The sequence below is a fragment of the Corapipo altera genome, unplaced genomic scaffold (assembly GCF_003945725.1).
Source record: "Corapipo altera isolate COAL_440 unplaced genomic scaffold, ASM394572v1 61286, whole genome shotgun sequence".
Lineage (NCBI taxonomy): Eukaryota > Metazoa > Chordata > Aves > Passeriformes > Pipridae > Corapipo > Corapipo altera.
In genome coordinates, this window is record NW_020884907.1 from 5970044 (window position 1) to 6040158 (window position 70115).

General features: G+C 42.4%; 2 protein-coding genes across 2 annotated transcripts; one reads left to right on the top strand and one right to left on the bottom strand.

Moving 5' to 3' along the window:
* Positions 1 to 732: 732 nt before the first annotated feature.
* On the top strand, positions 733 to 8173 carry SLC46A2 (solute carrier family 46 member 2). The gene is made up of 4 exons (XM_027652539.1): positions 733 to 2461; positions 4032 to 4115; positions 5756 to 5912; positions 7332 to 8173. Exons 1-4 carry the CDS (start codon positions 1390 to 1392, stop codon positions 7387 to 7389), a joined length of 1371 nt encoding a protein of 456 aa, XP_027508340.1. The 5' UTR covers positions 733 to 1389; the 3' UTR covers positions 7390 to 8173.
* Positions 8174 to 8748: 575 nt separating this feature from the next.
* SNX30 (sorting nexin family member 30) lies at positions 8749 to 59348 on the bottom strand. Its single transcript, XM_027652540.1, has 9 exons — positions 59076 to 59348; positions 40661 to 40849; positions 34024 to 34134; positions 30727 to 30885; positions 28157 to 28352; positions 27304 to 27503; positions 21573 to 21659; positions 16169 to 16321; positions 8749 to 13999 (listed from the first exon to the last, which is right to left on the bottom strand). Exons 1-9 carry the CDS (start codon positions 59235 to 59237, stop codon positions 13940 to 13942), a joined length of 1317 nt encoding a protein of 438 aa, XP_027508341.1. The 5' UTR covers positions 59238 to 59348; the 3' UTR covers positions 8749 to 13939.
* Between the last annotated feature and the right edge of the window lie 10767 nt (positions 59349 to 70115).

The window sequence follows — 70115 nt, forward strand, 5'->3', positions numbered from 1 at the left end:
GATTGCATTGAGTAAATGTCACCTGAATCAATAGAGTGCAACAGATGGAGGTTTTCCATTGTTTTTTCAAATTAATCATTAATTTATTTTTTTTAAAGTGATGACTATAAATCTTCCTAGAATAGACTGTTATTCTGCCAGTTATGATTCATTAAACCAGTACAGAATGAGATCATTATCATTTAAGTAAGTGTTTTTGAGACTGCCAAATATCCTCCAAGTATTTCCTGCAGCTGGGACTGCAAGCATCTTCCTTGGAGCTGGCAGGCTGCTTGCACCATATCCTGCTCCAAGAGCTTCTTGTGCCTCTGGCTTGCAACCCTGTCATGGCCACAGGGCCCCGCTTGAGTGGGTCATTTCACTTGCTCCTCAGGCAGCAGCAAAACTGGAAGCTGACTTCGAGATGCAAAGCTGATTGTGGAGTCAGCACCTGCAGAGACGCACAACCATCACCCCAAGGAGCTGGGGCTGGAAAACTTTTCCCAGAGTAGGATTTTTGCCCATCCAAGCCTCCAGCTCAGCTGGCTGATTACTGGGACACAGCAGTCACCGATGCCTTTGGATAAACTGGGATTTGTCTCATCCTCTTAGAAATTCCCACATTGTAAAGCCAAAGAATGCAGCAGGCAGAGTGCAGCCATAGGAGACAAGTTACCAAAAATAGGACTTTACTTTTTCTTTTTCGTGTAATTTCCTGACTACATTATTGAAACAACAATGACATAAGAGGCATGATGCAGCTACAGGGAAAAAAGGCGCAGGCAAAAGCAAAAGAGCCAATGATGTATTTGTGTAGAAGAACGGAAAGGAAGCAGTAAAGGGAATTCACAACTTACCTAATAAATAGGCACACAACCATCCCCTGCCCCCCCAGCCTATTTTAGAGTCCTCTGACACATGAAGGATGCCAAAAAGGGAAAACCAAACAAAACCTCAAAAAAAACCAACCCCAAAAAAACCCCACAAACCACCACCCCAAATTACAGCAATTACTTGATCGGGGCATTTTCACTTCCTAATCTGTGAGAGAGAAATTCCCCCAGGTCATCTGACCTCTGTTGAAACTAAACCAGGAAGAGGAGCAGCAGCAGTCAGCGAGTGCAGGGTGTTCTCCAGCTGTACAAAAGCCTCTCCTGCGTGAGCCAGAGCTCAGAGCAGCGCAGGGATGTGCATGTGTACATATACATAGCAAGGCGAGGTGCAAATATCCTCCCAGCCAGATCAGCTCTTGCACAATTCTCCAATCCTGTGCAGCCTGGCAGACCTTTTCTTTTTCCCTCTGCTGCTCGTCTCCAAACATGCCTCTAGAGCAGAGCTTCTGAAGAGCTGCTTCCCCCTCTGCATCTCCCTGAAAGCAGCTCTCTCCAAGAAGAGGCAGTGACCAGCAGCATGGTGGGAGTGATGGCAATGAAGACATGGATTGAGCCGGTGGTTGCAAGCTCACAAGTGGCCAGTGCCTTCTACGACACAGCTCTGCTGCTGGTGGTGAAAAACTACTACAACCAGACCAATGGCACTGCTCCTTCCCATGCACTAGAAGATGCTCAGCAGAAGGCTGTCTCCAATTTTTACATCATCTACAACCTTGTTCTGGGCCTGAGCCCGCTAGTGTCAGCCTACGGCTTGTCCAAGCTAGGGGACAGGATACATCGGAAGATCCCCATCTGCTTCCCTCTTCTTGGTTACTTGGGCTCCAAAACTCTCCTGCTCCTCCTGATCCTGCTGGGCTGGCCAATCGAGGTGATGTATGGGGCTGCTGCCCTCAACGGGCTGACAGGAGGCTTCACCACGCTTTGGGCAGGCATCATGGCTCTGGGATCCCTGGGCTCCTCCGAGAGCAGGAGGTCTCTGCGGCTCATCATTATTGAACTGGTGTATGGTCTCGCTGGGTTTGTGGGAAGCATGGCATCTGGCTACCTCTTTGTTGGCTTCAGTGACCGCTATCGAGAAGGCACTGTGCTGGTGTGCTGCAGCATTGCTTGCTACGCTTTCTGCCTCCTCTACAGTATTTTTATCCTGACAGTCCCCAAGCCAGGAGCCTCCTGCCCAGCCAAAGCCAAGAATGCAGAAGAGGTGGGTAGCCAGCTACCAGCCCATACAGGAGCAGCAGCAGCAACAGGCAGTTCCCAACCTTCAGGGGGCAGCAGCTCCTCTCTAATATCCCCCTCGAAACTCATCATCATCCTGCTTTTTGTGGCAGCAATCCTCTATGACCTTGCTGTAGTTGGTGCAGTGAACATACTCCCACTGTTCTTGCTCAGGGAGCCTTTAAGTTGGAATGCTGTGGAGATCGGCCATGGCAATGCTGCTGGGTACGTGATCTTCATCACCAGCTTCCTAGGGGTACTTGTATTCTCCAGATGCCTCAGGGACATTACCATGATCATGATTGGAGTAGTATCGTTCAGTGCTGGCATCCTCATCATGGCCTTTGTGCAGTGGACGTTCCTGTTCTACATTGGTGAGTCAAACAGCCACTCTCATGAGCAAATGCACCCCGAGAAAGGGGTGTTACAGCACCACTGGAAGGGCTTTTTGCTCTGCTTTACCACAGGTTTCCAAGCAGGGAGTTAGACAGACCGTCACATGAGCAATATGCAAGATAACTTTATTATTACCCTTTCCCCACATCTCCCACTGCACTCTTACACTCAGCACCCTACAATATCCAGAGGAGGCATATACTCCTGCCAAGGCTTAGTTTAAGGCCAGTTGACTTGTAATTTGTCATTTGATCATAGACCACATCTGAGCAGGGAAACAATGTTCACACTCTGTGGGAATGGGAATTACTGCTGACTCCCTGTACTAGTTGGACCACATCACCATATCAATGGGAAACACTTCTTGTGAGCCAGAAACAAAATGGCAAAGGCTTCCTATTAAGCAAACATCTTAAGATAGGATTTATTTTTGTCATATGAAGGCTCTTATGTCTGATGGGAAACTTAATGAAACACTGGAGCTGCTTTAGCAACTAAAACATCGTAATAATATAGTTTACAAATCTCACATTATATATAAATGACCAAGGGACTGATAATAATAGACAGGTGGCATCCAATGATAAAGGAAAGGCAAGTTTATTTTTGGGAGGTAACCTCTGATGGAACACAAAAAATAAAACCCAAGAATTGGGTTTTTGTAGCAGAAATGTCTGACAGAGTATCATGTATTGTATAGCTTTGAGGTTTTGCTTCTGAAAGTCAGAAAAAAACTGAAGATAAATAGCCTGAAGCAATTTTTATTGTCTGCCCCCACAGGGAATGAGAAATTGAAAATTAAACAAAGTTATCTTAAAGGGAAAGATGATAGAATATTGTATTTGAGTAGTAAGCCAAACACTTATTAAGTGAAATTTTCAAGAGATTTTCCTTATTTAGGCAATTAGGCTGGGGAATAAAAGATTTTAAAAAAAGTAAAAAAAATATGCTTGTTCATGATCATGAACACATGCTGCTATACAGTGTGTATAGTGTTACTGCATTGCAGAAGATACTGCACTGCAGAAGCATCTTGGTACACTAGACATGGACCAAGTCTTCCCTGAGGCTGGTTCTGCTGACAGGAAGGTAATTCCAGCTACCGATACATTTCCACACTAGAGAAAGCCTAAAATACTGCAAGCCAGAAGTGCCAAGATAAAAGACAACTGTAGTGTTATAAAGGTATTGTTCTTGTCAAGGCTGTGTAGTACTAGGGGCTCTGTCTGCTGCTTAGACTCAAATTACCATCCTTACTATCTCTAAGGACAGTGCTATATTCCATCTCTTCTGGGATGTCTGGCTGAGACCAAAGCCTATGTCTAGTTTGGGCAAAGTACCTCTGCTAATGGGAGCAAGAAGTGGCTTATCCACCTTGTCTTGAAGCAAGGACCTACTTCTTTCTGGCACTCAAGGGACAAAAAAGACGAAGCAAAGAAGCAAAGTGCCTGCCCAAGCCAGAGGCATGTAGTCTTCAAAAGCAGTGGCTGCTGTGCTAGGTAGCAAAGAGCAGGTACTGATGATAACTACAAATTCATTGCATTACAGCACGGGCAGTGATGCTCTTTGCCCTCATCCCCTTACCAACCATCAGGTCCATGTTGTCCAAGCATGTCGAAGGATCATCCTATGGTAAGTATTTGTTACCCTACCAAACAAAAAACCCCACAAATCTCTTCATTCAGCCTAGACCACAAAGAGAAAGGTAAGTTATTGCTGCAATCTGTGTTTTGCGTAATAATAACAGGACAGATGATACCACAAATGGGAAGGGAGGAGCAGAGAAACTTGCAGGATGAGATTGTCACATCCAATCTTGTCATCCTTGCTTGCATCATCATTCATCCACAGAATTTTCAGCACGTGCTTTGAAAGATTACTATCAGTGTGTAGGTCAAAGGCAGGGAAAATAATTGAGGTGCTGCTCAAAAACACAGTACTCCAGGGAAAACCAAGAGCACCAGGATGTTGAGTTGAAGCACTGTGATATTCACACCATTTATATTTGGCTTCTTTTACTTACCGTTTTGGGAAGGATGGATTTCTTTCATCTTTTTTTATGTTCTCCAAACATTTTTCCGCATGTTTGGCAATTTGTTCCTGTCAGACCATGATTTAACTACAAAGAATAAACTTCGCATAAAAATGGACCCTTTTTCGAACATAGCAGCAGGAATTCTTTTCCATTAGAAAATTTACTACAAAATAGTAAAATATATTTTACAAGAGTGTATTGAAGGTACGATTTTTACACCAATGAGCTAGATTTAGACACAAGAGACACGTGTTCAAATAGCACCACAGGCCCCCAACTATTCCATGTCCTCCAAACATGTTCCCACAGCCATCCTTCACAACCCTGTCCTTTCTGCCTTAGGAACACAACACTGTTCTGTAACCAGCTCATGCCTACTGCTTGTGCTCCCTCAATGTGCACTGTAGCAAAACCATCTACCTGACACAAAGAACACAGCTCACACTCCAATTAATCATTATTATTAATCATAACATTGTTTTTAACCTCCACCATGGACCATATGTGCTGCACCTGATGACAGCAGCAGACCAGATCTCAAGCAGGACCCTGCAGCAGAGCAGCCCTTGCCTTCTGGTAGCAGTCTCTCATCTCCTTACGTGGTGGAAAAGGCTACCAGGGCAGCAAGCTCAGCATGCAGCCCTGATCTTGCTCCCAGCCAGACTGCATTACTTCCCCTTCATCCATTTATCATGAGAGAAACACTTAGAAAAAGCTGTTTCAACTAGAATTTTTTGAAAACAGCAGCAGGAGTTCTTTTCCATTAGAAAATTTACTACAAAATAGTAAAATATATTTTACAACAGTGTATTGAAGGTACCATCATACGAATCACATATACCTCCCCATTTCAGGCATTATCATCCTTTCAACCCTGTGGCCCACTCTTCTGGCCTAGGGCAGAAGCAGACTAAAGTCTCTCCTATCCTGAAGATGTTTCTACCTTCTAGGGAAAGGAGCACTTATTGCCCAGTTTATTGCTGTTTTTCTAAGCAGCTACCTTTACATCTAGACTCTTCAAGCCGTCTTCCAGATGGATCTTTTGTCCTATACCTAACAGAAGGAAAAATCATTTAACTGTGGCCTAGAACAGAAGCAGATGCAAGCTCATGTCATCTGGTGTTTTGTGAAGCAATGACCACATTGCTCTTCCACACAGCTGTGATCCTGGATTTGTGAAGAGGTACCACAGCTGGTTTTTTAATCCCCAGTAACAAACTATGTTCTTGTTTTACAGGTAAGGTGTTTGTCCTGCTGCAGCTGTCTTTAGTCATCACGGGAGTAGTGACATCTACAGTCTATAACAAGATCTATCAAAACACACTGAACTGGTACAGCAGCTTCTGCTTCATTTTGTCTTTTCTAGTTGGCTGCCTGAGTCTCCTCCCTTTAAGGTAAGGAATAGAAAAGGCTTTGTTCAAAAGGACACACTGTATTTTCTCCATGCTTCCTGATATTAGGTCTAAAGTGAATAATATAGGTGGGGGGAAAAAAGTTGAATTTAAAATGAAAAAAAATCAGAAGAAACGAAGAAACTTGCAGAAAGGCATTGACAAATATCCAGGACATTCAAAGAATGAAAGTTGCAACATCTAGTCAGTGTTTCCTTAATCCTTTTTTTGTTTAATGTAGCATGAATATTTGGCAGATTTTAAGTGATAATCCTAGGAAACAATGCATTCACACAGATGTAAGTGCTTGATACTGTGAAAATAGTAGTAAGAAGAATGAAGGAATAATCCTACACAAAGCAAAATGTTTTTTAAAAATTACATTACAGGTTACTTACTCATTGTGATAGAAAACAATAATCTGAGTTTCCCTCAGGTTTTTCTTTCAAAAAGAAACCATTACCACAGTGAAGGAAATGGTTACTTTTCTGAGCCACTGACTTTGCCCAACTGTACCGCTACAGAGTGACTGAGAGGTATAATTTCAAGAACAAGTTTTAAGCACAAAACCAGCTTAATTTGAAGAGAGAAGGCTGAAATAGCATCTCTATCTACTTTTCCAGAATTTTTTAAGTATCTGTCTCCAAATCTCACCTTGCCTGCCATCCCCTCCCCAGGATGCTCCAGCTTGTTGCACTACTAGAAACAGCAAGATTCTTTCACATGAAATGCATTGTGATAGCATCAATATTTAATCCACACAACAACAATATTTTCATTCAGAAATAACGCAGATACTGTATTGGCTAGTCTCTGATCCCAGGCACAATTCTTGCCCAGCTTGGCTATGATTTAAAAAAATATAGTAGTAGAAAGTTTAAAGGCACTATGTATACCCACTTCAGTAGTATCACTTAAAGAGGAAGAAATGAAAAAGGAACACTAAGGAAAGCTCTTACATCACCACCTGTTTTATCCAGAGCACCAAAGGCTTTCTGGGCTTGTGAACACACCTGACAACTGGTGTCAGCAGGACTACTAGCGTGGGGGAGGGCTACATCATACTCATCATTCCCCTGGCTCTGCTTGTCCTCGTCATGTTTCCCAGACACAAAAGAGTTGTTTCTTATGCACAATCCTCTGCTTAACAGGGAGTCACTGCTTGGTACTCAAATTTTTAATACTAGGTTCCTGTAATTAGGGGTTATTAGGACTTGAAGTCTGAAATGTGACAACTGGTAACAATGTCATTGTTTGTACACAAGAGAGGCTGGCAAGTCACTGAAAGGATTCACATTAGCACTCAGCCAGCTTCAGATACCCCAGTAAAGTTTAAGATATAGATGGGGAGAAAGCAAACTGCAGTTTGAAAAAGTACTTCGCTAATTTTTTTATCATCTTCATTTTTATTGTTCTTTACAGCTTTGTGGCCATCAAACAACGTTCAACCACTGGCTCCCTTCAGATTCTGACTGAGTGACAGAGGCATCTTTTGGTCGTTATCAACTCTCTGAGCTACCAAAGTGGAAGGTTTGCCAAGCATTAGTCCCCACACTTACCAACCTTACCGAAAGCATATCATTTGTATTTCCATTTCACAGCATGCCCTGGCCTCTCAGTCACTAAGCTCACCCAGAAAAAGAAGCTTTCCTTGTTATTTCTGCAGTACCTCATCTTGGAGAGTATGTGCATTGGCTATTGCACACTAGCAGCCCTCAGAGCATTCTGCTTTCTGCTGGGCTAGTCAGCAATAGCATAGAGGGACAACAATAAAGGTTAGAAATGAAAACAGTGTTTCTAGACACACCATTCAGTATGGAAGGGGAAAACAGAGGATCAGTTTTCCATTAGTTCCTTCCTGTCTGTTCATTCAGAAACCTCAGGGCAGTTCTGTGACTTTGGCTGATGAAACAGGGGGCTGTGAGCCATATGCAACGTGCACACAGCCATCAGCAGGACACACCAGCTCTCCCAAGTGCTACAGAAGATGTAATCAGCACAGCCAAATAACGTCATATAAAAGACCATGAAATACAGAAATACCGTCGTAAAAAGATGTAAGATTAAGACACTTTTAGTAATTCCTACAATAAAACACTTCCTGAACAGATATTTGTGCCCTTGACTTCTGGTAAATTGTCCCACTCTCCCTGGACAGTCTTTCAACAGAGCTCACAGGACTAAGACTCAAGAGCCAATGCTGGTGTTTCAGCTCACACCACCAGGATGTGCTACTCTTGTAATGTGTTAAGAACAGGTAAGCACAGCACACTACTCCTACAGGCTTTGTGGAGGTGTAGGGACACCGATACCAGGCAATAGTCACCTTGTTACCTCAGCTTTAATCTGGGTTGGAAAGGAACCTCATACAATACAGCAACTAGAATGTGACGATGTCAGAGAAATCCAAACATGAGTCAAAAGTCTGGCATGCCTCAAAAGAATGTGTTTGCTTACACACTAATTGAACTAACAACGATTAAGTGGCTTCCGAGGTCCTGGACTAAGAAAAGGGAAGTTAAAAGCCCTTCATTAATTGAAATAATCTGGAGGCAAATCAGGCAGCTTCAGTTCAAGCAGGGATGCAGCAAGAAGAAGTTGGTTACTCATTATGCAACCCCATCTTCTGAGGAGGTTGCTGCCACCCAGTTCCTCTCCACACACACTTGCCATCTTTCCTCAGCTCCATGCTTCACTTTCAGTAGCAGAAGTAATGCAGCAACAGATGACTTCTAGTTAAACCAACTGTGGAATAAGATTTCAGGGAAAGGGTATTTCTGCAGTAATATAGTGAGCTGCTCAACAAAATAAGCACACACATAATTTCAGTGGTGAAGGCTGCAAAAAATGAAACTTTATTCTAAGTAAAGGACTCCTCTTTTAATACATTTATTGGTCCATTCCATTAAATTAATTGAGGTAAACAGACGGTGCATTTTAAAAAAATGTACACACTAATAGAGAATTACAAACAGTTTTACCTCAAAATGTTTTTCTCCATCAATACTAGTTCCATAGTAAACAATGCACAAAGTATATTTATACAGAGATATATGAAAGGGTATAGAAACATGCCAGCACCAGAAGGCAAGACAACATTTCCTAGCCTGCGAGTCTGAACAAGAGCACAGTTACCAGATTTGGTCAAGTGCAGGAAACAAAAGCCTCCTTCCCCTTTTTACATCGTTTACTAGCTAATTCACACAGAGACAAGTCTTTTCACAGCTTTCATTTTGTTTTTAAATGGTATGAACAGTGACTCTAGTTCTGGTGAGTGGATTCACAGAGGTTGAAACCAGAAGAGTCTGGATAATGAGCCAGCATCATTTTGGTCCCCACCACTGACCCCTTCCACACAATGTGTGAGGCTCATAGCCAGCTTACCTTCAACTGCATGGCCCAACTCTCCAGACCTTAAGGAGGGACAGACGGATGCAGGCACAGAGGAAACGAGAACAAGAACAGTGCTTCTCTATTTTTGTGTACTACAGACAAAAGCCCTTTGGCTCTTTCTTATTACAGGACTGTCAGCAACCTGCCTCCCTGTGCAGTGGGAATATGGCACTGGCCCCAACCCTGCTGTTTGATCTGAGGGTATGGATACATATCTCAGCAGCAGCAGAGTTAAGGAAACAGTTTAGCTTCAAAGCATAGAGTACCAAGACCTTCAAAGTAGTGTAGGACAGCGACCAGCCTTTATTGTTTCAGCATGCCTCTTATATAAGGCTGATCTACGTCTACCTCTTTGGAAAGTGCATTATTTTCTGCACAAATACTGTGCCCTAGGCATGCAACCTTAAAACTTGTCCAGTTCATTACTAAGTACTTGTACAAGTCAGACACCTCAGCAAGACTTCAAAGTGCTAAGCACAGAATTAAGTACTGCCACTTAAGTCTTTAAAGTTGGTTAAACAGCACTCCCAAAAACTTTTAAATGCAACATTCAGTCTGCCAGAAGGCAAGTTGATTCCTGTGATCCCCAGTTTTACTTCACAAAACAAACAAACAAAAACAATCTCAAAGTAGTAGCAACTCCCCTATCTTAAAAAAAAGTCCCTACTTTCCCTACGTATTGGTTATAGTAGTAAAAGTTAATATACCAGAGGAAAAACTTTTCTACTTTCAAAATTTAAGATGACTGAACATCTAATGAGCTAATTTATTCTATGCAATTTTGCTAAGGGGTTATCAGCACCAGGATTTTAAACAGTATGCAACATTAATCATAACCATATACAGTTAAATTTAACAAAAGCATGGCTCCTGTTAAAACACTGAACAGTCCCTGCTGGTCTGGGAGGGGATTCTTTTGTATGTTGGCATCTGCAGGACACCTGAAGCAACATGCATCATGAACAGGCTATGCAGAGCCACTGCTGCAAGGCTACTGCACAGTACCTCCACTGAACTGTCTCTGCCGCTCATGCTTTGTGGATATTTTTTTCTACCACTCATCACACTACTTTATCCTTAGAACAAGCATTAGTGCAACAAAAATCCAAGCAGACTTCAGTGAAGAATCCATAGTTTATTCCTTAATACAATTCACATCAGAATAGTTTGTGTCTTTAGGGCTACACCTTTTCATTTTTCAATGTGTACCTGAAAAAGCCATGGTGTTTTAACATCTATATTTATTGCAAGATTTAGAGCCTGGTAAAGATATACATTAACAATGCATGGTCCATAACTGAGCACAGAAACAAGTGCTTTATTGTGCTGGTGCCACTTAAGAGAAGAAACAAACATCCCCAAAAATAACCAGGACAGCAGTGAATTATGTATCCTCCAAGAGGGACCCTGGCCTGGCTATGGATTAAGAGGACAGCTGGGCTGATTTAAGGACTGCTGAAGAAACCATGTGTTACAAAGGCTCACAACACGGGTGCCAACTACTTTTTATGTCATTTTGGTGCATATGCAGAGGGTGATCTAAGTGACTTAACACTCAAGAAGTTACTCAAAGATGAAGCTCCCGCACTATTCCTGCTTCCCTTTACCAAGACCTTTAACTTATCTCATGAAAGTTTGGGCCATCCAAAGTAAAGACTCATATCCTGTAATAATTACAGGATAACACGTCAAGAGTTCCTCTAGCAGTTCAGGTCTCAACCTCTCACTAGCAGCAGTTATGTGAGGCTTTACAAGTATTACTCTGTACATCTTAGAGGAATTTCTTGTAACTTTCGTAGTTCTCCCGACTGGCATGTTTGGCTGCCCCAAATATCACAGTCAGGAATCCTCCACACACCTCACAGCCTCTCCCAACAGTTACCTCATGATTTAACAACAGCTCTTCATAAAAAGACACCACTCCATAGCTCATAGGAGCTGAGACTCACCACTACACACCATTCTTACACTGTGGCAATTCTTGCAGAGGACTTCTCTTTTGAACGTGAAGTTTTACTTTCCTTGTATAGGCTTAAGAGAGGTTTTAGTGTTTCAGACCATGTAATATATCCTGTTAGTGGCCACTGCCTGACATGCATGTTCCAGCCTCTTCTCCAAATCAACCTGCAGTTGCCACAGCGCCACATACTCTGAGAAGTGCAAAGTGTGCCCACCTTTCCAGCAGCATAGCCAGAAAGGGATTTGTCTGAAATCAAAACATGCTTTGGATGAGGATGAGTTTAAAAACCATACCACAAAATCGGTGGCATCAGCTGGAATAAAATTCAAGCTGATGTTCAACATCTCCAGCTTCAACAGTTACATGTTGATTTCAACTTCACTTGGTACTCTCCACGTCCATTATGCTTCTCATGCACAGCTGTGATGTTAATTGCTAAACTCCCCAGAACCAACACCCACTTCATTTTGACATAAAACTAAGTGGAAACAGGACCTCAGTCTTGTAAGGCATCAGATGAAACCACTTGTAGGAAAAACCCACCAATCTTTCTACTCATCTTTTGCTGTTTTGTTTTTTTTTTAATAAGATGGAGAGAACACTGACTAAGTATTAGTTCAAATTATATTTTGCTTGACTCTCAGTGATGTTGTAGAGTCAACTACAAAATTCCATTTACCACACAGGAACCAACTCCAAAAGTATGCTGATCTCTGCGGAGAACAGAGAAGACTGTAACCCTGAAGGTCAGACTCTTAGATAGTATGCAAGTGCTTATTCTAGAAGGAAAGACTGCTTCAGGATGATCCCCCTACGTACTTTCCTTGCACAACAAGAGTACTCTGTTATTCTGAACCTAACAATAACTTAATGCAGAGTTCTCATTTACACCACATAACTGTAGAAACAAACCGAGTTTAAAACAAGAAGCATAGTTTGTTTAGTACCACAGAGTTGTCAGTGAAGGCTGAATCAAAAAGGAAGACCTCTTAGAATGTCTTAAACTTGACTTTTTCATTCAGACAGCACCACCTCATTAGCCTGAGAGCTACCACAGTACTGCAATAACTCATCTTGAGAGTTGCTATAAAGCCAACAAGCTGAGTAGGCTGCAGGTTCACTTGGTGTTTATGAAGGGACAAATTCCAAACCTGATAGGTTGTCACAGGAGAACACAGAATTTGGACATTCTCAATTACTGCTCAGGTTCTTTGCAAGAATGTTAACAGAGATCAAGTAATCACTAAAATTTAGCAGTAAGCACTGAGTTATTTATTCCCCAAATCCAAATATTACACTGATACAAGCCCCAAACCCCACCCTTAGGATGGTTAAAAAAGATTTATCTGCATGCTGTTAAACCAAGACTCTAGGACCATGGGAATCACATCAGCATTCCTAAGGCCACCAACACCAAATCGGCATTTACTTGAGGTTGGACTGCAAGAGAAAGGAGAAAAAAAGGGACTTGCAGAAGCCGTTACATTTCTAAAGGCCAATAAAAACTACTAAGAAAACAGATCTGTAACGAAAGTAGTCTCTTAAAAGACTTGCCATGTGGTTCAGCAGAGACAGGTATGAACACTCTTTACCTACCAGGGTACCCATCTACCTCCCACCAAGCCATTTAAGGCAAGTTTCACACATGCTGATGCTTGGTGGAAGCAAACATTTGACACTTTTTGGCTGCTGCAAAAAAATGCATGGGGAGAGGAAGCAGAGTCCTACCTTTATTACAGCAGGCATCTTAAGTGACCAAGCCTGAAGTGCCTCTAGTAAAATCCATATTTAAAGCATGGTCTAAGAGAATTACACCATGCAACTTCTGGAGCTAGCTTTAGAAAAGTTAAAGACTCATACTTCCTCCACTATTCCCATAAAAGGGGCCCTTGAAAGGCTGCTGTTCAGCTCATTCCCACAGCTAGGCTGATCCCAATCCCCAAGTCAGTCACAAGTACAATTCAGCCAACTGACATTACTTCATAATCACCAAGGTAAACAACGATACTCAGTAGGAACCAACAGCATGCCACACTCACAAAAACCACAGTTCATGCTCACACCACAGGCTGTCTGTGGGTGGTGGTGGTATGTTATAAGACCAGATCAACTCCCAGACAGAAAAGTGTCCAGAGACCATTTTATTCAGAGGGAGCATATGGGCTGTAGTGAAACAGAAAATATTCTAAATATTCTTTCCCAGCCTTTCCCTGTCCATTCAAAAAAAAAAAAAAAAGGATAAGGATTGGTTAGGGAGTACAGTATCATAGAAATAATTATTTTTTTTTTTAGCAAACAAAACAGAATGGTAATAAAGATGTCATATGGCACCTTGCAGTAGAGTTTTATTTTCATCTTTTTAGTGCTCCACTCATCAGTTCCTTCCAGACTAGAGAGGTAAGTTTTATCAAGATCCCCATGCACTTTCACTATGAAACCCCAATCACTCCATAGGAAAAAGAAGGAACCATTCAAGATAACCCAAAAAGATGAAACATACCCCAGTTTAAACACAAAAATTGAGGAAAAAAAAATTCAAATAGTTTTCAGAGCGTCTGTTCCAGCCTAAGTGCAGCTGTCATTTCAGTTAACTTGACAAAAAAGAGTCCTTCATACAGTTCCAGTATGTCTAGTGGTACTGAGCATAGAAGTGCTAGACTGTCCATGAAGGTACTTCTTATTTGGTCTCTGGCTTGTCTTGCAATAGTGGTATAATTGACTCCCACGCTGTAAGGCACTGAAGAAAGAAATATAGATTTAACAAATGAGTTTTACATCAGTTCTTGTAACTTCTGACTAACTCTTCCACATCACCAGAATGCAAGTTGAAGAAAATCTATTGGGTCTTCACAGATTAGTACAGAAATAAAAAAAACCCACCAAAATCTCAAACAGCAAAAAAAAGTGTTAGAGTGGCTGCACCTCCCAAACAAATTAAACAAATTCACATTTTCAAAAGTTGTCAACTGGCCATTAGAAATCATCAGAATACCTGGGATTTCCAAACACCAATCTAGATTCTTCTACACTGAAGAACACCACAGCTTTCAGCTAGGCAGACAAACTGTTGCAAATAGAAATGTACATCTTTGTAGTGTTACTGTGAGGTAGGGCTGACTGGGACACAATGGTAGCTATTACAGACTACCGCCACCAAACTTATTTGAAAAAAAACACATGCATTTAGAGAAGGTAGTTCTGAGACCCAGTGTATTCCAGTACAGCTCTGGGACTTGACTCCACTGAATGACAAACTGGTAGTGCCTAGTATAGTAAACTAGAAGTGGAGTCTAGCTTCTGGGTTATTAGGAAGTCGCTCCAGGCTTTGGAGTCATTTGCCCAGATGTGTACTTAACTTCAGTCCTTGTACTGTGTGTCATTACTATCTTTCAACCTCAAAGCTCAGAAGTCAAACTGAACAAATACAGATCATGGAATCCCTATTATTAAATGCTGGGAATGGGTAAACTCATCACCAGTTCTTACATCCACAAATTACTGTTGTGAGATATCTTCCTTCTAACCTTTCTGACTGTACTGCAGGTGAGTAATTATTTCTAATTGTGTACCCTGAAGAGACTACATGCTTTCCTACCAAAAAAGCCTCCTTGCTAAGAGCAAAACAGATCTAAATGTCAATTGCAGAGGCACTGCTGCATGTTCAGAGGAGTCTTTAATATCCCCCTCCACAGCACCTTAGAAGAGACCAGGATGAAGGAAGTTCTCTGGGACTAGTTATGAACTATTGACATGACAGACAATCGAATGGGAAAAGGTACTGCATACTAATCCTACACAGAGAAGTAACCTAGCCTGTTACTAGGAAGAAGCTTGTAAAGTAGATGTGGAAAAAATGAATAGGCAAGATAAAGCATATTGCTATGCATGAACCTAGTAGCATTTAATATGTCCTAAATACTTAATATACCTGAAGTGGGCTTACAAAAGAGCTGGAGAGGAACTTTTTACAAGAGCTTGTAGCAATAGGACAAGGGGCAATTGCCTTAAACTGAAAGAGGCCAGGTTTAGATTAGATAATTAGGATGAAATTCTTTACTATTAGGATGAGGAAACACTAGAACAGGTTCCCCACAGAAGCTGTGGATGCTCCATGTCTTCAAGTGGTTTAGTTCAGGTTGGATGGGGCTCTGAGCCACCTGCTCTACGGGTGCCCCTGCCTATGGCAGAGGGTTGAAACTAGATGGTCCCTTCAAAACCATTTTAGGATTCTATGATATCAACCACTGCATTGGGTTGCACTGCTCCAGCACGCAGGAAAACTAGACTGGCAGTATCTGTAGTTAAATGGGGCCTTGAGGCCCTTTCAGTTAAAAATAAAAAAGTAAAAAATCTGACACCAAATCTCAGGTACACATGCACCAACTGAAAAAGAGCAGAGGCACCTGGCTAGGTATTTTCAGGATTAGCATACAAGGGACTAAACTATGCACAAAGGAACAGAGACTAGAATAATTTATATATACCAAGTGTAATCTATATATGAGTCCATGGATGTGTATTAACTCATGTAGTTTTGTTCATAAAAGGCAAAATCAAGAGATTTTTCTACTCTGGTAGTATTACTAGAAGATGTAATTTTGGTCTTTTTCATCACTGCTGCTGCTCAGTAATTTGTTCAGTTCAAGAGTGCAAAACAGACAAGCATGCATGATGAAATGCTCTTTGAGAGCTGACCACTAGTCCTACAGAGATGACTTTACCTTGAATAGCAATTCATTACACTAAGCTTATGACAAAGAGCAGCTTCCATAGCACTAGAGAACTAGTTTAGATGTCTAATATTTCTATCTTCAAGACAGTGTGAAGATATCCTGAAGAATCATCACCACCTCATAGGAAAATAAACTTCTCTTATTTCTGCCAATGCTCCAACAGTGACACATACCTTCTCGTAGTACTGGATGTTTTTATCTGCCATCCCCATGAGTAGCTGCCTAAAGTCTTGTCTTTTGTTGTTCTGCCATCTCTCCATATCTGCTTTCAGGTCAGCATTGAAACATTCTACTCGGTCTTGACATTTCTCAACATCTGTGGGTACCTGCAGCAAAAGAAAAGAAGATTAAAACTGTCACTGAGTCCTAGATTGCTGAATTAGCTCAAACCTTACTGAGCAAAACCACAGAAGAAAAGGTGGGTTCACTGGGAGTTACCCTGAATAAATTCAGTTATGGCTGCGGGGAGACAAGCCACATTTCTGAACTAGAGAGGATATGAGATTGCTTGATTTGTTCTTTGCTGTTTGAGGTGGTGAGCATTTGTGCTTTCCATCTCCATGTGTGATATAGAGGCAACTGGAGGAAGCACTTGCTAAAAGCACATGAAGAAGAAAAGCATTTGGTGTAAGTGCTGGGTACCTAAGTTCAGTTCCAAGTGCTCAAACTTAGCAGCTTGGCTACAGCTCCACAGAAAACCTTACTCCTTCCCATTTACAGCTGCACTAGGCACTTCCCAATTTACATCAGTGTGTATAATACAATCAACATTTAGGCTTATCCAGAAAGCTGCATAAGAAACCTAAGTGTTCTCTCTTAGGAACTGAAGAATAAAATTCTTAAGCCTCTAGTTTCTAGCTTCCACTTCTAACCTTACAGGCTGCCTTTCCTAACTGGAAAGCACTAGTGATCATCACTCTGGACTGGCTCATATACCCTTGGGCTCAACACTGGGCTCGCAATCATACAAAAACAACGAGAGAAATGTTGAAGGAGAGCCTATTGCAAATCAGGTAGAGATTTAAATGGATTATGACAGCAATCGCTGGCCCAAAGTGCATGCACTTTAAGCCAACTAAGATGGTGTTCTTTGCTCATGTTTTAACTAACATCATGTTATGCAATTACAGGAACAATTTACAAGTGCTTCTTCAAGCAAGAAGCCCATGAACACCTTTTTCTCCCTTCTCCTTATGCTGCATGGTCCACACAGAGAGGAATCCTGTAAGGACATGCAGACTAATCCCAGGACCTCAGAAGAGGAAACCCCTGCATAGTGGTACCAACAGAAGAAGTAAACTTTTGCTCTGAAAACTGTGACTTGCACAAAGGTAAAAGGCAAAATGAAGAACATTTGCAGAACTTTTTACCTTCAGTAAACTCCCTTTTTCTCTGAAAGGTGTTAAGAGAAGGAAGAAGATGAACAGACTACGTAGGAAGCTTTTCATAGGTAACTACAGGAAGCTAGAGGTGTGCTACTACCTTGCAGTTTGGCAAGGTGGCCCATCTAGGCAGAAACATAACAACCGTGCTTCTCCAGGATGTAAGGGGTGATCACTGAAGTATTACATTGACTCAGAGAAGATCTTATATCTGTTCTCCAATAAAGCTGTTTGAGACACAGGAGTTCTTCATACTCATGGGATTTGAGTTTCCCTTTATTCAAACAACTGAACAGACCCTACAGGCAGCTTGGGAGTCAGTAGACAACCTTTTCCCTCACCCTGTCTGAGCACTGCTGGCTATAGAATTCACACTGCTACAACTCCAGACAAAGTTCTCTCATAAGCTTCAGACAAGAACTACCAAGCCTATGGCTGGAAAGTTCAGATGATGCTCCCCTCAAGGCAAGTATACCTTGCATCTTAAGTACTCTGCTTAATGAGAAAGGCTGGGCTATCAAGAGAAAGGTTCATGAAGTCTGGAAGTCAAACCAAGTAAGATTTCCCAATTAAGTTAGCTTCTAAGCACTCACCAGCTTGCTGCTGCTTCTTCCAGAATCTGAAACCACAATGAAGCTATACAAAAATCTGTTCTTTCTCACAGCAAGTTCTCCTGCAGGTCAGACTGAGAGGGCTGTACGAATTTAGAGCTACAGGGACAACCCAGTGGTCAGCAAATGGGTCACATATGCTCTCATTAAGGAACAACAGCAATTAACTCCAGCTAAGTCTCCACAGGCATCCTTGTGATCCTCCTCATCCACTCCACATGAAAGCAGTGTCTGCACAACAGCAGTCCTGTTTAGGAGTGCCTTTCCTTACAAAACTGCAGCTTCCCAGAACATTATTAGCAACTCAGTAGTTGAAACAAAATTTTAAGTTAATTAACAGGTTTTAAACACCTTATAAAGTGTTTAAACACTAGTGCAAAGACATCAATGCTGATGGTTTTATCTACTTTTACCAGTAGATACACTAAATACTAGCAAGCAACTAAGAGCTGGGCAGAAAGCAGACTGGGCTTTGGGAACTTGCTGCTTTCTTACCGATGTCTCTTCTCAGCTACTGGAATAGCTCAAAAACTCCACAAACCACAAAACCAAAGTGATAACTGGTTTCAACTCCAAAACACTCTTCAATGGCCCATGACTGTTTTAGTGAATCCATTTCAACTTATGAGAGACGTATATGCAGGCAAAAACTGAGTATAAAAGTGTATATTCAGGAGTCTGGTCACCTTACTATATAAGAAGTTCTACACATGTATCTAATCCTCTTCACATTGATTCTGTTCTCTTAAAAAACTAAGTGTGCCTCACATCTATAATTTTGTGTGGTCATGTCAGATGGTATGTCCACTTTAAAATTCCTCTAGAGGATCAAGTAACAAATCATTCTGAAGCAGAAAAAATCCAGCATATATTAATATAAAATAATAGCATATGGTATTTCTACTTTCCTCATTCTCTGGAAATAGATAATGTTACAAGGTTTTTTTCCCTCTGTAAATACATATGGTCAACTTCAAGTTCTGCACTGCCAAATTTACTGTTCCCATAGACTAACACACTTCAAACCCTTGAGGCAGACAGAAGAAATTAGGTCATCAGAGGTGAACTCCATCTCACCAAAAGGAAACCACACCTCTCCTTCACTCCTGTCAGAGACTGAAACAGTTAATGCCTTACACATTCTAAGATCACCAAAAGACTTTTACAAACTGAAAAGAAGCAGCTGCTCACCCAGCAAAGCCCACTGCTCCCTGAATCCCGCCAAAGGACCTTCAGATCAGACAACTGGGTGCCACTGTCCAACTATCCTGGGTGCAGATGCATACCTGAAACTACAAACTGGATTTCCAGATAAGGGAAGAGGCTAAGAAGAGGCAAATCCTGCAAGGTGGGAGAATCCCTCTTATCATGCCAATGTCCTCCCTTCACATGATAACTCTGTGCATCCAGCCTGGGCTACGCATCTCAAATGTCAGACCATGATGGACCAGGACTGATGCTGACACAACAGGCAGCTGCAACTGTCTTAGGAGATGTCAGAGACTCATGACATGTCCTGTGACGCTATCAATTGTAAAATTCCCCGGCCTAGGGAGGTGCAAGGTGTTCCCACCTGTGGCGGAAGTGTATAATAACTCATAACATCTCTGAGTTTGGTGGGAGGGCTTACACCCCAGCCCCAGTAGACCAAGACTCTCCCCTTCTGCGGCGGGTCACAACAACTGCACTGGTGGATTACTGAAACATCAGCTCCAGCATGGGTCAGAAGTGGGTAAGCAGCATTTCACCACTGCACTTGCTAGAAACTGAAAGGCTGCAGATTCTGCACTAATACTGTGATGCTTCTGTTAAGCACCACATTCATTATGCTTTTGGTGTAAGCTCCAGCATTCTGAGCAGTACTTCCTGACAGACATTTACAGCAGCCCTACAAGCCTTCTGCAAGCTCTAAACAGACGATCTCAATGTGAGAATGACCTAATGACACCAGAAGAGCTTTGTGATGCCGGCCTGGGTATGTGCCCAGCGAGGCCTGGAATGCCCTCTAGTGGAAGAGATTATCAAGTAGCCATAGATCCTCCTTTCATGATCCAAACCTAAGCTTTTTTTCCCCTGTAAGATTTCGTCTGGGGTTATTTTACATAATTTCTACCAAATTGGCAAGTACAAGGAACACAAATGCCATTCCATAATTGCAGCTCATGACCCTCTGCCTGCTTTTAGTTTCCAGCAAGTCACAGCCAGGAGACCACATCAAATGTAAGAACGGTGCTAGGCATAGCTCTGAGCTACACCAGCTCCTACAGACAAGGGCACTTCCTCCAGGTGCAAAGGATCTGAAAACCATGGGATAATATTTTATGAACATGCAAGGAGTTCTATATAATTTGTTCAACTTCATCTTATAAATGACACAAAACTACTGACGTTACAAAAAAGGTAGAAGGAGTTGTCAAAAAATACACTTATACTCTGGAGACGAGATGTAGGTCTTCAAAAATTCTCAAGACAGCTATTTAAGTGCTGCATTTTACATAATAATCCCACTGAGATATGAGATCCAAAGGCCTTTTAATAGGTGAGAGATTACCAAAGTTCAGCAATTCCACTTGATAAAGTCAAACACCTAAAAACCTCAACTGGCTTGCTGGATATGCTAGATTTAGTTCCCTCCATCCTAGATACAACTTGTTAGAATACCTGCTTATACAAAGCTACACTGAGGAAGTAAAGCACATACCACAGTAGACAGCAGTGGGGCAGGCAAAAGACCAAAATACAAGAACATTGTAAAACACCTAATACACCACTATTTGAAGTTCATGAGAGATGCAAGATCAGAAGAATACTAGTTTGCATTTCTATGTTCTCATCCTCTTCAGCTTCTTAGATTTAAAAATATTATGTGAATCTCCTGTAAGATTACTGTACAGTAGTCCTAATACTGGGAAGTCCTCCATTAGTTATTAATACAAATGTAAGGGGAACCAAAAACCTCCAAGCAGAGGAAGGGAACAAACCCTGCTGTCATCACCATTTAAAGCTGCAGCGACTTAAGAAAAGTCTCTTGTACCCTGCTTCGTGCAGAAGCAGGTGTCAGCATAAGCATGTCAGTTCACAGCTTTGCTTCTGCATGGAGCCCAGCCCAAACCTGTCACCTAGTGACACTTGATGTGTCTGTTCAGCATCACAGAGGTAGAGATCCCTAGCAGAAGTGGCAAAATTTCCAGTCTTCCAAAATCAAAACCAGTGTCCTAGAATAATACAGTTCCACAGTGCCAGGGATAGGACCTTAAGTCACCTAGCTGACATACTGCTAAGTCACCAGGGGCTGTTCTACCACTGCTTCAGTCCCTGCTACTAAACACTCCAACCGATTACTGGCTGCTAAGGTGTTACAGAGTCACCCTGCTCCCAATTGTGGAAGATCATACCTAGGTCTTTATTTCACATCAGCTTGACAACAACAAACTTCTGTTCTGCTAGAACAGAAGCTATAAGCTATAAAAGCATATATTGCAAAGAAGCCACCAGACCAAGAAAAAGCAAGTTCTGCTTCTCCATTCTTTTCAGGAAGTAGTGTGAGTGTAAGCTGGTTTTGTAGAGTAAGCTGGAGTGCTAACCTTTGGACGGTCTTCCTTTTTCAAGGCTACTGCTTCCAGTTTTGCTTCATACTCTGCTTGAACTTGGTCTCTCTTCTTCAACACATTCTGTGGGCAAGAGAAAAGACAGCTGTGAAAGACATCCTCTTGATCCTTCCCCCAGCTTGCAAGAAACTCCAAAGTGATACAGGTTAAGTGCAAATTCAGTCCCAAGTCAGACTTTCAGATTTACTTTGTCTTACCTTACAGTATTTAGGGAGTAGTTTTTAATACAAAGAGTATTTGCTCTCCAGAAGCTGACAGGGTCAGATAAAATTCAACATTTGGACAAGCTGTAGGCATGCAAGATAGAAGCTGCCATGAAACCACTAACATAATCCTGACTAAGTATTCATCAGTTCACCTATTATTACCATGAACAGGATATAAACAAAAGCATCAAAGTTGACAAGGACTCAGCTTTGATAGCCTCAAGCAGCAGACAGACAACAGCACTGGCAAGATACAGGAAAACCACCACAGAAGGTATTACCTCTCCCTTTTCATTTACAAAGACTCTTCAGAATTCTTTATAGCAAACTGTTACGTTCTGATGTTAGAACAAAAGTAAGCTTTTATTTTAGATCAGTTTAGGGGGCTTGGTTGCTGGTTTAATTTAAAAAAAAAATAAAAATTACAAAAAGCACAATTTACATGAAAAGCAATAAACTGATCAAGAGAGTTTCACAAGCAGTAAACATCTTCTTGGCAGAGTACTCTCAGAATACAGAGCCAAAGACCTTGTACTACATCCACAAGAGCTCCACTAAGGTAATACCACAGTCTTACAATTTGAAAATAACCACAGAAATTGGTCTTTTTAGGAATATATTACTAAAAATAAGCAAGTTTGTGTCGGCAAGAGCAGGTAACTTACTACTTCAGTCTTCACAAAGAACTGGTATTTTTTAATTATTCAATTGATGCAAAGTTATTATTAAAAATGCTCAGAGGGAAGTCAGCCAACACTCACTGCTGAGGCACCCGTAAATCTGCAATTCTCTTGCAGCTAACCTGGCCGATTCACACTTCGATTCTCCCCTGTTGCCACCCAGAAGGAATTACCCCATTAGGACGAAGTGATAAATGGTCATTTTAACAGTTTCTGACATGGCTAGTAAAGTAGGACTAGCCATGTCCACTGCTGCCTCCAGAAATCTGTTTTCAAAAGAGTAGTCAGATCTCTAAGAGTCAATCTAGTCAAGATCTGTTTCCTAATTAAAGAAATACAAATCCTGTATCTACTAATCATCATCTTCCCCCTCTTCCCTCTTAAGCCAAGAAAACGTCAACATTGCAGTTGCTCTAGATGAGAGCCAGGAGTGTTGCAATCAACACTCTTATAAAAGCTCAATCCATGATAAATGGGAATAGCACCCCATCCACAAAGTTACTATTAGTTTAGGCAACAAAAAGAGGGCAAACCTGAAAAATTCACCTTCAACCCCTTAATCTTCCCTTTTGTCTCCACAGAATGAATCAAGCATGCCACTGAATGTGTTTGCTTGACAAACCACAACATTCCCCTTCTTTCTGAAATCTATGCAACTATGTGGGATGGCCTTTAAGTGATTGAGGTTACCAATGCAACAAAGGTCTGAGAGATTTAACAGGTATTTCTGCTTTGTACTGCCACTTGAACCCGAGTCAGCTGAACTTTCTTCTCTGAAAAAACAACCACCTCCAGCAATTGCATTCTGCCTTCAGAAGCCTGGAGTGCACGCAGAAAGCTGAACCTGTAGCAGGAATAGCCAATGATTACCAATTAGAGGCAAATGATTCAAAGGACAGGTGTCTTGTTTCTTCTTAAGTGTTTATGTCCATCCATTGTGGACCATTAACAATATGCTTCTGAATACAGTTTTAAGTATCCAATACTGGCCGACCTGTAAGCGATAACAAAACTATTGCCCTCCCTTTCACTTGTACAACGTTTTCCTCTGGCACCTCCAGGCAATCTCCTCTCAGTTGCAGATCAATGCACTAAAATGCTTTAGCAGCAGTTATGAAAAACTCTGCATCAAGTATCCCCAAACTTAACTGGTGGAAGTTTTGTATGGACTGTGCTAAGGTCTCAGAGACAAAAAAGTAAAAAAATAAATAAATAAAAACCAAACAACAAACAAACAAAAAGAACAAACTCGAAAGAAACCAACACCAAACAGAAAAAAACTCATCCAGCACACTTCAGTTATTTCAGGACAGAACTAAATCACTGCTCCCTGAACAAGAAGGACTTAGCTCAGTTTCAGCAAGGCAGGTCCTCTTCCATTTTGTATTTAGTTGAAACATTCCACCTTGGCCCATATTCCTAAAGAGCTTCAGGAGTTTGCCATCAGTCTTCTTTCTCAAATTTCAATTCCAATCCTATTTGCACACCACATAGCTTCATACTGTGACCAGACCTCACAAGAGGATCTCTGTTCGCTGCCTGCCTTTACAGACACAGTTACCTATTAATGTAGTGCTTGCTTTAAACATGCATTAAAAGTAATGCCCAAACACACCACTGGGGATATCATCATCTGATAAGCCAGTCTAGCAGTGCTAAGCATACAGAGTTCATATAAGATTTTAATATCAGTCCTGAATTATGTAGAGCAGAGTCCATCCTCTGCACATGCCTCCCTGCAGAACACCAATGGACGGCAAAAAATGTGGCACCACATGTTGGCTGAAAAGGGCCTCACTGCACCAGAATTTGAGATGTCCTCTTGCCATGTCATAAAATCATAGAATACCAGGTTGGAAGGAACCTCAATAATCATCTGGTCCAACCTTTCTTGGCAAAAGCACAGTCTAGACAAGACAGCTCAGCTTGATCTTGTCCAGCTGGATCTTAGAAGTGTCCAATGTTAGGGAATCCACCACTTCCCTGGGGCGATTATTCCAAAGGTTGATTGTTCTCATTGTGAAAATTCTCCTAGTGTGTGCAATCAGAATGTCCCTGGGAGTAAACAGGTACATTCCCCTTGTGAAAAGGGAGCTTCCATCATCTTTGTAGTCACTCCTTAAATACTGGAACACGGTGATAAGATCTTCCCTAAGCCTTCTTTTTTCAAGACTGAACAAACCCAGCTCTCTCAGCCTTTCCTCATATGGCAGGCTTCCCAGGCCCTTGATCATCTTTGTAGCCTTTCTCTGGACCCTCTTCAACTAATTCACTTTTTTTTTTGTACAGCAGGGACAGAAACTGAACACAGTACTGCAGGTGTGGCCTGAGAAGCACTGAGTAGAGTGAATAATTTGGAAAAGGTCTCTCCTAGACACTAGCAGTACACAGTTTATCTCAAGTCTATACCACCAGCCTCTCTACCAGCCTCTCCCCACTTTCACAAATCTTTCAAACAAACCCAGTGATAGGGCTTCCCTCAAATCAGCCAATATTTGATTCAACCAGAACTACTGGGCTTTGCCCCCGTATGTCCAGTTCTCTCAGGCTGTCCCCCTCAGGTACAACAATGCTCCTGAAGACACTGAGGTCTCTTCACCTCTAACCTAGCAGTTCTTACTCTGAGGGACATTCAGCCAGCTAGAGACTGTTCTACAGATCAGGTTCCCATACCTACACCAGGGGTACAGTGTGCAACAGAGAAAGCTATCAAGGTTGCACTGAACTCCTAGTACCTAAAGACTTGCTGTCACCAAGTACCCTGTCCAAAACATGTGGTCTGAAAGACCAAAACAGACTTTCATTTCACAAGCAGCCCTCACAGGAGCTGATGAAGACGACTGCACTACTAGTGAAGAGGACAGCCCTTTCACCAGAATGCCTCCTGCGCTCCAAGTGTAACCTTCTGTTACAGTTACTTACTTAGTGTTAACGGATTCTGCAAAGACAGTTCAGTAGCTGCTCACTCCATTAACAGCAACAGATTGGTACTTTCTAACAGAAGAAAACTGTACTTCGTAGGATCTGAGAGAGTTCAGTTTTGCCATTTGAGAAGGAAGGAAAATAGGAACAGTCTGTCTTGGCTAACAGTAGTTTTTATTCTTGATTTTCAAATTTTCAGACAGAGTAAAGCCAGGATGCCCAAGGAGGATGCCCAAGTTGGACACTAAACAACATAATCTTTTATGGCACTAGAAACTCAACAGTCTAAAATGTTTAAGCTAAAAAGTAAGAGTTTCTTCAGCTGAAGAGGTACTTTAGGCAGTTAAACAGCACTTACTACAGTCAGGCTACCTGCTGGCCTTTTAGAGCCCTTTTAGAATGGCACTGTCTCCAAGCCAACACGTAACTAGACACAAATTTTTAATGCTATTTTGCCTGTGGTAAGTGGTGCTTAACTGCCCAAAGTACCTCTTCAGCTAAAAAAACCCTTGCTTTCTAGCTTAAAAAAATTTCCCCTCCTACATTTGTAAAAAGCACTTCTCACATATCAGCCTGACCCTTTAGATGCCATCTCTGGTAGGCCAAGGCATTTTTAGTATCAAAAGCCAGATGTTCTGAGTTAAAAGCTTTAGTCACTAGACTCACACTGTTTATTTGTAAGCACATCCCACCCACCTCCACTTCCTACAGTCCCAACATCCTGAGACAAGGCGTCCTACAGCTCACACTGTTCCAGCAATACTTTGTTGTCAATAGACTCGTAAAGAAAACACATCTTGGTTATGCTGGGGTCAGTACTATAGTGACAAAAGCAAAGAGTATACTAAGGGAATTTGCGAAAAGCCTTCTGCAAGAACACTTAAGCTACACAAGATACATACAATTAAACACCTGAAGCCGGGAAAACAAAGCTGCAAATTATCTGTTTCAATTCTCAGTTTGAGAAGTATAGGATGAGACTAAGATTAAGAAAGAGAAGGTCTATCATATTCAGACTGTAAGTTTACAAGATCTGTAAAGGAGTGGATATCACAGCCTTGGCACAGTTGTTCCAAGTGGAAAGTCTTCAGAAGGAACTTGTCTGTTAGTACCCTATAGAGGGACAGCTAACACACACTGTACCATGGGCATACAGTGAAAGGCTCTAATGGACAAATTAAAGTCTTTGGTTTCATTTCTCAGTGCAGTTTACTCAGTAGTTCTTTCTCCCATTCAATGTGATTGATTACCAATGCTCCTTAACTTGAAGGGAATAAAACCCACATTGAAATAAGTTTTATTACTTCTGCATAAGCATCAAATTCTTAAGAGAGATTAAGAGTCACAGAATACCATCTTTAAGCAGTTAGTTGGTATGCAGAACTTAACTTTACAACATCCTGTCTGTGTTTGGGGATGACAGAGGAAGCAGTGCCTGTCATTTGAACACATGGTTCTGAAAGGAGGCACCCAACTCTACTACATACAAGTGACAGAAGCTGCTAATGCTGTCTATTCTGTAGGGCCAGGCACTGACCCTGTAGTGAAGAGCTGAGGCTGACTTTCTGTGACTTCAAGGAAAGATTCTAGGCAGCCACAGGATGTCTCCTATAAAGTACTAGCTGCCCCTCTGATGAAGGAACAGCTCTCCAACACTTTGTGCGCACCCTTGCAATACTGACCTTAGCTTGACTGAATAGCAGAGCAGATCAATAATGCTATTTATGCTATTAAACACACCTAGTTTTGTTTTGACTATGGAAATATCCTCCTACTTAATGTATTATTTACTTCCACGCTTTTCCCACAGCATTTCTCACTGTTAAAAGAACAAACCCGCTGATATATCATGCCAGGCAAACACAATGACAACACTCTCTGCCACAGGGCTTTCTCTACCTTCATTGACTCAGCATACAATATATATTCCCTAAGCACAGGCAGGAAGTCTTCTGTCATGTCTTCACTGAGTTCTTCAAGAGCCGTGCAACAATTTCCAATACAGGCAGACACCCCTTCCAGTGGTTCTGACAGCTCAACCTCCAGCCCTCCCCAGGTTGAATAAACAGGTCCATATTCTCGTAGTTCCACCAAGTATTCTGCAAGAAGCAGATGGAAAAACAGATTAACAGAGTAAGAGCAAGGTCCAAAGATGTGCAAACACTGATACCAAACAGGAGAAATTTTACACCAAGTTTGACTAACATTAACCCTCAGAAGGAGTCAAGACTTGTATTGTGTTGGCACCTTAACAGACAGAGCTCTACGGCTGCATGAGTGTCAGGTTCAAGTTGCCTCCTTCTTAGCTGACCATTTCTACAGACCTCCAATACAAAGACTCTTGCACCTTCGGGGTAGTCGAAGTCAGTTTTTTAAATATATGTAAAACTTGGTTCTGCCAAGACAAGCTGTAAAGGTTATCTTTGTCTAGGAATTCCATCTGTACTCCTCCAGATGGAATGTACAGGTTTTTCCACCTTCCAAAAGTCTATCAAAAAATAACTCTAGTAAGATAGTAGGTTGGCATAAAAAGAGCAACTTGAGAAAATACTTGGAGAGTTGGGATAAGATAAGAATACTGTGTTAGGCTTTGGGCTTGTTTTAGATCTGGAAGGGGCATTGGGTTTCACTCTGTGTCTGACATTACAGACCAGAATCATCAACGCAAATTGTCTTGATCAATGCCATCAACTGGACTAAGAGACAGAACATTCAGACTGAAGTATTATGGTAGAGCACCTTGTGTCCTTACCCAACTGTTCTTTGATGATCCGCTGTGCTATTCTGTCAATGGTACCAAGCTTTAGAGAGAATGTGTCTAGATAATCCCCAATGGCTGCAAACTCCAGTGGCCGACTTCTTAATTTGTAGCCTCCTGTAACATATTTGACAGATTCCCCCATCTTTGACAGCAATGCCATTCCTTGTTTTTTGTAGGCATTAAGATCCTAGGAATTAAAAAACAAAACAGAGCATGTTTATAAATATTACACTTCCACACTGGAAGATTAATGCAATGAAGTCAAGATCAAATCTTGTGAAGGCAAGAGATTACATATGACACGTAGCCTTGGACAAAGGCTTGCTTTGTACAAGCTGTACAGCTGAGCACAGCTTCAAAACTACCCCTAGATGGAGATAAACTATCCAGGAAAATGGTATGAAGTACAGTATAAATAACTAAGTAGTTCAGCTTTGCACATGGCCAGACTTGCCCATGTTCTTGTACTGCCACCAGGGAAGTAGCCACATTAACAGCTCTGGTTCCACCAAAACAGCTCATATCATTCATCCACACATACTTCTAAGCTATAGCCCACAGCACCAGTATTATGCAAATGCACCAGCTGGCTCTGATGACCTAGTACAGAGCTACATACCGCATGCCCATTCAGTAACCAGCCCCCTCACACCAGCTGTGTGGTCAGATAGGAGCAGGCAAACACTGTACACAGAAAAAGTACAGCAAGACAGACTGCAGCTCAGACTGGGTCAGATGTAGCTACATTACCTGCACACAAAGTCTGAGCTTCCTTGCTACCGCTTTACACATTTGCACAAACCAACATTCAGATAACCTATGCTAACAAGGCTATTTGCCTACAATCTTCAAGGAATTTCACCTTAACAGTACATCAGAAAAAAATGGTTTTAGTAAGCAAAGACGCTGCCCATTTTGCATGGACTGACTCCTTCCAGCAGGGGTCAGTATTCAACATCTCAAAACAGGAGCTGTAACTAGGTTATCCTATACAGCCTGGGGAAGAGATGTGTTCAAACCAAGTAGACCTACAGAGGTCAAGAATTCAGACATGCTATTACAGACTACACTAAAAGCCTTCTTTAAAAAAAAAAGAGAAAAAACCCACCAAAAACAAACAAACAAAACACAAAACAAAAAAACCCACACCAAAACCCAAACAAAACCAGCAGCCATCTTCAAAAGGTACTTTGGTATTCTTTCCAAATACTTAACATAAGTCAAACATAGGTCTGATTAGGAGAACCTGACATCTTAGCAGCTACTATAATTTTAACTTACGTTTGCATTTAAATGCAGTAGTTCCTTGACTCTTGCTTTACATATGACCTAAGCACTACCTGCAAGCAGGCACCAGAAAAAGATCCTTGAACTCAAAATTACTCACTCACTCACTCAAGCATTCTGGTCTGTTACTGGTTCAAGCAGGGATCTGAAAAAAAGCCTGGTTTCTCTTTTTCAGCCAGGAGGTGATCTTATGACTTTCTGTAGTAACTAAAGTCTGGAGTCCTAGCACACTGAACTGACACCTCACTGTTCCAAGAGAGCAAGTTCAAACACCAGAGACTGTCACAAGAACATGTGCCTTATCCTCCCACCTCCCAGCAAGCTCTGCTGTCTCTAGGCAAGCTCTGCTCAGAGCTGAGAACAAAGCCCTTGACATTCGTTTTACAGGGGTGGGGGAAGACTAAGCAGCTGAGAAAGTTGCATCATGCTTGGACAGCTGAAAAGAAGAACACAGTTATCTGACATTCAACTATCACAATGCTAAACAAATTCTGCATTTCTGGGCTTATTTCAGCAGTTAAGTTCACCATGGAGGTGAAATAAAAGAACACTGGAGATTGATTCTCACACTAACAGCAAGCAGAGCATGAGCCTGAGGTGCTCATAACCATATTTGAGTGAGCTAGACTAATGTGATATTGGAAAGATGTGCTTTTATACTCCTCCTCACCTATCCAGTCAAACCCAAGCATAACCGCAGGTTTCTCAGACTCATTTGAAATGCAGTTCTAAAGAAAGCCAAAGAAAATTGCATCATTGCTGCATGAGTCATGTAGAAGATGAGCATGAAATTGTTGACCAAGAACAAATGAGAATGAGGCCTCCATGCTTAGTTTTGAGGGCAGCAAGTGCAAGCAGTATAAAAAGCACAGACAAAAAAAAAAGCTAAGAAATTTGCAAGCTTTTGTGCAAGAGAGACCTCTCTTCTTCCCCAGAAAAGGATTTTGAAGTCTACAATTTTCTAAATTTTTAACATCTTTGGCATAATAGGAGTATGTTCTAGGCACACAGCTACAAAACAAGCAAGTCTGGAGAATTTGTCCATCTGCAGACCAGATTCCTCTTCCCTCCAAGCAAAGGGAATCCACTCCGTTGTCAGGGATCCGTCACACACAATATTCAGGGTTCCCAGCAACTCTCTGGTATTTTAGGGGAAGTTCTGATCTGCACATCTAGTTTTATTAATGCCTTTTTACCTTCACTTCAGAAGTGACTGCAAAGGTTCCTGTTTTTTTGTCCCTGTCAAGGACTGTGTTTGGAATTTACTGGCTTACCTTGGCTGTGAGAAAGACGTTGAAGTGCTCATTGAAAGAAAGCACCGGGTGATCAGTTATTCTCTTCAAGAACTTGTCTAATGCTTTCCTCCTTGTCTCCACGAACTCTTCAGAAAAGCGATCAACAACACCCTTCACCACAAATTTCTCAGGAAGAGGCTGTCAGAGATAAGCAAAATGCACAAGATTCAAAAGATCAAAAACTTGCTTCTGCTATTTGGAAATAAAGCAATCAAGCACCAGTCTTAACAGGAATTGAAATGCTGTGTTTGCTAACAGGAACCAAAATGTTGCATTTGCTAACAGGAAGCATCCATCAGATGGGATGCAAGCCGTGCTCGGAATTATCTTTTAGTTGGTCTGGTTTAATGTTAGCAATTTTACTTAGTGGCTTCAGCTAAGAGTCACACCAGGGAAGCCCATACAAGTACTCACACAAAGTACTTGTAGCATAGCTTAGATTGTTCCCCCTACTGCTATCTGTGTTCAAGATCCAGCTCTAAAGAGATGTCAGAAGAGCTACACACTATTCACAACAGCAGTGAGCACACCCTCCACCACCCAATGCTAAGGCAAGGTTGCCTAGAGCAGATAAACTCAGAAAATTTGACAATTCTATTTACTCTCCCCTCTCCTTCTCTGAACAATTTAGAGCTTTTGAATAGGGCCCTACTGTAAAAGGCTGGTAATCTTAGTGAGAGCACCACATTGAGCAGACAGACCAGCAGGCTTGACACAGCAAGTGTCTGAGTAGTCCAAGCTGGATCCTTTCTGAAGAACAGGTACACCTGGTCACCTCTCAGAGACAACTTTCCTGAGTATGCTTCTGTAAGTGACAAAAGTCTGACAACATATCCACTCTTGTATCTTACTACTTTAAGTCCATCCATTCTTTTCTGCAGTTCAGCTTAACATATAAGCCTGAGGCTGTCTCCAGACTTGCTAGTTATACAGTCCCTCCTGTTACACTTAAATGATAGACTTCAAAGTACCACTTCAGAGGGAAGGTAACTCTTTAAGCTTAAGAGTGGTTCTACCATTAGATCTGCTTTTGTTCTGTCCAGACAGTATAGAATTTAAGATTAGTATCAGTTTTTAAACTGTGCTTTGCCTTTCACTCTCTGTGAAGCAGTCCATCGAGACAATCTACATACTCTTAGGCTAGCAGTGACAGTCATTTTCACTCAATTCAGGAAATAGGATTCTCCTCTGCAAAGAGTCTGTCATCTAAAATCTGTGACAAAAACATTTCAAGAAAAAAGAAAATCTGCATACACATCCTTTCGCACCATATCCCAGATGATGAAGGATGTATACGAAGATTGTATCTGCTGAAGAGCACAGCCAGCATGACGTAGCTGCAACACAGCTGAATGTATTTTAATTAAGACTTATCTTATTATGCTCAGCATTCAGATCAATCATGCTAATTAAACTATTGTAAGACATACTATCATTAGACTTCAGAAGTATAGTGCTTAGTGCATTAGTTTTCAGGTAGGAAGGAACTCTTTTCCTTTGCTTTGTAAATTTTAGTTGGGACTCTTAAGAAGTCACTACCTCAGCACCACATTCAGGAAGAAAAGGACAAACTGAAGGACTAGTTCAACCAAACACATTCAGTGTGGCACTGAATAATGTTTGAGCATTTGAGACCCACAGAAGAGTGCACCTCTATTACAAAGCCTTCTGCCATTTAACCTGGTTTCAGCTACAGCAGCAGTTACATGATTTTAGGCCTTTGGAGGTCCATCCCAAGTAGTCAGTACACACAGCTAGTAACCAACATCCTGTTTTAACTGTGTGTGTAAATTATCTACCTTACTGTCTTCCACATTAATAGTCTATTTTTCCCTACTGAGATACATGTGAACAGAGTTCACTGCAGTCAGAAATGTCTTCAAGTATCCAATAGGGCAGCACGTGCTTATACCTCCAGATTTTCTAGAAGAAAGGTACTTAAGATACTTCCTTACTCTGCAGCCAGTTCACATCCAGTATTAGAGCTACTCACGCCAAATTTGCTGTTCTGTGTGCAATGAATTCCAGGTCACGGCAAAGCAGCTTGATTCCCTGACTGTGAATCACCTTCTGCTACTAGACTATTATTTATTGCCTTGCAGCCTTCAGGCAGCACTGGCAGTCTGTTAGCATACTCAAGAATCTGTAAAACTTAACTGCAATAGTTCCAGCTGTTCAGAGAACAGGAAGCAAGAAAAGATGGTATGGGCAGCTAACATATTGCATGTCTCCATCTTAGTCTCCCAAGCTCACTGTCTTTCTTTTCCCTACCCCTCAGTAAGTATATTTGCTGCCAGTTAGTGGTGTCACATGATATTGTAAAGTACTCCTTATCTTTGAGAGAATCAGCTATTATTTCACTTAGAGGCGAGTCCCAGAGTAATTAAGGACTTAAATAGTACTCTAAGCCAGAGCAACCTAACTGAATACTTCTCACACAGCCTAGTCCTTGCTGAGGGAGGGAGACCAGAGAAAATGTCACCACACCATTCACCTCAGTCCTAGATGGGCAAGCTAAAGTATGCCACTAGCATTGCTATTTCCTGACAATTCCCCTCCAATGGGCCTTTTTTTCATTTCTTTGTTTGAAAGACCTGAAAGCGGTGATCTCACAGGTTCCTACCTATTCACATCTTCTACAGCACAAAAAACATATCAGATAAGGTAGTATCAACCTCCTCACATCAAATAAGGTGGTCAGATTGCCGGTTTCAGCAAAAAGGGGTGCAGCAGTTTAGCTAATCTCATTAATAAACTTCTGCCTACTGAAAGCATGCAATAGCTACCATGCCAGAGGCTGAGGTTTCTAAATCTGTGCTATCAAATGTCAGCCCTATTAAGTGCTAGCACAAATAGTTTTAAATTGCTCTGTAAAACCAGCTCAAAAGGCCATCTTGAAAACCAACTAAGAACGTGAAGTACCTGTGTGACTTTTCATAATCCTCAGCTGCTCTGAAATACAGAAGTAAAAACTGAGCAAACGGATGAAGTGCATTCCATTTATGTCCCAACAAATTTAGTCACCACACATATTGCCCTACAGGAGGCTGCCAAAGCTCACCTCTCAGGTGTGCCACCCCAGAAAAATCTTAAGCTTCATAATCAGTCAAGAATGGGAAGCTCTTCCCACTCTGCTGTAAGACAATAAAGTACCATATTTAAATCTAAATACTCAGAGAGAATGGTTTTAAAATCTAGAGACAAATCACCCAAATATCACCCTTGGAAGACAAATGTAGAACTGTCCTTAATAGCAGATTCTTGCTTACTACCTACGGGAATGAGATGCGTTGGCTGAGACTCCTCCAGCTTGTTTCTCAACCAGTCAAAGTCTTGGTACCGCCGACGGACAGAATACTCTGGCAAATCAAACTCTGCTCGTGTAGTCTGGAAAAGAACAGAATACACTTAGTGTACACCAAACCTCTCACTTCAGACCTTAGCAGCAAATGCAGTACAGCCACCCCCAGCAAGGGTGAAGCCAGCAGGGGGTCTTCATCCCCAAAATTGTGCAGCCAGCATAAGAGAAAGATCCTCTGGACTTTCAAGCAGTGGAAATGCCAGCAGTATGAAAAATGATTACTTTGAGCTGACATGTTAAGATCTTATTGTACTTCTTTACATGTTCTGCTCAGATAAACTTTATGGGAGAAGTCTGTAGAGCAGACAGAACCACATCATTCTCCTGGCAGTTACAAGATTGCAAGGAAGACTGTGTGAGATATTCATTCCCAGAAGATTACTTTAACTATCAAGACCTAAAAGCAAAGATATTTATTGACTTTGTTTATTCTATGACGTGAATTATCCACAGATGAGAAAGCGTTTCACCACTGCCCTGTGTCAAGCAATGGGTTTATCACACTCCTTCAAGTCTAAAAGATTAGAACATAAGCCACTGTGAGGTTTGATGAAGGACGATTTTTTGTTGGTTTGCAAGAGGAAGAAACCAGTCTGTTTACATTAAGTTTGTGTATGCCTGATTAGTACATTAGTACATATATTAGTACATTAAAATAAATCTTTTGAAGTTTTATTCTTTAGGGCAAGAAGTCAAAGTTGCCATTATAAGTTTGAGGAAAAAAGTAAGCACACAGAGAAACTGCTGGCAAGTGTTTTATCCAGTCCTTGAGCAGTCCACAGTCTGGAAGGCTGACTGCGTGGGGCTGCTTGCCCAGCAAATACTGTAAGCGTAAAAGTAAAAGCACTCTCGTGAAACTGCATACCAACTAGGAGCATCTGCTAAAGAGCCTGGCAGCAGTAGCCCTGATTAGAATGTAGATGGCCCTTATTGTTATGTCCCACACAGAGGTATACTTAAGTTACTTACAGCATCAAGACCATCTTGCAATGAATAGTCTGTACACTATATGTCTACACTGAGACACCAAAACCAGCACATTCTGGGGAACACACCAGCAACTGCAGCTTTGAACGAGCTTTGAGACCAGCACTTGGTTTTGCTACTCCTATCCACTGTGATTGCTTGATAAATTCCAGCGGACACTTGGCATTTACTTCCAGACTGAGAGCAACTGCCACATATTTGCAGAAAGTCAAGTAGCAGATTTTAAATGCAATCCATCTCTTCACTTGTTTTCTGAGTAGCTCAAACTCTCCAGTTACTGTACTTTACTCCCACCAATCACCACTAGAGATCCTGTACGAGTTCTAGACAAGAAATCTCTTTCTAGGGGGAAGTTGGCAGCCTTAACACACTAGTAACAGCATGGTAGCTCTAGTACATTATAAACAGCATGCTAATGGGTTATTACCTATGTTATTACCTTCTAGAAGAGGAAGGCATAAGAGACAGAAAAGAAGAAATCAGGATAAGCTCCTCCCTCCTTTGACCTACTAGCTATGGTTAAGTGATATACAGGTTAGCCCTTGGACTAACATAACAAACGCTCACCAATGGAGCGGTTGTGCTTGTGATGAGGGGCTACCAAGATGAAGATATCCACTGCAGATTTGTGTTTTACTCAGCCACCCCTCAGAGTAACACTAGCTTATTTATTAATGTGTTAGAGTGCCACACTAGAAATTAAACTTCTAAGACTTCATATGAATCACTTTCACTTGTTTTGAGTAACAGAGAGAATGGCATTAGGGTGAAACAAGATAATTCATGCACATACAGACAGCCCTCATCAGCCAGTGGAGTTCACTGCATTATTCTGTTAATTGGGCAGCTGTACCTTTGCCTTGCAACCTGAAATGAAAAAAAAAAAGGGGGGGGAGGAGGGGAGAGTAATTATTTAGAAGAAGGGATAGCTTTTGTGAACTGGCAGCCACTGCCCAAAAGCCTCTTAAAAGAGACCTGACAGTGAATGGACGAGAATGAGAATGACTACACACTGCAGTATCTTACCATGTAGTATGAGGATGAAGGTAAAGTCTCCCATCTGTTAGCACTGAGAACCTTATTAACCAGTATTCTGCTAACAGTTAAGGAAATCTGTAGAGGTACTCTCTAGGAGTAGGAAAGCAGGGTAAGTTCCAGTGCACAAACTTTACATTAGTTACTGTGTACCTCTAGCAAACTGGTCCGTCCTACTGCCTCTACTTCACAAGTAGAATTGCAAAGTTTTCCATATATCCAGTTCTGTTCCTCAGAGGGAGGCAGATGAAAATACAGCAACACCATCATTTCAAGTTTTTACTGTACAGACTGTCAAATCTAGACAGCAAAGAAGCTTTTCAAAGATTATTTGGGCAGAACATAAAGGCCCTTTAAGGTTTTAATGACACCTCACTAACGCTGAAAGCATCTGGATCTCAGATCAAACTGTTACTAGCTTAGCACAAGTAATTTTTTCCAGACTGCACACAAAAGGGAGGAGGGTCTTGCCACCATCCAGGGACAATGCTGAAGAACACATTCAGTGCAAATAGCTCCAGGTGCAGCTACAGCCACAGCTGCAGGTTGAGGTCTGAGTGGTAGGAGCGACAGGCAGTAGGCTGTGAACTGGCACCAAACTTTACACAACAAAGGGCCTGGGGACCTGTGGCCCAGCCAGGGGACCAGACACAGAGACACAGCAGGGGCCATTGACCCCGAGGATTTCACACGTGTAGACAGTGAAGGTATAAAAGACCAGGGTTCCTTAGTTCTGGGTCCCTCTTCAGAGGCATCAGCTCGAGCTGTTATTTTATTATTGCACCATGATTAAACTGTTTTAAGGATCCAGACGTCTGAGACTCAACTATGGGAAACTTGGGGCCAAACTGGTACGGAAAACTTGGTCTGACTGTGTGAGTGTGGAGTGCCTACATGGGAAGGGGCCTCGGTTCCAGCTCAAGTGGATCAAGTGTGACTGCCAGAGTGGCTCCTGAGTAGTCAGACAGAGATGTTTCCTTAACAGGCAGCAAGTGAAATGTGTATGTTTTTGACACAGTTAAACTCCTCCTGCTTCCTTAGTGGGATTGGATTCATAAATCTCATGTCACAAGGACATACACCTCTGCCAAAGGAAGCTGAGAAACTTATATGGCAGACCTCACCCTCCCCAAAAATAATGGGCAAGACATTTGCAGGAATTTATTGAAGATTCCAGCACAGTTCCACTAAGTCAGCACTGCAGCATTCTGGGCTCAGTTTTACTTGCTGGAAAGCAGGCAGTCTTACAGACACTTTTACCTCTGTTGCTGGAACAGTTTTGACTTGAGGCAGTATTAAGGTAATCACCAGGTCTCTGTCTTGTGCAAGATCCTTGTCGTTCCTGGAAGGAGTTAGGAGCCAAACCTAAAGCTACTCTGTGATGATTATATGAAAGTACTTTTGTACCCTGGTTCTAGTCTCTTACTCACTAGACTCGACTGCAGATTCCCCTCCGTGTTACTATTTAAGGTTGGGGCAAAATCTTCAACCAGAAAACAGGACAATGGCAGAGGGTGGAAGGGAACAAGGCTTGTCTTCTTAGCACTTCAGCATTTCTTTTGTCTTGAATAGTTTAGCCTGTTTGAAAAAAAGAACCCATCCCCTTCACCTGCTCCTCTCTAGGAAATCAGGTTGTTTCATGTGCCCAAGTAATCTAACCAACGTGTGCACTGGAAACATGAGAAAAAGGACAGGAAAGCAAAAACAAGACTCCACTATTGATTGGTTTGAAAGACTCTCCCTTCAACCCTGCAGAGCAACTGCATGACTCTGAGCAATGGCACTCAGCTATTCAGACCTCCATGGGAAAAGGCACAGAAGGCCTTGCTATCCTAGAAAGCACAGCAAAAGTGAAGTTAGAAGTACACTTACTTATGTTTCCCTCAGGAGATATGACTACACAAGGGCAAGCTTCCTTTCCCCCCTCCCTCCTCACAAAGATCAGGATGAATCATCAAGAACATCCAAGACACTTCAATCATCACAGTCAAGACCAATTAAGTTCCAGTGCAATTTCCACCCACCTTTATTGGTTTCACTAGTCTCCCTGTATAAGGAAACTGCTGTTAGCAAGAAGAAAACAGGATATGAAAGTGTCAAGACAGTCAGTTCTGAATCACTGTCCTTGTTAGTCTGAGGATTCCAATTACATTCTTTAAATGTGTTTGTCCAGAAGACAGGCTGGGGAATGCTACCTGGCTCTTACTAGGAAGCTGTGAAAATAAGGACACAAGCAAGATGGAGTAAAATCTTCAGTTTTCTTCTCAGCTCCTCTGCAAGCCACTGTTTTGTCCCTTCCTCAGTCACTACCACCTGCTGACAAAGGTATCAACTGACGAAAAGTCTGGGCCATACTGCAAGACTTCTCTTTTTTTTTTTGCTGTTACAGTGAATACAAACAAGACTGTGGTCAGTCTTCACTCTTCCGCATGCTGGTGTCCTGTCACAGTCACAAGCACACATTACAGCATCAGTTTCCCCTCTTGCACCTCAAACTGCTGCTTTTCAGTCTTCAGTATAACTCACTCTATGACCTTTATTTACCCAAACCTTGGAGGTTCCAGAAGCATTCTTCAGTGGAGAAAGAAAAACAGAACAGCCATCCCTGCCTCCTCATTCAGAGACACCAGAGAGAGACTCTTTAGAGGTCCTGAACTCCTTTCCTGTAAGGCTGCAAGGGAGGTGTTGGGGTAGTACGTCATCACCCTCTATAAATTATTCCTGTGCAGCTTTTTTGCCATGTTTAATTAGTATTTTCAACTGCAATGTCTAATTGGGCAATTAGTTTGGCATCGAAGAAGCCTGGTTTGTAGGGCAAGAATGAGTTAGACCATTAATACTGCTAGTCTTCCTAGACAATGGTAGATAGTGCTAGAGGTTCTGACCTCAGAGATTAGCTAGAAGTGTACAATAATAATAAAACCAAAGAGGTGAGAATTTCATGCTGATTGAGAAGAATAAATCATGTGCAGTTTCATAATAGCATTGCAATGCTGTGATATAGCAGATTTATGCGCTACAGTGAGATTCCAAATAAAACAAATATTAACAGACGGGTAGGTAGATATGCAAAACAAGAAGTACAGGATGATTTTTTTTAATGTAAAAAAAAAAAGACACTATTGGGTAATACATCTGACCTAAACACAGTAAATACCTTAGCCATATTCCAGAGTTCTGCTTTAAGAATGAAGGGAACCCTTGAATATAGGTTTCAAAGCACAGGAACATTATTTGGGTGCCACTATATACAGATATTTTATACTGATGAAATAGTCAGTTCTTAATTTAAGAGAGAAACAATGTCAGCCAATTTTAGCCATTTGCCTGTGGACAGTTGCATCTCATTTTGTGAGATGCATCATTCCTTCTGATCAAGTAATAGCTGAAAGCTAAGCTGCTCCAAGTTAAAAAAAAAAAAACAAAACCAAGAAGACTTTCCCACAATACTACTTAGTATTTTTAGTTGTTAAGATACAGTGTTTCTTGCAAGACTCTTAGAGCAAGAATGAATGACAGGACTGTGTTAAGTGTGCAGCAAGAGGCAGTTATTGTTTTAGAGAAACTACATTTTCTCACGGGCTGTCTGGAAATGGAACTTCAGAGTAAACATTTTGAAAAAAAGTTATCTGTGGCCTGTGAAGGCTTCCTCATCTCAAAGGAAAATATTCTCTCCAGTGTATACTGCCATCTAGGTAGGCCAGAAGAATGTTAATCTTTTTGGATAAGTGGATCAAGTATATTAATAGTGAAGTTAGTGAACACTTTTTGCTTTAGGTAACTACAAGTGCCCAAAACAGATGTCAGCGTCACCTACGAGCTGATGATAATGATCTAGTCAACAGAAATCAAGATTTCAGTCGTGAATGCAGTGGACTTTTCAGATCATTTTTCCTATTAATATAACAAGATTTCATTAATGATTGAACTACAACAGATGCTGAAAAAATCTCTAGTTTATTTCTTTTGGTAGGCAGTAGTCTTCTTAAACTTCTTCAGTTTTACTGTCAGCTGTACAGCTTTCTGAACCAGAACTGCATGGAAGCCAGTTTACAGGTGAGGATCAAGATTATGATTTAGTTAAATGGCTGATAGAGGAATTGTGGTAAACACTTAAAGCAACAAGCTTAAAGCATTTCAGAAAAGGAGAGACACGAAAAGCAAGATGATTAACAGTGAATCAACAAGGCACATTCCTCTTAAGGGAACTCTAACCAAATGGGTGTCAGATTACTAAATGAACCAACTCTCAAGTTAATGAAAGAAACTGGCCTTGCAAGTTTACAAACAGCTCTATTTAGGACTCAGAAACAAAAAAATTTAAGCTGACACGTTAAAAGTTTTTTTGCAATTTCATACACTGAAGTAACTGTTCTGCTAAGAGAAGTCACATCTTCAACATATTCACAAGGTACCAAAAGACAGTAAGTTAGGATAAGAAAATACAATACAAGATATAAATATCCAGAACAGGTCCTAAAATGATTCCACAATAAACGAAGTACTAGGAAGGAGAATGTTGCTCTGTACCTTTGTTGTAACCCTGTATGTGATATAAGTCTCCATCGTGCACACGTGTTTTTTGGGATCATCAACAGTAACAAAGAGGTCTCTAGTTTCCACATCCAAGTCATCATCCAGCTGCAGTCTGTTAAGGAGAGATGAGGAGGAGGCTGGGCTAGAAGTGTCCACAGGTGTGCCATTAGGCAGACTAAGATCCTGTAATAGAGAGGGGAAAAAAAGGAAGTTTTTAATAAGTTTAACAGATTCAAGGGAAAGACAGTATTTTCAAAGATGTCACTGTCAAGTTTCACCGATATATTACAAGGGTATTTACCTCAGCAGCTCCAAGGATCACCCTTTTCCAAGATACCTGAGCAATCCCCTAAGGTCTGGACTTTGACCATTAAGTTGTTCTACAAGTCAAAGAGAAAGCAAATTACCACCATTAACTCCCCTTAGTATGGCGCAACCGGCTTTCTATTCATAAGGAAGTAGAAATATTGCTGAACCAACACCTCCTGGTGAGACTGAACCAACTTAGACTCTGAAAACAAGTCAGCTAGGCAAATCAAGAGACCTACTTGTAAGACAGCCTTCAGGCAAAGCGGTAACAGTTCAGTTGTCTGGAATGCAGTCAGCATTTGCCTCTGGAGATTCCTACACTAGAAGAAGGAGCGCAAACTTTCATCAGAGGCTTCCCATCTAGTCCATTAACATCCAAACACACTGACAGCAGTCAGAGCCTGGACTGCCATCACCACACTACAGGACAGTCACTGATCACACCCTTCTGCACCAGTATCTAGGCACACCTCCCTTTCAGAGTTCTAATGAAAACACTACTTTTTCCTGGAAGAGGTCCTCATTCCCATCCTCCGCCTAAGGAAGACAAATGCTAGAAGATCCAGCAAGTGGCTATTTTAGGAAGACACATACAAAGGTTTAGGAAGTCTGCAGTTTCTTGAAACTGACTGGGTAGAAAGGGAAGGGAAAAAAAGAAAGCCCAACAAACAAACACATCAAAAAAACCCCAAACACAAAAAACCCCCCACCAGCCTTATAGCTAACTTGATATATTTCCACACCTTCAAATCTCACACTTTAATACAGACCAACTACTCCATAACAGTGATTACTCCACTTGCATAAATATCACAGCAACTTCACATGTTCTCTGCTCTGGTTTTGTAGCAGAGGGAGCCGACAGCATATGACAAGTTGTACAGCATGTAGGACGGGAACACCTGACAACAGTATTAAAAAGTCCTAAAGATCCATGCCTCTCCTTTTCAGAAAAGAGGGGATTTTTGTTTGCACCTTTTAACTAAGTAGCACAGGAATTATCCACAGAGTGACTTCCCTTATTGCTAAACAGAGAAACATCACTTCATCTAAGCACCACAGTAACTAGAATTGTTTTAGGTATACAATTAGTGCTTAGCCCCAGCCTCACAGTCTTCAGCGGTTAAACAAAACATGCAATCTTGCAAAGCAATCAGGTTTGGGTGAAACCCTCTCTGTTCATCAGTCCTTTCTTCAAAGGTTCAGAACTACAGGTGACAGCCTCAAGGTAAAGCTACTTACAAAGGTCTGCCTTTGACAATGGCTAAGAACACAGCTAAGTTCCTACTAGTCACTGTCAGAAACCCATCATGGGACTACCAAGATTTCATAGACAGCCATCTGTCTGCTGCAGTACTGCAGAACTGTGGCAGCACTGCTCTTCACCTTGAGGGCTGCTTTATGAAGTAAAGAAAATGCTAAATGCTTTAGCCTAGACATTTTGGGAAAGGGTGATCTAAACTACTGTCTACTAACAGAGAGTTTAGATGCATTCTCTCAACTAATCTGTTGGCTGCCAACAGATAAGAGATTTCAGATTTAACTGACAGGGAGCAAGAGTAGGAAGGTAGGCACTCAAATGCTCTCCTAAGAAAGCAAAAGATAGGATGAGCATGGCACAGCTGGCCAGCTCAGACATAAAGTAGACAGCTCAAGGTACATAAGAATCTGGCTCAGACTCAGTGTAGCAGGAGCATGTACAATAGGAAGAAGTAATGGTACGACACCTCTGCAGATAAGGAGTGCTGTTGAAGTTACACAAACAGAATAAGCAGAAGACAGGATAAGATTAACAACAGGAGATGGCTTCAGAAAATCTACAGTTCAGCTAGACAGGAGAATTTGGCTGAGCAGACTGAAAAGCAAAGCAAACCCTGGGATACCACAGTAGCTGCACACAAATCCATTTCTGTTTCCAAAAGGAAAAGACACTTCATCATTGCCCATATGCAATAAGCATTAGCGTATGACAAGCTGTGCCAGAACTGCAGCTAGTCAAATTATAACCTTCCAGTATGGAAATGAATTAAATTGCAGAAACAGCTTAAGCCTGGTTGCACAGGAGATCCCAAAAGCTTATAACAAAATTCTTCCAGAAGAGAGCTTAAAGAATACGATGGAATCCACTTAAAATACAAAAACTCTACTCTACCTGGAGGAAGGACCAAAGATGGGGCTTGCAGGTACTTGCATGAAGTTAGCAACTTTCCTCACCAATTTTGTTAGGAGATAACAATATCACACTTGTACATTTTAAGCAGGGCAGAAGCCTGTGAAGGCTTGAATCCACTTCATTGTACTTGAGTGTGTTCTTGCAGTCATGAGTCCTATGGAATGTCTCAGGTCTTAAAGGCTGTGATAGTTTTACCTTGGATGAAACACTCCATATCTAGATCAAGTAAAGCTTCTATACCAGCTGTGGTTCAGATCAGGAGAGGTGCCAGCTGTGGTGGTGCGGAAAGGACGGATGGTGTGTACACCATCCTATACTGCCTTATCCAGGACAGTAGGATTCTCCCTGACAGTCACTGCTGGCATCATATCCTACTGCTTGGCTAGTTTTCAGCAGATGAAGGCCAAGTTAGGAGCTAACTATTTTTCCTTCTTAATGGGTGGAACTTCCTAGCTAAGTGCACCAGGAACATTACTTAAGGCTGCTGAACCCTCATTTAAAAGGAGGAAGGATCAGTTGACTGAAGTCTGATGCTAATGCTAGAAAGAGGTAGGCTTTGAAGTGTCACAGCAGAAGATCCAGGAATCTTTAGATATCTCAAGCTGTTATCCTATCAGCAGAAAACCTCCTTGTCATATTAATTAGCATTGTCTTTCTTTCACGGGATTCAGAATTTTTTTGCAGTTGGAGAAGCAAGACTGCAACATTTGTGTTAGTCTGCTTTTACCACAGAAAGAAAAGTATGTCCTGCAGCGCCGAGAGGGAAAGGAGATCTGCAGCCACCTGCGTTTCTACCTGTTGGTATAGCTATCTTACTCCTAAGCATCTGAAATACTGGCTAGTATTATCTGTTTTATATAACAGAGTCTGAGTTCAGTGCCAGGACTTAAGCACCAGCTTCACCTTTAGTGCACCAAGCAGCTGCCCATCAACTGTTTTAAGTACCTATCTGCATTATCAGAGATCAGCACAGTCCAAGTCACAGCAGGTACCCAGTGCTTACAAAGCCTTGTTGTCATGGCACCTGTTACTCACAGTACAGTCAGTCTGCCATAAATCTGAGCAGTCATACAGCAGACAGAAAGGGAGGCTGCTTCTGGCAGCCAGGCAGATGGCATGGAGGACACGTTTTGTCAAGACATTCTTCACTTCTTAGAGAGCATCCACAAAGACTTCCTCGAGCTTCAAAGCTTTTTCTAAAGTAAAGAGCAAAGACCCTTAGTCTTGGTCCCTCACTTCCTCAGGGCAGTCTCCTCCTCAGGACAGTCTCACAGCTTTGTCACCTGCTGAAGCAGGTCAGGTGAAGGTCCATCAAGGCCTGGATCATAACCTACAGCAGAAATAGTGTGCCATTCAGACCTTCAGGTTAAGTACTAGGCTCTTGTGTACAACTGTAATACCACCACAAGGCAGGCTTTTAATGCATTCCTTAGAAGTTCCTAGAATCTCTCAAGACATCCAGATTTATGGGGACATGAGATCAGAAAGATTCTAACAGCACGTTTGGTATCATATAGTGCCAGACAAGTAGGAACTAACTGCCTGTGTTGGAAATGTACGAGCCTTGCCAACTATGCAGGCAGCTCTCTGGTAAGGCTGTTCACATTATTTTGTTGTCTTATGATGTCCAAACACCTTGACCAGTTAGCCTGCCCAGAAACAGATACTAAATCCATCAAAAAGCTCACTTCATCCAAATTTAAAATCCAACTGAATTTTATAAACTAGAAGCCTGTATGCAAGACTTAAAATTCCTTGGAAAGTTTCCAGCAGTTCTCATCTTCTCCCAGGAGATTTTCCAAGACTCCATTTACAGAACAGCTTGGATCCACATAAAGTAAAACTTCAGGAGTTTGGTATCCAGTCTTCCGGATGGCAGCCTCCCCCAATAGAGTAATATGCCAGATAAAGCACCCAGTACTCAAGCCTTAAAGACTAAAAAAAGGTCTAAAATTCCATAGGTATTGTTGTATTGTCAAGTGAAGACCACACGATTTCCTGCTGAGAGTTACATGCAGCTAGTGAATACTGCAGCTTCCACAAACTGAATGTTTTCACCTATCCTGCCTTAGCAAGTGTACAGCTTAACCAGACAGTTTTGCTCTCTAAGCAGCAATCCACAAAGGAAGCAGAAGATGTGGCTCAGCTAAGCCCTCCAAGCACACATAAGCTTATCTCTGGAAAGGGCTAGCCTGAAACCATATGATGCTGCATGCCCATTCCTCCCATTCAACAAGTATTATATGACAGTAACAGACATTTAGAAATGCTGCTGTTTAGAGGCAAGTGGTGCACTTAACCCCTAATATCCCTGCCTAACTTAACGACCTTAGGGCCAGGCCTGTACTGCTTCTAGAATCTCACAGCTTCACTTCAGAAGTGTACATTTTCTCATTGTGTTTCGAGGTGTTCCATTGCTTTTGCCATTCATTTTCCAGAGACATGACCACAGACAGAGTCATTTTACGGAGACAACAATTCCACACAACAACTGCAGCTGGTTTCTGGAACACTCTTATCTCCATGCCTTCAGTACATAAGAGTAAGTCACAGCAGAATGGCAGCCAGTGACTGAAAAACTGAAGCGGTTTAGATGTAAACACTCCCAAGGACACTATAAAAGCTTACATTAACTTGGCTTTCACAGATGTGTTCATAAGACGTTCAGTGCTTGTCTTATCCCAGCGAGTTTTGAAAGCAGGTACTTCTTGTGTACAGAGCTCTGTTCCACTGGCCTGTACAGGTCAGCTCTGCGTAGAAAGAAAAAGCACTTTTCTATCCTCCAGTACCATCTAGATCAGCTCATTTGTGACTGTCAGCATAGTATCCTATTAGAAGATCTCACTGAGCATCTGTATAGTGAAATCTCAGTCTACACAAGACTATTATCCAATACCAGCTAGACAGAGACCAAGGGAAGAAAAGGCATTTGCTTCCCTTTATATAGGTTCAGTTTCATGCTCTATCAGGCAGCAGCATCAAACATTGTTTATTAGAGGTCACTTTTGTTTCCTCACACATCTGAGGTAAATTTGAGATATTGCATGTCCCTGCCTCTTGCACTTCATCTTGGGCAGCTATTTTAAGGCACTGAAGTGGGGACACAGACTGCAGAGAAGGGAGTATGCTGCAGAAGGGAAGGGAGGATAAATCCTGCTCTACAGGGTTTAAAAAAAACCCAAACAACACAACGTCCCCACAGTTAAAACTCCAAAAATCGTATTCAGTTCCAGACAGAAGGACCACATTTCTATGCTGATTCACAAACAAGACAATACTGAGTTTTAGTTTAACAAGAACTGAAGACCTGTGAGAATCAACTTCTAAGGCTAGACCCACCCTCCTGGGAAAGGCTAAGTGGTTACATGTACACCAGCTCCTGATACTCTTCTCCACTAATTGGACGGAGTATACTTTGTGTGGATATACTCACAAGGAACAAGATGATACTTCAAGAAGAGATCAGTGTTTTCCATTATATTAAATCATCTGGAATCAGACTGCTAGGTTGAGGCTATTTTAAGCACAATGTAGACTAAGCTCAAATTGGAAGAAATTCCTCTTCTCTTACCTGAAAATGTGTCAGCAGAGTAAGGACAATGCTGGCTGCTGAGGACTCAAGCCCAGATTTTCATCTCTTAGCCCTGGAGGGTATTACACACCAAGCCTGTGAGCCCTGCAGTGCTGGGCAGAAAGCCCCCAAAGCTAACAAGGCCAAGCCTCTCCTCAGAAGTTCCAGCAGTACCACTGGTATTTTACCCATCTAACCAAAAAGCCACTAGATAAAGACTGGATCAATTTGCTCTCGGGATATTTTAAATAGGTGTCCAAGCACAGCATACTGCCAAGTCATGAGTCTGATGACTTTGTTCTGGTGTTCATCATTTCAACTACTGTTTCTGCTCTGTAGGTCAGAGTTGCCTAGAGACGGGTTCCTCAGGATCCCTGAAAAAAAATAAGAATTTAAAATGCAGAAGCTAATCATGATGGCATGCAGTTTTATACCACTCAAAACCTGGGAGCATTCTTGCTCATACAGGTATCATACTTGGAATAGTGCTTCTTTGCACTTTGGCTGGACAGAGAAACACAGGATCAAGCTTCACAGAGGCACCACGTGCTTGACACAAGCACTTTTCGTCTTCTCATGTAGGTCACGGGATTCTCACCTCATTTCTGAGGTCAACAGTCAAGTTTTATAGGATGGATTATTTTACTTTGTGGTTCGTTTTCCTGTAAGTCATTACAGTTAAGCTAAACAGAGCCAGAATGTGGGCACAGAAGCATTCTGGAAAACAGCATTTTCAGCAAGACCTGAATCTCCTAACTCTGTTGCAGAAGCCTTTAGGGACTCAGCTACAATACAGCTTAGTTTCAGCCTTCCTGTGCAGCAGGGTAAAGACAAGTGTCACACGAAGGCGTCAAGTACCACATCAGACTATCTGTTCACAGAGTCTGGCTATAAGTCTGCCTTCTTGCAGTCCTTAAGAGGGTGTCGTCTTTTCTTAGTTTGGAAGGGGAACTGTGCAATACCACACTAAACTAAATGTGGTTCAGCTTAGACTCTAAAAATGAGGAACACGAGTGGTATCTCACAGATGTTTTACAGCAGTTCAGACAAGTCCTTCAATATTAGTAATAAGCCATGCTACTGTGCTACTCTGTGCATAAAAGGCCAAAAGCCTTTGGGGGCCCGGCATCTGGAAGATGAAATGGACTGTTATTTGCAGCAGACATTACTTAGGTAAAATACAAAGGTATAAGACATAATTTTGACTTACTAACTCTCACTAATCTGACACGTACTTCTCCAAAACCTTTGAACAGGAAGGAAAGCGTGAGGAGTAACTGCACACTTGCCACATCTTACAGCTCCCTTACTGGGGTAAATGTCGAAAGGTACTTTAACACATCCAGAGGATGAACAGTTCTCTTGAAATAAACAGCCTCAGATTCTAAGTTAGCTTTCACATCTGTTTTCAAAGCAACCGAGTCCTTGCAGAAAGCTTTATCTTCCTAAACAAAATGCCAGGCTGGCAACTGACCAGCAAGATGAGTTCAGTTATGTCTCAGCTGTAAAAAATAGTGCAAAAGTGCTTGTGACCTAACGGAAAGCAAGAGAGTTTAAGATTTGGGCAGACTTGGATTGGCATCTTTTAGCAGAGCTATAAGTTCTTTCTTCTTTCTACAGTTCTCAGTAGAAGGCAACAGGCACCAACTCCACTCTATCTTCAGAGTTCAAAAGCCTCCACAAATGGCAGAAGCTGCATGTTCTCAGAAATACGTAGGAAAGAACAGACCTTTTGAGTCAAGTCTCCAGCTACTCTCCTCTCTAGCTTTGTTAAAGTCCATGTCCATCTGCAAAGAGTTTGTTTCAATAATACCTTTTGTTATAAGGGTTCTGCAATTGTGTGCACAGAAACATCACAACCTATTTTAATGTGGTAAAGAGCACCCTGTTAACAAACAAGTCTAACACATCCAGTATTTTGTTTAAAGCTTCATTTTCAGAAGCTGAGTCCTGACCTCCTAAATAGCAAAGCAGCAGCCAGGATTACAGACCATGAGCAGGAAAATTTGAATCCAGAGTATGTCTGGGTATCATTCCCAATCCAAGAAACCAGATTTATATCTCAATGCAGATGGAACAGTTTATTAAGCTTGTCTAAACTAAACTGCTTTCTCCTAGAGATACACAGTTTTGCATTAAGGCTCTGCAGATATACCATGCAGAAGTTTCTTCTTCTGTTCACCCTCCAGAAGCAGACTTAGTTTCATCAGTTATCTAGGTACCCAACCTCACCGAACTGCCAGTTCGGCTCAGAGCCTTTTGAGGACAAACAGTACTATCTTTTCTTTTTATGTGAAAAGATGCAAAGAATTGGGGAGAAACAGAGAGAAGCAGCAGGAGGGAAAGAGATGACAGAAGACTGGAAATTACTTGTGAATACATCCTGGTGAATATGTCATTTAAACAAGAAAGAATATGCATACACTACAATGTGGATCTCCTCATGAGCACTGTTTCAGATGAGCTGCATTAACATTTCCCGACAAGACCAATGGAAGTTTCATGAGAGCAAGTCAGACTGACAAGATACCACTGTGCAAGTAAACTATGCAAAGATATTCAGAGAGAAGGGTTTAAGTTTACATCTGGAAGAGCTGGAGGAGTGTGCTCTTGGAGAAGCTCTCAGGGACAGTTTATGCAGGTGCAGTTTAAACAATATCCCTCTATCACAACTGCTGATATACAAGGCATTTTCCAGCAGAAAGGCATTTGCTCTCACAGTGATAAAATAAAGTGCTTATCTGCTGGAAGAAAAAAACCCTAAACCAAAACCCACACAGTATGACTGTTTCACTCCCTACTTTAAGGAGAGCAACTCAGAAAAAGCAGTCATGCAGTATTTTCTCACAGTATGGAGACTATCTTTAGAGATCGATGGACAGAAGAAACAAGGCATGAGATCTACAGACTGATTTATCTAGAGAAACTCCTTTTATTTAATGGTCTAGGCTTATAAGAGCCACTGAGGCATATACAGGTATTATTTAGCACACATGGCTTCAAGTGAAGTATACTCAGGAACAGGCCAGTCAGCACACAAATCCTGAAGTGGTCAAGCTGATCACTGGCAATAAACAGCACCGATTAAAAATTTCCAGGGATTTTCTTGGCAACAATCCAAAACACAGCTCAATCTTGGTAGTATTCAAGATTTTCACTCACAATTTGCCTTACACTAGCATCTGAAAAGCTACAGCAAAGGTGTTACTTCTACCCAGAAAAGCACGGGTTTCAGTATTGTCTGAGGTAGTCTACCACTTACTATTCCCAGATGTCAGTGCTTTCACCACCGAGTTAGTCGAGAGAGCCTGCTGCTGACACCATCTGCAGCACCGACAAGGAAGAGGCTCCTCTGCCCTCACGCTGCTTTGCAGTGTATTCCTTTTCAAGGAACACATTACATCAAGCTTACTGGAAAAGTGAGGCAAATTACACAGACAAAGTTTAAGATAGGGGTTTATACCCTAAGAGGACCTTCAGAAAGACACAAGTTTCATTCATGCACTATAAGGCAATACTTGCCCATGAGGACAGGGCATTGAATCAGTATAATAACAGATTTCCTGGTAGATGTGACAGAGAGCAGCTTAATCTCTTCATAGCATTTTTGGGTTTAAGAGGCTACTAGCAAACCTCAACAGACATGCAGCACTAGGGTGGTTTAAAAGAGTTTGTTTTTTTCAGACTTAAATTCAGTGTGAGGTCAGAGCACAGACTCATAATACGGATAAAAGCATGTCCTTCAGTGATGTAAGCCATCCCATCACTGACAACACTATAGACCACTGCACAAGTAATATTACTGACCACTCTAAGACAAGCAGAGGTTGTCACTCTTACAGTAGAGTCTGCTCTCTGTGATTTGAAGTATAACAAAGAAGCAGCTTTACATTTTACATTTCGCACATTTTCCTGCAAACTAAAGTACTACACATTTCCGCAATGTCTCTGCTCCCACATGCTTCTATAGCAGTTGTCTTTAACCAAGACACCTAAAGCTACAAAACTGAGTACAGCAGAAATGTATCTTCAAGGGTTATAGACACCACCACTTGTAATATCTCACCCAATGCTCACCACTTCACAGAAGCAGTAGTGTAGAAGCTCTGAATGTGACTATAAGACAAAAATGTACTTCTCTGGGTCCTCCTTCTTGCCCTTTTTAAAGGTCATTGAAATTGGTCTGATATTGGAAACGCTAACTCACTAAAATAGTTGCAGCTCACTGGATTTGTTTTCCCATCTTCAGTTGGTCACTGCAATATTGTTAGTAGCTACCTTGCTGTCAGTTATTGTCCTTAGTAACTGGAAGTGCTCCACACAGTTTTTCAATAATTTACTAATTCATAGATTTTAATTCACGGTTCCAGATGCCACCAGCTACAAGGTAGAATTTGGAGCTTTCTTTCCCACTGCATCCTAGTGATGGGAGCAGTTTTGCCCAGCCACCAGGATTTGGGGGTCTCAGCTGCACTGCAACCCAGGTTCAGGCAGTCAAGTCAGTCACATCTTAAAGAGTCAGTACAGCTCAGCATTAAGGTCTTGCTCAAGGTCAGCAGAGAACAAGCCTCAGTGAAGTTATTTCTGAGACATACACAAGATCAAATGCCATTTTTAATCCACGTATTGTCTTCTGCAGACTCAAAGCACATGCAAGTCACAATCTCAAAGATGCAGTTCAGGTGTTGCAAGCAGATTTTCATATAGCAGCACTAAGTTAAGTCCCACTGCGCTATAAGAGCTCTGTTTGCCTCCTGATTTAGAGAGACCAGTCTCTCCACTCAGATAAGGAGCAGACTGGGTCATATGACAGCCAGACCATCTGTTTAAGACACCGCAAGAGTAGACCACAATGCTAGAAGACACCAAGACAACAGTCTGCACATTAATCTAGGAACTGATGTCTCCAAGATCAGTGTGTCAATAGGAAACTTTCATTCTTTTATTCTCTGCCTCTCCCACCATTAATTACAGGGACATGCTGCCAGAGGCACTGATAAAAGAAGGAAGTGCCCACGCAACTGTAGTAAGAGAACTTACTTTATTAATCCAGTTATCCCTTTCAACTCCTGAAGGAGTTCAAAAAGCATTCAGCTACTTGGATAAGTTGGAAGTACTCTAGCACAGGCAGCCCAGAGGATTCTTTCCGACCACCAAGCATAACTTTTTCCACCATGGCTGATAAGTTATTGCCAAGACTCATCCTTCTGAAACCCATATGAAGAACCAAGTTCCTCCATGTATGCTTTGAATATCTGTTTTCAATACTCTGTCTCATTATGAATGAAGCAATCCTGTTGAAAAGATTATGAAGGCTGTGCAACACTGAATTCAACCTCAAAGTATACACCCTTCCCTCCATTAAATTGAAGTAAGACCTACAAAGTAATAATACTATTATACAGTAGAAGCTCTGCTTGGCTTTACCAGAAGGAGATATTAAAAAAGTAATGGTACTAGGACAGTTATGCTGATGCAAGTGTTTGTCCCAACTCTTTAGCTATCCTTCATCTTGCTCAGAAGAGAATTGCCAATTCCAGAGAAATTCACTGGGAAGTTATGTTTCATAAAGAGTCCACCAAGTTTTACAGTACTACTAGAGCACCCGTGTTGTAAGGTACCATTAAAACACCCTTATTCATTTCTGCAAGTGAAGGCAACTGTAAGCAGGCCCACCAATGTGCTGCTATAACACACTTCTACCCCATTAAGCTCCAGAGCGGCTACAAGTAAAAAAGGAGAAAAGCACTCTATCTTTTCTACTTTTTTCTTTCTAGAAGTAAAATACTGTGGTTTTAAGCTATCCAAGTGGTATTACAGGTTTGAGAGATGAAATAGCTACAAAAAGCAGTTCCAGTTACTGCTACTATGAAAGAAGGGAAAATAGATTCAGCCAGCAGCTCGACTGTGAATAAAGCACTGATGGCATGCTGAAAGCTATGCAAGGTTTAAATAAGTTCTTTTAACCAGGAGACTAGAAAAGAGCTACCAGACATGGAGGCACACTGTGCAACAGGAGAAGAGACAGAGTTCCCTTAAACAAGATGGCAACTAAGCTCAGCCTTTGAGAGCCAATGGCCTGCTTAGGAAGCATGTGGCAGACAACTGCTTGTACCTAAAAGCTTCTTGGCCTAAGAAACAGGATTCACTCCTGTCTTCATAAAGGCAGTTACAGGGAACTACAGGACAGTCAACCTCACCTCAATCCCTGGAAAGGCAATCAACCAAATATTAGAAACCACTTCCAAACACACGAAGGACATGGCGAAGAGAAGTCAGCAAGGACTTAAGGGAAGTCATGCCCAACCAACCCAACACCTGCTATAAAGGTATCACTGGGCTGGTACACAAAGGGAGAGCTTTAACGTGCTTCTCAGCTTTAAGAAGGCTTTAAAAGCCTTCTCAGCTTTAAGGCTTTTAACAACATCCTCCTAGACAAGCTGGTGATGCACAAGGTAGATAGATGTACACAAAAGGGGACTGTAAACTGGTTGAACTGCTGGGCTGAAAGGGTTGTGATCCCACAAGTTCCAGCTGGTGGGCAGTCATTGTTGGAATACGCCAGCAGGCAGTACTAGGGCCACTATCATTTTAACACCTTCATTAATTACCTAAATGATGGAACAGGGTACATCCTCAGTAAGTGTACTGAGAGTACAAAACTGTGTCAGTGCTTGATACACCAGATGTTTCTGCGTTGTTCAGAGGGACCTCAAGAGGCTGGAGAAATGGGCTGTTGGGTACCTCATGAAATTCAACATGAGGAAATGAAAAGTTCTGCACTTGGCAGGAACAACTCCATATAGCAGTATGTGCTGGAGGCTGACTCATTGAAAAGCAGCTTGGCAGAATGAAAAACAAAAAAACAAAAAAAAAAACACAGACACTGATGCAGAAGTTGACCAAGAGCCAATAAAATGCCTCAAGGCAAAGAAGACTAACAGCTTGAGAGAATAATGCTCAGGGGATCTTACCAATATGAATAAATACCTGATGGGTGTACAGAAGGAGGTGACATACTCTATTCAGTGTATTCAACAACAGAACAGCAGACAATGGGCATAAACTGAAATACTGGGAGTTTCACTTAGATGTGAGAAAAATATTTTACACTGTGGGTGACTGGATGCAGGAACAGGATGCCCAGAGAGATGTTCAAAAGACAATTTCACAGCATCCTAAGCAGCCTGCTCTACCGAGTCAAGAGCCAGGAGGTTGGACTAGAAGATATGCATTCCAGACTCAACTTCTCTGTGACTGCCAGTTTTGCATTCCTGTAGATTCAAACAGAGATTAACCCATCCATACTGGCATTGTTTCACAAGTTCACCAACTTCAGTTTGACCTTCTGCAGTCTTCAGTCTCTCCCAAAACTGAGAATTCACATCTAGCTTCCTTTAAGAACAATACATGGTTTAAGTTCTCATCTAGTCAGAGAAGGAAGAGGTTTGTAGAAGCTTAGGCAGATCTATTTTAAGTTTTCAGATTATACTGCAAACTGGTTTCATCTGTAGGTGGATAAAGTTAACGGCAATAATTATAAAATAGCAACCAAGGAGGCTGGAAGTAGAGCTTCAGACTCTCAGTATATTTTCTGGAGTTGGAGAGATGCCAGGCTCCCTTTCAAAATGAGTGCTAAGTAACAGCAAACACATCAAGTGTTTATACTCGATCAGGTGTTAATAAGAAGTCCAGGAATTCACCAGGGTGGTAGCAAGGAAGCAGATGAGCATGCCAGCAAGAGTTTTCAGTTAGTAACCAAAAGTTGGCAGTAGGAGTTTTAATGTCCATCTCCATGAACTATCACATTCAAGCCATGCACTCACTGCAAGCCTGGTATTCCACATCAGCTCTGATAGCTGCTTGATATACTACTTGTAAAACAGCCTTGAAGCTCACAACAGCTGTCTAGAGCTAACAGAGGCAAATGCAAGGTATCCATAGTTTCCAAGAAGAAAAGCTGAGAAAGTTACAGGTAGCTGGCCACATGTACAGTATCAAGTAGTCAGAGATGTCTCAAAAACGACAAGGCAGTCTGAGTCTGAGGGTAAGTGGGATATAAAAGGTTTTGGACTGCTAGGAAAGAAACCGGTGCTGTGAGTCAGGATTCTTATCAGATAGCTGCCAGCCTCAAGGCAGACCACAGTAAGAACAGCCAACACCACAGTGTAAGGAAGATACCCTCATGATACAAGTCTAGAGGGACTATAGCGAGAGGACACTGGAAGTAAACCCTACAGACCGCTCTTTCTCACTCTGCACAGCTTTGCACTTCCAACACACAGCAGCAGGTTTGCACAGCCTCAGCGAGGCTGAATCCAAACATAGCAAAATACCATTTACTTCTCACCTCTGCTCCAAACTCAGTGGCCCATTAATAATGTCTTTTCTCCTCAGTGTCAAAGTGTTTGTTCTAGTGCACAGAGTAGATTCCCTATCAAAAGTGACAAACTAGTGCACTGGAGTCAAGTATTCATGTGGAAGCAGAACTTCCTTCTTTTTTTAAAAAGGAAAAAGAAGAGAAAAATCCACAGACATTTCTCCATTTGTTTTACCCTCCTCAGAAGAGGATCTGCTCTGAAAACCAGACCTCAATTAGCTTGCATGTCTTCCAAAAGCTAAAACAGCAAGACCTCAGTTCTACAATTAACTGCAACACCCTGCGTTGTGCATCCTGAGGAATTGTTTTCTCCTGCCTGTTTCCCCTCTTACCTGATGTTAAAAAAAACAACCAAATAAAATTAAGAAGGAAAAAACCAAACAACAAACACTGTCAGTAGCTTAGGTTCAACATTAGCTGTCTCCTTATTTGAAAGCTAGCACGGGTGAAGGGAGAATAAACTCAAAAAAAGTTGATGGTGGTCAGGTATCAAGACAATGTTTTATGCAATTAGACTTCAAGGGAATAAAAAGATCCTTACAGAAAGGCCTGACCAATATATAAATGCTTCAGAAGCAAGGATCTACAACTCAAGTGTTTCATGTTTGCTGCAGCATCACCGTGAAAGTCAAGTACTTAACTAAACCAACCTTTTCATTTAAGAGGTAAGATGTTGTCAAAAGTCAAGGTGTCCTGCTCCTAAAACTGCTCTCCACTACAAGTCAGGATGAGGACGTTACTTCAGACAACAAAGTTCTGCAGCTCTCTTCCTAAGATTCAGAAAACTTGAGACTAGTCTACTTAGTGGCCTCAGAAAACAGCTCAGTTTTTTCTTCCCTTTCCCATGACCAACTGCTCTAATAGCATTAGCCACTTTTCTTAAACAGCAACCTAAGCTTTATGAGACTTCAAAGTTACACAGGCTCTACACCATTAGATTATTCCCATGTTTGAATCAAAACTCAAAAGGATACAAACAGGTAGGTGTTCCTGTCTTCCAGGTTTCTCTAACTCAGGATAAAGGAGTGTTCTTACTCAACAGCTCAAAAAAAACAAACACCAAAAGGCAAGAAAAGCATGCTTTAAAGAATGCAAAGCAGTGATGGCAGAGGTTCAGACATTTCAGGCTGCACATCTGTGGTAGCAAAAACTGAAGCACTACTTTATCAGCAAACAATCTGCCTCTACATCCAAACTTTCTCCACTCAGAGGATTTCAGTTTAGGTACTTTAAGGCTGCAGCAGCGTTTAGGAATTATTTGCTCAGAGAAGGCATGAGGAACACAGAAAAGAAAGTTATCCACTTTGTGGTGATGTGCCAGCTAATGTCACTAGCCCTCTTGCCAGAGGGATGTCCTAGTATAGGCCTGGATAAGAAGAGTAGTCCATAAAGAATCTAACTGACCCAGAGTCACTGTGAAGCAGGACACTTCAACCAAAACTTCTGCAGTACCAGTCTCCATCAGATTCTCCAGCAAGGCTTGGGAAGCCCAAAAGAGCAGATGAGCACAGCTCCTACTCAAGAATCAATAAATAACAGCTGTAGAGTTTTAAGCCTAAATCAGACTTGAATGCTGACTTCCCTCTGTTACTCAACTATTGAAGTAACTCAACATTGTTAGCTGATTAGTGAGCCAGCCTTTCAAAATATTAATGACCCACCATCAGAGGTTAAGACTTAAGGTTACACAATACGGATGCCCCATCCCTGGAAGTGTTCAAGGCCAGGCTGGATGGAGCTCTGAGCAACCTGGTCTAGTGAAAGGTGTCCCTGTCCACAGTAGGGGGGTTGGGGACTAGGTGATTTTTGAGGTCCTTTCCAACCCAAACCATACTATGATTCCAAGACTAAGAGACATACTAACGATGTATAAGGTCGTTAACTATTTTATCTCCAGTTACCCTACTCACTCTATAGACTACTCAATAGACAGTTCAAGCAGTGGAAGTTTACTCTTGCCTTAAAGGCAGGAATACCTGTTTGCTTGCCAAAGTTTTTTCTGAGGTGGGAAAGAACACATTTTTTTCTTGCCAGCTCCTGAGGTATTAGGCAGAAAGAGAGACATCCCGTACACAGCAGAACAGTTGGACTCCTTCTACCAGGAGGATAAGATATTTGGCTGCTTCTGCTAATTCAGCTAAAGAGAAAAAAAAAATGCTATTCTCTTCCTACTGGAAATCCTATTATTCTTCAAGGATCATTAGCCTAGTGCCATTTCCAGGTCAACTACTGAACCGCTCTGAAGTCTAAACATTGTCTACCACAGCCCTTTTTTGCTCTCCCCTTTAGGGTACCACCATGCTGCCAAGTGCTGACAGTACTACATACAGGTACTGGAAGACAGACTTCACCTCTATTGCTGATGGAATAACTGGGCAAGAACCTTCCTACCAATAAGAAGTTAGCTGACCATAGCCTGAGGCTAGAGAGGTTTTTCTGCTCCTAGGTTGTGAGGGATACTGATACACCTCTTAAGATATCTCAAAGTAGTAAAGCAGAGAGAACTAGCTTGCACTCCAAAAGCAAAAAAATTCTTGAATACAACTGAGGGAAGAAGTTATCGGGTGTGAGTTACTCCTCAGAACACTGCTTCTCAGCAGCTACACAGCAGCGTGGATGGACAGCGAGTACAGTACTACCACTGTACTTCTCAGCTGCAAGGAAACCTGTGAAGGCAGCTGCCAACTTCTACTGCTACAGGTTGGTCAGACAGGAATGCAGTTACATGAGTAAATCCAAGCCATCCCAGACAAAAACCTTCACAATTTCTACACCCACCTTAGTCACATATCCCTTATCTCAGCAGATCATCAACACTGACAAACTTCTTAGATGAAGGCATATGTTCCTGGAGAGAAGGTAAGCATGGCTTCTCACTAGAGCAACAGCGGGCACATGTTCAAGGAGAGGGCTCCTTAAACGGGCAGGAAGAAGTGCTGAATCCATACGTGACAGACGCAGGCAGCAGAAGGTGAAATATGGAAGAGGCCAGGCTACTTTGACTCACTCTGTAACATGGGAGTGTATCGGGCTAGATATTGCTGAGAGTCCCAAGGCTGATCCACCCTGCCCAGAAACAGCTCCATGCTCCCCAGGACAACAACCATAGAGGAAGCACCTCTTGACACCAGCAACTCAGTAACACTAGCAGCACAAGCCAGCTGGTCCAGGATTGCTTATTATAAAACTTCAAGCCAATATCACCCCTTGCCGTTCTTGCTCCCAGGAAATCCTACCTCACACATTTCAGGAAGTCTGTCTACAGAGATACCAAGTCCTTGCAAGTGCAGCTAATGTATCAACAGTGGTGTACTGCCACTACCGCTTTCAGTGCTGCCACTACTGAATTATCACATCCAAGGCCCACACACACGGGGAAGGCACTTCACAAAGTCCACTAGTGTCCTGTGGACATTAGCCTGATCTAGAGAAGGGAAAGTGGGCACAAATACTCCTGAAACAGCATCCTATCCGTATTACAGAGCTGTGAAGCAGTGAGCAGAAGTTCAGCCCGGAAAGGACAATCACAGACCATTTGATGGCAAGCCTGATGGTAAGGACACAGCGGCAGCTGCAAGCTTTGCCCGTGAGGGCTTCACGAAGGAGACAGACAGCAAAGAAGCTGCAGCAATTCCTGAAGCATTTACACCTTTCTGTAGAGGGTATGAGCCCCAGGCAGATGCTGCCTCTCGCAACCACCGCGGTGACAGCGAGGGACACGATGCCTTCAGCCCTCACAAAGGGTGCCTTCTCCCGGCTCGAGCAGCCCCGGGCTCTTGCAATGGATGTCAGCAGCGCCCAGGGCTTCATTTCCCCGCGGGGAGACGAAGCAGGGAAAAGGGATGTGGCGTGGCAAGACACACACAGCCCTTCTCCCTCCTCTCCATGCCCTCTTTCAACAGAGAGGGGCAGAAACGTCTTCAGCATCAGCGCCCCCCGCCCCCCAAATGCCGCGCCTCCCTTCCCCGGGCCGTACCTTGTCGGCGATGCTGCGGGGCAGGAGCAGGTCAGGGCTGGGGGTGAGCGCCGGCCCCATCTCCTCGCTGCTGGACGTGGCCAGGGGATGCGGCATCTCCCGCAGCGACTTGGGCCCGGAGGACGGGAGGGGCTTGGGGGCGCTCGCCGCGCCGCCCGACATCGCTCCGGGGCCGGGCAGCGACTGAGGCAAGGAAGGAGGGAGCGGAGGCCGCGCCGCCTCGGCGAGGAGCTGCGGGGCCGCGGCTGGAGCCTGCCCGCCACCGCCGCGCTACGAGGAGCGGCTGCGGCGGAGGAGGAGGAGCGAGCGCAGCGCCCGCCTACGCCGCCGCCGCCCGCCCCTTCCAAGGCGCCATCCGCGCCACCTGCCGCCCCGGCCCGGCCGCGGAAGGCGCGGCGCCGCCCAGCGCGGCCCAGGCGGGAACAGCGCCGCCCCCGGCAGGACGCGGCGGGGCGGCGAGGAGAGGCGGCTCTGGGCAGGCATCGGGGTCGGCATCGGGACCCGCTGAAGCCCCGGGCGGGTCGGGCCGGGCCGCGGGAGGTATCGGGACCCTCGAAGCCTGGGGCGATGCCACCGCCCCCCGACGGCGCTGGTGCCGCACGGTGTCGAACGGCGGGCCAAGCGCCAGAAAAGCAACCCAGCTCCTCGGCTTTTCCAGGCTCAGTTCACTGGCCTCAGACTGTGTGCGCGTTTGAAGGGAAGCTGTGGAAAACTGGTGCAGGACGAGAGCTCCACTGAAGTCGGTGTCGGTGTGGGCGGGAGGGTGCCTGAGATGGCAGCTGGGCTTCGGCGGCGCCTCCACCGGGCAGGACCGACCCCAGCCGGGCACAGGAGGGACAAAGCCCTTTACCCTGGGCCTCCCTCGCGGTGGGAGCGCATCAGAAGTGGACACACAGGCAGATGCTTGCACGTAGGGCCAGCAAACCACAGAAACGCGCTTTCACTGATGGCCGTGTGTGTGCTTTCACGGCATTTTAGAGGTCTTGCATTTTTGTGGAGTAATGAGCTGAAATATTATATTAAATCCTGCAGAAGTGATCCATGCAGATTTGTCTAGCAGCATGTATTCATCACCATGATCTATCCACATTTAATAACGTGGAAAAAGTGCTGATGACTGCAGAATAGTTAATAAACAGATGAAAAATAATAGTCTGGATTAAGATATTCCCTGAGCAGATAAAGCAGCTAAATTTGTCTTATTCGTTATTTTTTTGCAAATAATGTGCTCAGCACTAATTAGACATACTAGAGTAACGTGCTACTGGGGCAAGTGATTTATTTCTATGAGACTGTCACAATCCCTTCCAGCTATAGATAGATATGTGAATATAAACATACAAGACTTGACCTAACAAGACTTGGATACTGTAAATATTTCACTTGTGTCTTAACTTTTCCCGGGCGAGTACAATCCACTGAAATCAAAAGTGCAGCACCAGTACCTAAAGCTAAGATAGGAAGTTTTACAGGTGTCAATGCCAGGTGCCACACAGCAGGACAAGCATGAGAGCGCAACACTGTGGACTGTCATTACAAAAAGAAATCCTATTTATCACAGGGGAAAAAAAATCAATCCTTACTATAAATAACTATTCAATGTTACATAATGTTTGAATTCCAATAACAATCAAAAGTCCAAATAAAGTGCCAGGCCCCAGTGAGAAGGCAGCTGTGAAATATTCATTGTGCATGACACTTCAGAAACAACAATCTGTGTATCAGGAAAAGGAAACAATACAAATTATCATAAATACATACATCTCAGCCACCTTCTAGACTATCCAAATCTTAAGTGGAAACTATTGTGATAAAGCAGCAGGTAGGTTTGTGTATCTGCTCCACTGCTCAGGAAGTAGTTCCCCTCAGTGGGAACTCCCCTTGCAAGAGCCTGTACTTCAAAGGCTTATAACTTACTAAGAGCTATTCCTCTCTTTTCCCTTAAGCATCCTCACCCACCTTTGTTTCTAGTTGAATCCCTCTCCAAAGGAAGCCTGTCAGGGACACCCAAAACCTTCAACACTTGGAAACTTTGGGGCATTCTAGCTCTGTGCAGGTAGGAATAACCTTCTACTCATCAAACCTTGGCTTGGTGGATAGCGAGCTGAGCATAAGCCTGCTGCATCCTTGCAGGAAAGACCAACAGTATCCAGGCTGCCTACACAGCAGGCAGCACAGGCAGCAGGTTGAGGGCAGGGTTTATAACTCTCTGGCACCTGTTACACCTTATCAGACATACTGTGTTCAATTGTGGGATGTTTATACAAGATGCTGACAAACTGGACAAAGTTCAGAGGGGGGCACTGCGATGTCTGATGACAGGAACACTTGCCTACAAGCAGCAGCCACGGGGCTGAGGCTTTTTCAGCCTAGAGCACATGTGGCTTCAAGGGCACTTAATTGCAACCTCCAGTACTCCATAGGGAGAGAATGCAAGAGAGAACTGGGCTTCTCACAGCACACTATAGCAAGAGGACCAGACACAAAGGACATCAATCAAAATAGGAAATTCATGATGGATGTTAGGATTTTTTTCTCCCTGAAGACAGCCAAGAGGCAGAGCAGGTTGCAGAAAGAGATTGTGCAGTCTCCACCCTTGGAGATTCTCAAGACAATCTAGTCTAATCTCATGTCTGAGCCTCCTTTAACCAAGGCATTGGACTAGAGACCTCCCTATGTCCCTTCTAGCATGAAAGATTCAGTTATTCAGATAACATGTGTTGCTACAGAAGACATTATGTCTAGTTTCTGAGGTGACCTCTCAATTATCCTGTATACAAGGATGAAGTTCCATGCTCCAGAGATTTTACTTACTGACTAAAGACAGATGTCTATTCTCTGATTTTATTAAGTACTAAGTCTGTAAAGATTATACAGGTAGCAGTTTAACCAGGACAGATACCTTCAGAAGCAGATGCAAACTATGATACTGAGAATGAGAAGAAAGCCATATTGGATGGGGATATAAGCAACCTGGTCTAGTGGAAGGTGTCCACTGGGGTTGGAACTAGATGATTTTTAGGGTCCCTTCCAACCCAAATCATTCTATCTTTCTATGTGAAGGGTTCAAAAATCATAAATCATATGTCAAAATTAATTTTAATTGTGTAATCTGAAAAATCTCTACAACTGGATGGCCTTTTGTTTGCTGTATTCTCTGCAAGTTCATACTACAGACTAAGGTGAGCCTCCTCTTCAGCCATGAGAAAAACTCATTTATATTTTTTTTTAACATGGAAGACTACAATCTCGTGTACTTGATTTCAAGGGCTGGAACTTCAAAAAGACAGAAGATAAAACAGTTTTAAGACTTGCATTTGAAAGTAGAGTTGGGACCAAATTCCTGTACCTTGATTAGAACTACTCACACATTATCAACAGAGGTCATAAAGAATTCCAGATCTTTTGTGCATGAAACAAAACAGAAAAAAAGGCATGCTATGTAGCTGACTTCTTATAGGAATTGTTTTTTACACACAAATAGAAAACCTCTAAATGCACGAGCATGTGGATTATGTGGGTCCAATAGCAGGCACAAAGATGTATAGCCAAAAACTGAGGAAGGAAAGTGTCTATTTTTCTAACACCAGCAGTGAAATAAGTAATTATTTTAATTCTGCTAAGAAATTATGAGTGATTAAAAACATGGTAATGTACCATTCTCCAGTTCCTACTCCTTACCACCAACCGTTGTGGTATAATTTTATGACTGTAATATTGTCCTTGACCTTTATATTGGTAGTTTTCTTTTTGTTAAACATTGACCAAGCAAAAACCAATATGCACATGAAATATGCAACCATAATAAAAGACAATGAAAAGCAAAATCAATGACAAGTTGACTGGAAGCTGCTATTCAATGCCCACGTCTTAACCCAAGTTAACCTGAAAAAACTGGCATGCTGTCCTAGCAAAATCCTAACTATTATTTATTATGTTTACATCACTTCAGATCAGAAACAAGATGAAACAGAATAGGTATGCATGTAATGCTAACTGGGCAAGAAGAAAAATGGTCGATCTGGGGATCAAGAATCTCACCCATTTAAGACCAAAGGTCACCAGTTTCATGTGGTTTTTTCCGAAGAAAATAGCTCTGTCTCTGTATCACTGAAATCAAAGTCCTGCAGGCTACCTCTTTGGATTGTTACTTGGATAAATAAGGAAAGAATCTACAGGTCACCTGTAGGAAGACTATTTACAAATTTAAAGACAGGCAGCACCTATCTTGTACTGCTATTCTGATTTGAAGTACCAGTTACTCCAATAATACCACTCAGGATGCTTTTTTAATGGCAGATGGCTTTATAAGTGCTCAGTGTGAGCTGAAAAGGACTCTCAGTTGTTTATTAACATTGTCTTTAATGTATCTTCATCTTGTTCAGATAATGAGACATAAAATGGCAGTAGGGTTTACAATCAATATCAGGAGGCTAACTTCAGGTTGTATTATTTACTAGACCAAAGCATACCTGCTTTTCATCAAGTATTCTATTTAAAGCCTAAATTATAGGATTCTTCTCTATAGCACAATCCAAACAGTACAAACAATAAGGTAGGCTGGAGGCCACAACAGTCATACTGTCAGGCTTGGCTGGTTTGCCAGGTAAAGGGCAGTAAAAGCTCTTTTCCCACACTGTCAACAGCCTCCCCTCAACCGCTTTATCTTTTCCCCACTGTGGTCTGCCTTGGAAAGGATAATGTTTGTGTCTGTCTGCACATAAGCACATATGAAACCAATATGGAACAAGAGACCATTCTAAAGGATGTAAAAAAAAAATAAAATAAAATCCAGCTGTCTTTTGAAGAAGGTCCTTCCTTCCTTGTGCTATTAGAGCTCATGTCTTGTACTGCAGAGATTGAAGAGGGCAGGCTTTTGACCCAACCCAGTTGAATTTTATGCTCCTGCTCATTGACTCTCTACAGAGATGGGATCAGTTTCAAGTCAACAGCACACAACACATGAGCACTCACACACACGTGTAAGCTAACGGCTAAGCTTTTGCTGCATCAAAAGCCTTCAGAGCTGTCAAGTTTGATGGGGATGCAATAAATAGGAGAGTGGGAACATAGGGCACTTGTGATACAAAGCAAAAGCCCATGATAAATGGCTATCAAATGAAAAATCAGAAATCCAGTCAAGGAGAAAGACAGTATGGATACATGGATACAATATCTTTAGAAAAGTGGATATAAAAAAGTAATACAACTAAAATGTTTAAAGACTCTTCAAAACATTCTACTTTGTTTGAGGGTTTGGTGGTTTTTTTTGGTGACAAACCACGAAAACCATAAATAGAGAAATAAAAGGAGGTGTTTAGGATGGCTCTGTATGAGTAGCACTGCCAACTGGAAATAAGAGCAGCATTCTGGAAGATCTTGGCTCAAGCCAAGGAGACATCCTGCACATACTGTTTTCACTGAGTGGGGTGCAGGGGGGGAACAACAAGTAAATCACTATTTTACCTCAGCCTAGTGAATAGAACTGCTCATGGCCATTCTGAAATACTGATATTTATGATCATTCAGTATCACATCCAGTTTAAAATAGGGGTTTTTTATATAATGAGATACACAGCTCCCTCTACTCTAACATGACAAAAACAGTCAGCCTGAAAAACAGCATTATATCGCCTCAAGAAACAGCATGGCCAGATTTGTGAGGCAATGTTCAAGAACAGCTTTATTAAACTGAAGATTTTGTAATGACTTTTCAATAGACACACTATAAATGCTAGATTTTATATTTTTTTATTTGATTATGGTGAACAAGAAGGAGTAATTTCAGGGAAAATGAAAGTATTCTAAAACACTAGAGATTAGACACCACTCCTTTCAAGGGCTTCATTCCTTCCTGTTTCTACAACCCAAGGAGGAAATTAATTGACATTGATATGAAACTCCTCCCAAAGCCAAAGGATCATTTGACTTGAGGCAGGACTACGTTTTTGTAGAGATGGTCAAAGTTACTGTAATCAATTTTCACCACACTCGTACCGAAGCAAAGAATTAGCGAGTCTCAGCTTTTCTGCACCTGAGTTTCCTTGCTGATGATTCCTCCTCCTCACCCTGCTACTTCTTCCTGCCTTGATCCCCAGCCAAGAACCACTGTCCACTAATTAATTCTTCTTAGCAGCGTTAGCTGTGTCCAGAAAGAGCCCAGCAGCTTGGCCTGTCTATCTCAAACTACAGCTTTTTAGAATCACTAACAACCTCAGTCCTCTCATGACGATGCAGAGAAATGCACCAGTTAGGATTATTGGCTTGGGTGCTGCGCTGGTCTCCACTCACAACGCTTCTCAGCAGTTATGGATAACGAGTAAGATATCTAGATAAAATGGACTGCAGATTAAAAGGGGAAAAAAATAGCACATACGACAGTTCTCACGGCACAATGAGAAATTACAAAATAAAACAAAACAAAACATGAAAATCAGAAGGAGGGAAGGTGCTCAGTCAGCTGTTCATGCAAGGAGAACAGTTGAAAATAATACCTGTATGTGGGAATGGCAGCAATGTTTGCTTTCCACAGTATTAATTAACATAGCTTTAAAGCAAACAGAAAACTCCCTGAGATTGTCCCCTGGTTTGGGTAGAGACACACACACCCAGACAAACACACACACAGGCACACTGGTTTTACCAGGCCAACAATCCAGGTAACTAAATTCTACATCTGGATGCTGCAAGTTTCCAGACATAAATTTGTTCAGTTTTTCAAATTTTACATTTAGTGTTTGAAAAGTAAGTATAAATGCTTGGACAGACAGGACACTTGGGTAGCAGAATATTGCCTATCTCACAGAATCTATGTGTATAATACTAAGGCACACTATTTTAAGACAAATTAATCAATTAGTGTAGATACTGACAGGATTTTTACACATTCTCTACACTTTCAAAATGTAATTTATTTCTTCATCATCTAGTATAGCTGGCTGCAGCAGACCTTAAGAAATGGTTAATTGCCTTCAACATTTATGTATATATTTGGTTGTCCAAGCTAATGGACTAGTGTGGCATTTAGCACCAGGCACACCCTATGTATGCTTTTACCAATATAAATAATTCCATTGTAACTAAACCTACAGTTTTTAATAAGCCATTATTCCACTTTAGGCCTGAAGAGTGATGAGGTTATGGACTTATAATAGACTTATAATATGGACTTACAGAAAGAGGAAGCACATGAAATTACCCTGCAGTGTGCAGAGGGTTTGACAACCAGATCCAATATCACCTTTGCCATAAAGAAGTGCCATTTGCTCAGAAATGCCTGTTATGTCTACCATCAAAACCTTAATATTAAAAAGGTAAAGCCAAAGTGCGTCTACACAGAGACACCTTGAACTAAGTCATAAAAAAAAAAAAAAAGTAACTGATTTCCTGTACTTATCTTTCAATTTGGTAAAAAAAAGGCCTTTATGTAATTAAAATTGTTTAGTGCCCTGTGGTAGTTTGGGCTAGGCCTTCCTTGGGTGACCAGTTTGTAACCAAGGAAGGGTCCAGATTTACTCAGTATTCCTTACGATTTTTACATAAGCCAGACTATAAGAAGAAAGGAGGAAAGGCCTTCGCTCTCTTTCCTTCCGGTGGCTTGGAGGTGCAGGTTCCCTGCTGTTGAGTCTGCCGTGTTGGGGAGCGAGGCCTGGTAAGGCCTTGTCGACCTTGGGAGGCAGAGGTTGTCGGCGATCGTTCCAGAGCGACTCTTGGTTGTCCCAAGGAGAGTAGTGAGATATTTCTTTGCTAACTCTTTTAGTGGATAGATATTGGGCTACTAATTGGGATATATATATATATATATTTTATTTTGGTTTTGTTCCTTTTCCCTTCCTCCTTCCCTTTCCCTTGTGAAATTGTATATATTTCAATTATATATAATTGTAAAATAAGTGTAAATATACTTATATATATCACTTTAGCTGTCTCTCTCTCATTTCGGGTTTTCTTAGTTGTTTTTTCTCCCTCTTCTCCCTGAGGTTTGGGGGGCGGGGGGGATAGGACTTCTTGTGGTAAGGTTTGGAGACTTGGCAGGGAGCCAGCTTCAAACCATATCACTCTTATCTGGTGTTTCTGCCTGGTTTGTTTTGGTTTTGCCATGATTGTTTGGGAACAAGTCTGGGAAGGGAGCCAAGTTGGTGCAAACACTACCCATTGTTTGGGAACACTACTGGGAGAGCTGCCAAAAACCTTTTGTTTATCTAAACATAGCTTTTTTAGAGAACAAAGGAAAAAATATATAAAAATGGCCTTTTTATTCATTTTCTTGGTTATTTTGGCCATTTTCATATATGTTTCTGGGTATCCAGTGAGAACTAACCCAGAAGGCATCTACCAATATCTGCCTTTCCTTAATTGTGACATCAAAAGCCTAGTGACTGAGGTCCCTAGGATCAAAATTGGCCCCAATCCTTACCTAAATTGTTTGGCAATGGTTCTACTATTCCTAAAAGCCATGGAAGTGGTGTTTAACATTGGAAAGGTGGTGCGGTACTGCTTTCCTTGTTGCAGGAAATGCCGAAACTCAAAGGGATTTGCTGGAACTTTGGGAAGGGCCTTGAGAAAACCAGTCTCTGGATGGCAAGGAATCTGGGCCAACTTTGGTAAATTGGTAGGGCGCGTGACACCTCCCGTTAGTTGGGATTTCACACCAGAGCAGGTGTTTGATCCTGATGAGGTGGCACGTCGTTTGGCAGAAGGGTGGTTTTCTTACAAGGACCCAAATACGCAGTTTTTTGCTTTGTACTGGGGCCTGGCGAGTGCCTATCGAGCTGCTGTGGACTATGCTCGGAAGACTAAGGCTGAGGCAGAAACTCAAACCCTGCCACCTGAGACCAACGCCACCTCTACCACATGCACTAAAAGCGGAACCCAGACTACACCACCTGAGATACCTCTCGCCCCTGTAGTGAAAAGGAAGTCATGGGTATCGGCGCCCAAAACTTTAAACCTACAACCAGATGGAGAGCAAAACAAGTCAGAAGATAACGGAGAGGGGACTGATACTGATACCAGTGCCAAAACTCCACCTCCACGAGTAGTACCACCCCCAAAATTGGAAACTACAGTTTTGCCATCAATGACCCCAGCAGAACTCCGGGACTTACAAAGAGATTACACTCGTTGGCCTGGTGAGCGGATTCTAGCATGGTTGCTCCGATGCCGAGACCGTGGGGCTAGAGGTCACATATTGTCAACTGCTGAAGCAGAACAACTAGCTTCCATCTCCAAAGACCGTGAACTTGATCACTTAATTGCAGAGGCAAGACCAGACCTCAGTCTTTGGGCGCGACTTGTCTTAAGTGCAAGACAGAGGTTTCCATTTAAAGACTATTTACCGTGCCCCATGAGGAAGTGGACCAAGGTAGAAGACGCTGTCCAGTACCTAAGAGAATTGGCATTGTTGGAGGTTATGTATGAGGACGCTCAATACGATCCCATCGCTGATGACCCAGAAGGTGTCACTTGCACAATGCCCATGTGGAAGGAGATAATCCAGGGTGCTCCTGCATCATATGTTCATACCTTGGCAGGAACAATGCTTCCAAACACACAAGAAATGCTTGTGGGCACGCTGTGTACAGTTCTACGACATCTAGAAGAAGCAGTAGAATCTAGGAATGAGTTTTCTGGAGACTATTTTGATTCTAGTTACAGACGAAGACCTGAGAGAGATGAGCCTTATGGGCGCTCTGATTATGAAGATGACTACGGAGACCACAGGGACAGATGCTACAGAGACAGATCAGCAGATCGGTCTCAACCATGATCTCAATCTTGATCCCAGTCCCGCTCACGATCTCCTTCCGTCACACGCAGAAGGAGCGAAAACCCTAAGCATAGATCTAAGCGCAGTGAACTGTGGTCCTATCTGCGCGCCCAGGGAGAAAACATGAGGAAGTGGGATGGTGAACCTACTTCTAGACTTGAGGCCAGAGTGAGAGAACTAAAACGCAAGGAAGCCAATAAGAAAGTCGTCTACGTAGTAGATGCAGATTTCTTTGAAAGAGAACTGAGATCTCCCAGACGCAGGAGGTCTGGAGTCCGTTTCCAGGATGACAAGAAAGCCTCCTGCAAGCCGAAGCAAAGATCCGATGGTGAATGATCTGACCACAACCAATAGAGGGGCCCTGTCTTCTGCCAGGAGAAGGAAAGGGACGAGAAAGATAACAGAGTTTACTGGACTGTGTGGGTTCAATGGCCTGGCACATAGGATCCTCAGAGATACCAACAGATGTCATCAATAAGATTGTAGCCATGGCTCCACCAACCAACAAGAAGGAGACGCAAGCTTTCCTGGGGGCCATAGGCTTCTGGAGAATGCACAATCCTGAGTATAGCCAGATTGTGAGCCCTCATCATAGAATCATAGAATCATAGAATCATAGAATCATAGAATAGATTGGGTTGGAAAAGACCTCCAAGATCATCAAGTCCAACCCCTGATCCAACTCCAATTACTATATCATGGCACTAAGGGCCACGTCCAATCTCTTTTTAAAAACCTCTAGGGATGGTGAATCCACCACCTCTCTGGGTAGGCCGTTCCAATGCCTGATAACTTCACTTTGTGACCCGTAAAAAGAATACCTTTCAATGGGGTCCTGAACAGCAACAGGCATTTAAACAGATCAAGCAAGAGATTGCACATGCCGTGGCTCTTGGACGAGTTCAGATGGGACCAGACATGAAGAACATACTTTACACTACAGCTGGAGATAAAGGTCCCTCCTGGAGCCTCTGGCAAAAGGTGCCTGGTGAGATGCGAGGGCGACCACTTGGCTTCTGGAGCCGAAGCTACAGGGGTTCTGAAGCCAACTACACTCCTGTGGAAAAGGAAATTCTGGCGGCCTATGAAGTCATACAAGCAGCCTCAGAAGTGGTTGGCACTGAAACACAGCTCCTCCTAGCACCCCGACTACCAGTCCTGAGTTGGATGTTCAAAGGGAAGGTGCCCCCTACGCATCATGCCACTGATGCTACGTGGAGCAAGTGGATAGCCTTGATTACACAGCGTGTACAATTGGGAAGCTCAAATCG

Excerpts from the sequence above, each read along its gene's own strand:
- SLC46A2 (XM_027652539.1), top strand. The coding sequence starts at position 1,390 with ATGGTGGGAGTGATGGCAATGAAGACATGGATTGAGCCGGTGGTTGCA. Across the intron at positions 4,116-5,755 it reads TGTCGAAGGATCATCCTATG|GTAAGGTGTTTGTCCTGCTG; the intron begins GTAAGTATTTGT and ends CTTGTTTTACAG. Across the intron at positions 5,913-7,331 it reads CTGAGTCTCCTCCCTTTAAG|CTTTGTGGCCATCAAACAAC; the intron begins GTAAGGAATAGA and ends TGTTCTTTACAG.
- SNX30 (XM_027652540.1), bottom strand. The coding sequence starts at position 59,237 with ATGTCGGGCGGCGCGGCGAGCGCCCCCAAGCCCCTCCCGTCCTCCGGG. Across the intron at positions 30,886-34,023 it reads AGCCAACGCATCTCATTCCC|CCTCTTCCTGAGAAATTTGT; the intron begins GTAGGTAGTAAG and ends TATCTCTGACAG. Across the intron at positions 21,660-27,303 it reads TGTATGCTGAGTCAATGAAG|AATGTGTTGAAGAAGAGAGA; the intron begins GTAGAGAAAGCC and ends TCTTGCCCACAG.